At 30.3% G+C, this 72,089-nt stretch overlaps 1 protein-coding gene and 3 long non-coding RNA genes across 8 annotated transcripts; 2 read left to right on the top strand and 2 right to left on the bottom strand.

The window, feature by feature from the left end:
• Positions 1-37,297: 37,297 nt before the first annotated feature.
• On the top strand, positions 37,298-40,180 carry LOC115884680. Its single transcript, XR_004050595.1, has 12 exons — positions 37,298-37,340; positions 37,404-37,463; positions 37,547-37,669; positions 37,759-38,004; positions 38,065-38,303; positions 38,600-38,867; positions 38,928-39,036; positions 39,089-39,209; positions 39,268-39,496; positions 39,549-39,734; positions 39,792-40,009; positions 40,062-40,180. It is a non-coding gene; the product is annotated as an uncharacterized LOC115884680 (long non-coding RNA).
• A 4,026-nt stretch (positions 40,181-44,206) lies between these two features.
• Positions 44,207-59,609, bottom strand: LOC115884671. The gene is made up of 2 exons (XM_030903323.1): positions 58,091-59,609; positions 44,207-44,780 (listed from the first exon to the last, which is right to left on the bottom strand). The coding sequence occupies exons 1-2, from the start codon at positions 59,607-59,609 to the stop codon at positions 44,215-44,217; spliced, it is 2,085 nt and encodes a 694-aa protein (XP_030759183.1). The 3' UTR covers positions 44,207-44,214.
• LOC115884681 lies at positions 47,142-49,530 on the bottom strand. 4 transcript variants are annotated; one of them, XR_004050599.1, is made up of 5 exons: positions 49,331-49,530; positions 48,091-48,684; positions 47,815-48,038; positions 47,536-47,771; positions 47,142-47,492 (listed from the first exon to the last, which is right to left on the bottom strand). It is a non-coding gene; the product is annotated as an uncharacterized LOC115884681 (long non-coding RNA). The 4 variants fall into 4 exon arrangements; XR_004050596.1 differs by having other exon boundaries at positions 47,536-47,759; XR_004050597.1 differs by having other exon boundaries at positions 47,142-47,480; positions 47,536-47,759.
• LOC115884679 lies at positions 50,370-52,322 on the top strand. Of its 2 annotated transcripts, none has more exons than XR_004050594.1 (9): positions 50,370-50,398; positions 50,517-50,784; positions 50,847-50,957; positions 51,010-51,130; positions 51,189-51,417; positions 51,470-51,655; positions 51,713-51,929; positions 51,982-52,164; positions 52,215-52,322. It is a non-coding gene; the product is annotated as an uncharacterized LOC115884679 (long non-coding RNA). The 2 variants fall into 2 exon arrangements; XR_004050593.1 differs by lacking the exon at positions 50,370-50,398 and adding an exon at positions 50,426-50,464.
• Positions 59,610-72,089: the final 12,480 nt, after the last annotated feature.

Raw genomic sequence — 72,089 nt, 5'->3', positions numbered from 1 at the left:
GACCGCGTTAGTGCTGATTTGATGATTTTATAAATTCGTAGTATTGAAAGGAAATATTTTCGCAATTGCCAATTATGCTTATAACTTTGATTTTTAAAACTTTACTTTTGTTGCGTAAATGCCAATGAACTTTAATTATTTTATACTTCCTTTCAATCGAATTATTAATTTACGAAATATATTAATATTAAATATGTTATTTTATATATCGAATAATTCCATCCTTGACACTTCCCCCGCACCTCTAAAGCTGGACCCCAGCGATAATTCAAGATTTATGAAATTATACTTTTTAACAATAATTATTATACATTGCAATAAATTGTGCTTAACGTTTCATAATAAAAAAATGTTTTAAGTATACAATATTAAAAAAAAATGTTTTTAAAGAAATTACTAACAAAAAAAAAATATAAAAAAAAGCTTCTCTATAAGTTTAAGGATGGCGATTAGCCGTTTACATATAGACAAAAAAAATGTCTTTTACTTAAATACTGGCACTAACGTGAACTGCACAATACCTATATAGTTTTTAAGTTTCAATACTTTGCACTGACTTCGTTCATAAAACACCCACCCACAAATCTCGTCGGCTGCTCACGGAGGCTGAAAACTGAAGTTTTGATTGTAGTATCCACCTTCACATCATAAACCTAACGAATGCACACATGCCTCCCGTTCCCTGCACTTTGAAAAGCTCTTTGTTTTGGTAAGCTGTTTCTCAATTCTTGCGTCCTTAGGGAGTTGTTGGTTGACATCGGTGTAGGCTGATAATGGAAACAAAATTCCAGTATGATTTTGTTTGTCATCTGGATTGGCGTCGAACTCATCTTTCGAAGAAGAGACCAGTTTTTAAAGACAATAAGTCTTCCTGTAGCTGCTTATATCACCAACCCAAATATCGACAGCACGTTCTGAACCCATTTTTGAATTGGACTACTTGCTTCGAACTGCATTACCATAGTGTACTGTTCACAAAGCTTCATAAACAAGGGTAGGCAGTTTGCATAGTATAGGCATGATGGTTGTGGTACTACATTCTTCTTTCTCCTGGGGTTGAGTCTATACGTCGATTCTTCTCAGTGGTGTTCCTTGATTTGTTGCTTGGTATTGGCAGTTTTGACCAGTGATTACATGAAAAAAGAGAACAAAGAGTAAATATGTGCTCTTACTTACAGCTTATTGTATTCAATTATTATGACTTATAAACTAGTTCTTAAAGTATATCAAACTTAATCCTATTTTAAGTTTGTTTGTTTAATTTTATTTTTCAACCTAGTTCAGAATATCATTTTTTTGTTCTTGACGGCAAGGGAGAATATAAAAATTTTATATGATTGGGCGTAAAACAAACAATAAACTTATATTTTCGTTGCAAATTTGTAGGATTTATGAACACTCCTACCTAATTTGTATGCCCTCTATCTCCTACCTACATTTGGGTTTATAATAATTTACTTTATTTCTTTTTTTTTATTAAGCGCTAAATAATTAACTCTAGTGGTTCAATACTTTTCGTTTCAAATTGATATTTGTCCTAGAGTTTGCGCGCAGTTAGGGTTAAATATCAATTTAAAACCTACACACTAGGGAGCTCCAATAATACATGTCATTAATAAAGACATCATTAATATTTTATGTTAAGAAAAAAACATATCTTTTTCCAATTATTTCAATATTCCATCTTGATTTTATTTTGAAGAAGACTAACTTGGGCATACAGAGTTGCCTTTCCAATACACGTATACACAATACTTATTCTATTTGTATGCATTCAATAGTTGCATTTATTTTATCCCCAGGAGATAGAGATAGGAGGTTCTGATTATCATTTGGCTCTAGATTATAATGAAATGTTCGATTTTCGCTAGATACGCAAGAGAGTTTAATATTTTTATTTTCATTGTTAAAATTACATCTATTTAAATTTTTTAAACGCCTATTATTTTGCCTTTTTAACTTTATAAAGTAATGCCAAATACAATAGATAATTAAGCATAAAAAGAAAAGAATAAAAAAAAGTGCAAACTATCACATAAAGTATGTCATGAGACGTATCGTTATCATGTTTCACAGCTTAACTTTAAATCATTTGAATTACGTTTCCTAGTTTCATCTACTAAATTTAATTTTTGCTATAAATTGTGGTATAACGGTTTTGAATATAAAACTTTACTTCAAACCTGAGATTATACCTATTATAATTACGATTAAAATTACGATTTTTTTAATTATTTATACTTCTGTCACATAAAATTACTGTGTCAGCTAATGGTATATATAGAAATTAGAAATATATCACTCGATTTTACCTATTTTATATATTGAATTAAGAAATCTAAAAAAAATTTTGTGTATGTTCAGACTTTTGACTAGATAATTAGAACGAAAATGTAAACTTAAATTCTACTTTTATCGGTTTTCCTTTTTCGGGTACCTATTCTTCGCATTTTACATTTAATTTTGACTGTAAAATTTGACTATCTACAGCAATTCCAGGGAGGGTGGCTAGGGTGGATAATAATATCCTTTGCCATCATGACGTTTCGCTTCCTAGATATTATCTTTGTCCTATGTCTTCTTCTCGATGTATGCTCTTTCCATGGCATTGTATTATCTGTTTCAGGTTTATATTCTAAAACCTTTCGCTTTCTTGTAAATGGTAGTTCTTCATTTATGTTTTCTGACTCAATTATCGATTGAGGTTCAGGAAACTGTCTTTTTCTTCTTCTTCCAGGAATATTGTCAGAGGAAATAAATCTATTTTTTGCCTTATCTCTACTTAATATAGGCAAACTTGAGGAATTGCATTCTACTTCTAAGAGCTCATTCTGAATATTTTCTATTTTCGTACATTCTATTTTGCTAGGGAGGGTATTATCCCCATCCTCTACCTGCAAATATTCTCCAGCAACAGGGAGGGTATTATAGTCTTCCTCTGCCTGTGCATATTTCAACGCTACAGGGAGGGTATTATCATCTTCCTCTGCCTGCGCATTTTCTAAAGTGAGGAAATCCAACGTTTCCTCTTTATAGTCATTTACAAAATCATCCTCTTTTTTAAAAATATCCTCTTTGACATCATTAAAATATTTTCCTCCTGGTTACTATACATTTCGTATGGGAGAGTATCCTGATTATCACAACATATATTATTTGACGACCTAGTTGATTGTGAAAAATTACTGTACTTAGATTGACCTGCATTGTTTATTCTATCTGAACCATAATTATTATTATTATTATTATTTATAAAACTAGTTCTGCCCTTTAAGTTCGAATCTAAATGATTAGTAAAATATTCGTATTGAAAATCATAGCGCCTCTGACTGATATTTGAATTTACTTGCTGTGATTGTCTTTTATTTATGTTAGAATTTTGAGAATGATAAGAATTTCTGGAATATGCTGATGTTTTGGATTCTAATAATATATCTTTTAAATCGCTTATTTTATAGATTATATTTTTCAAACTCTGGAAATTCATATTTTCAGTAAGCAGAAGATAATAATGATAATCATACGATTCATGTAAACCATATTCGAATTGATCTTTAAATATTTCAAAATTTATTTTACCATAGATTTCATGTGCAATTGATAGTAAATCGTAATAATAAGATTTTATATCTTCATTTTTTCCCTGTTTCCGTGTACGGAATTTAGATTTTAGTTTGCGTAGTGATATTTCACTTCCAAACTCTAAAATAAAATCTTTTTTGATATCGCTCCAGACTTTATTAAAATTATTTTTGTCATTAACATATTCCTTATACCAATAAAAGCAGCGTTTTCTAAGTAACATCTAAATATTTTATCTTAAAAGCATAATTCCAGCCATTCTTACTAGTTATTTTATCATATTCTCGAATAAAAGAAATTGGGCAGTCGATTGTAGGGTCAAAAGTAGGTGGCGGTATAAATTCCGGTAGAACAGGTGCTTTTACAAAAGACATTAAAATATATTTAAAAAAATCAATTTAAATAATAATAAAATAAATAAATTCTAAACTATCATTAAAATAATTATCGCTCAGTATATCATGTAATGAAATACATTTTTCAACACACACAGACGTACAATGCAGTTCTAACTAAGTCAGCAGTATTTGTAACACGAATTAAATAAATATGGTCGCTTCCTTCAACACTCATATTTCAAAATATTCCTAACAAGAATAATATTTTCTAGGTCAGTGTCATCCTTGATAATGATATTCAACCAACAGGTTAAATTCTACAGTTTAAATAACTGAAATAATAAAATTCTCATTTAAAAATTATATTTATCATTATATATTTATCATGGCAACACTAAAAATAATTTAAAATATACTGTCTATCAATATACTGGATGTCGTTTTATGTGTCCTTATAGAATAAAAATAAATAAATTATTCTCAATAATAAAAATTCTCAACATTCACAAAAATTATTACCATATGCAGTGATTATTACCATATGCAGTAAAGAAAAATTAAACAATAAGGATTCGACAGCATTTTCTATCTAAATAGTGTAAAAAATACTGGACATTTAATAAAAAAAATGTTCCTACACATTGAATTTATAAATGGTAAAAAATAAGTAAAACAAAACTAATATAAGAGATTCCTAAGTCTTAATATAAATTTTGCCATCTCCAATTATTATTAATACAATAAATTAAAATAAATAAAATAGTCCGTCCTACCAAATAATGAAGCATTTTAAATATATAATTATTATTTAAGTCGGTAAATGTAAAGTAAAAGTATGTAAGCTTGTTCGTTGCTATCGAAGTATTAAAAAAAATCGTATATGATGTATTTTAATTATTTGTATTTTCGCCATGTTTTAAATATATAAAGTAAAATGAATAAATGAACTTAGATTCCGAGAGACAAACTTAGAGAAAAAAAACATATCTACTAACTACCGTAAAATGTTGGAATTATGAATTGGCATGCACATTATTCGTAAATTAATGAATAATTATAAAATAAAAATCGCCTCCATCACATACGGAGATGTGTAAGAAATTGTTACTTAATAAAAACCGGCGCCTCCACCACATATGTCACACCCCATTTTGTGGGTTATGACTAGGGGCATAGCAAATAATAAATACTTCAATTTAACTTAATAATCAATTTAATTAATCTACGAATAATAAAATAATTATAAAACTAAATGTGTACTTACATATTATATTTGTGGACGAACATCATCACTGGCTCGGGGGTAGTGTCAGGGTAGTGTAACGCCAATGCCGGAATCTCGACCGCGACCTTATCGAACTTACTATCGACTATCGACTGTGGACTGTCCACTGTCGACTGTCCCCCAACAGGTGACATTTTTGTATTTATTGGTTCGTTACGTCGAATCATCGAATCAGCATTATTGGTCTATCGGTGCGATGACCGGTGCGATGACCGCGTTAGTGCTGATTTGATGATTTTATAAATTTGTAATATTGAAAGGAAATATTTTCGCAATTGCCAATTATGCTTATAACTTTGATTTTTAAAACTTTACTTTTGTTGCGTAAATGCCAATGAACTTTAATTATTTTATACTTCCTTTCAATCGAATTATTAATTTACGAAATATATTAATATTAAATATGTTATTTTATATATCGAATAATTCCATCCTTGACAATATTTTTGGAAATACCAAAATCAATAGTAGTGGGAAGGGTGCCGTTTGCACCAAAATGTGTGGGATTAGTTGGGGTGTGTAGCTGAATTGGATAGCTGCCGAGCAGGTCAGCTATTGCCTTGCCGCTAGCATTGGTAGTTCTGGATCTCCAGAGGTTCCTGTGATGAGAGTTATAATCCCCTGCTATGAGTATAGGATGTTTTGAAATCTTTAATAAGGCTTCTAGGTCTAGTTTTGTGTCTTCGAAACATATCTTATTAGGGACATAAATCGAAGCCAAGACAAGAGGGCCATTTGAAGTTTCCAGTTGGATTACTGTAGCTTTGCAAGCACGAAGAAGTGGCGTGGGAAGAAGCGAGTGGTTATGGATCCCTTTGACCAGTATAGCAGTACCGCCACCTTGACCATTTGGGCGATCGTTACGATACACCTTGAAATTCGGGATTTAATGGATGTGTAAGGACGAAGAAATGTCTCTTGGATGAGGACGACGTCTGGACTATTGTCATTTAAAAAGTCGATAAGTTCGAACTTTTTGAGGTTCAAGGAATTTGCATTCCAAGAGACAACGAGGATGCCTTGGGCTAGAATTTTAGTCATTTCTAGATGCCTAGGTTGGGATTGCAGACAGTTTGGAGAACATGTTTGCAACTAGAGTTGATACTTGAGCTGTGATTTGCTCAAGAATTAGTTTTTGGAAGTCTGGACTGAAGGTGGGGGCGGCTGTCCAGACTGGTTTGCTGACGTTTGGTTTTGAGTAGGGGGCATGTTTGTCTTCGTTACGCTAGCGTAAGAAGATTGGAGTTTGGGATTTGTGGATCGAAAACCTGAGGGTCTCCTGGCATTTTGAGGTTGGTCATTAGAAGAAGAGGGTCGATTTTCAGGGTTGTTTGGATTTTTAGGGCATAGCAGATCGCAACCAAACTGCGGGAGAAGTCTTCTTTTTGTCGCAGTCTTTGGTCGCACTTGACACATCGGGCTGGGGCGAAGCAGCTCGAGGCAGAATGCCCGAATTGCTGGCAATTATGGCACTGGCGTGTACCAGTATCAGGTTTCTGTGCTTCGATACGCACTCTAAGAAGAGCTACAGTGCGTAGTTTGTAGATGGACGTTTGGTGACGGGGGATTCTAATTTTGACAACTGGAAAGTGCTTGCCTTTTTTGAAAAGGCGATGCATTTCTTTGACTTCGTAACCTTGCGAAGTTAAATCGTCAACGATCAGGGGAATTTCGACATCTGTTTTAATGCCCTTGATGATGATATTCAGGTCCCTTTCTTCCGGCAGGAGAAAGGTGTGGTAGGAGATTTTTTGGTTTCTAAAGTAATTTGTGATGCTTCGGTGATCAGCAATGGACGCAGGAGTGATGCGAATGCCTTGTGGCACCGTCTTTGCTTCAGAAATTTTAATTTTTTGGTCTTGAAATCTGTTAGTTATCGTAGACCATAGGCGAGTGTCACGAAGGATAATAGAGGTAGGCTTCGTTGATACTGGAGGGGGATTATCCTGCTGCGATTGAGGAACAGCAGGTGTACGTTTTATGGAGTTTTGCTGCGATACTGAATTATTTGGGGCTTTTGGTACGTCAGATGTTGACGTACTTGGAATTTGAAGCGGAGGGAAGTCGTTTGTATACGGGGACTTCTATTTTTTTGCTGCTGATGATTGTTGAGGAAGAGGAGTCATCAGAGTCGCTCTGTCGAACTCTCTTCTTCTTCAGAACCTTCCTTTTCGGGCTGGATGGGGAGACCACAAAATCTTCAAAGTTGATGTTTACTTTTCGACCATGTTGTTTGAGGATGGTGTATTTGTTTCGGACAGTATATAGAAGATTATCCAAATCGTTTTCGATTTTGTCCAACTCGTCATTAGACATATGCGAGTAGAGGTCGCTAGCGTCCGTCTCGCATTTGTCCAAGTCGGAGTTTAACAAAGTTTTTCAGAGTCTGTATACACTGAAATATTATGACATCATCAGCATCTTGGTCGGTTGAGTTTTTAATTATCGGATATAAGTATAGTCCTTGTTAAGCCAGACCTATTTCCTTCCCTATCAGGAAATCCTAAGGTATGTGTCATGATTGCCATTTCGCCTTTCTTTTTCTTTTGGTCTTTAAGACCACTAATGCCTCCAAAAGCAATAGCAAAAAGCGATAGATTCGGCCACCGATTGCCCATCCATTTTTTCTTTGCCACAATATATCTTTAGGTTGTAGGTAAATCCGCCATCTAGTCATACTTTATAAACTTTCATTCCAAACTTATGTCGCTTTCCTTTTATATATTTTCGAAAAGACAATCTGCCTCGAAAAGGAATCATAGTTTCATCGATGCAAAGAGTTTCTTCTGGAACAATGCAGAGAGAAGCATTCGTATTCAACATGTCAGCTAGGCACTGAATTTTGTGAAGCCTGTCGTTGGAGGAACATTCTTCGTTATTTGCCAAATGAAACATGCGCAAAAACAGCTCAAATCTATTTCGTGGCATATATTTTGATATTTCGTTTTTATACAATGGAATTTTACGGCAATAATCTTTGAGTGAGGGCTTTTATCCAATCCCATCCAAAATAAAATAGCAATAAATGTACGTATTTTATTAAAATCAGTCTCTACCCATGCATTTAAGCGTGAACAGTCGCCGACATTTTCATTGGTTATCGCTAGAAGAATTTGCTGTTCGGCGTATCTGTTTGTTTCAACAACGATTTTATTAACGACTTCATCGGAAACAAGCAATTCAAAAAAACTAAGTTCATTCTTACCACGCATTTGGGACTTCAAGGCTGGTGAAATGACAATATTTAGTGGGAGTGTAAAGGACAAAAAATTTCCTGAAACTGGTCCCCACTCTGGCTGTCCTTTGCTGTTGTCTGAAGGATCAGTATTTGTGTCAGACTGGGCCGATCTTGATGCTTGAGCCGATGTGTAATGTAAAAAATGGCGATGTAAAAAATGGTCTTAACAGCAATATAAAGAGGATAAGAAAGAATTGACTAAAAACGAGTTTTATAATTTAAAATTTTTGCGAAAGAATTATTCCTAATTATTCGGTTTGGTTTCGTTCGAGAGTATACTATAAATATATAAAAAATAGCCAATAGACGTTTAAACAATAAATTACTTATAAAAAATCTTATTTTACTTATCTGATTGACGTGTGCGTTTCCTTTTCTTAGGGCGGTCGTCTTCGGAATTGCTCAATGATGTGTCGTCTACCGAATAGTCGGATCAAGCTCAGAATCCGAGAAGTCTGAAAATTCCTCAGTCATATCAAGTTCTCGCCAAACCTCTATTTCATCTGCTGCAGTCTCCACTGCTTGTGGCATCTCAACATCAGAGAGAGATCTTTTTCTAGCCGCCATTGCTCCAAATTTATTTTCATGCACACAATAACAAGGGTGCTTACAAGCAAAGTGACCAGTGAAGCACACACAAAGAATCCGCGTGGAATTTAAATGCGCGTTGCATCGGTTATAAAAACCGTTGTCGTTGCTAGGCGAATGAGCGTTCACCTTCTGCGTGTCCACGTAAGTAGAGTAATTTATTGTTGGATCCTTAATGGCTGTGAACAGCATCCCATAAACGAGTATGTTTATCTTCCTTCCTGGGATCATTTTATCAGCGCTATCCAATGCTTTTTTGACAGATAAGGTGGGTAGTGTATTGTCAAGATCTTTTTGTAACCTGAAATAAGGTATAATTCCATTCATCATCCCTGCCACATCTATTGGTTTGTCCGTCTTAACAAATGTTGTACCAAAAAGAGTGTACTCATTGCTATTGCTGTCATATTTGAAAATTCCTTCCTTGGCTGATAAATCACCAGGTGCCCCGTGGTGGTTGTGATTTTTGCTCTGCTTCCTATAGGGTTGGGCGCTTTTCCATCAAAACGATATATGAAACAGCATAGCAATCGTTCACAATCAGGCTCATCCACTAGCTGAGATAACATAATTCTGGCTACATAGGGTATCCCTGCTCCTCCTATCCCGGTAAATCTTTCTAATGGTTCATTTTCCCATGTGAAAATACCTTTTTTTATGTACTCTTCTTTAAGTATTTTCCAGTTTCTGACATATAAGTCTATTCTGTCTGCCACTAATCTTTTGAATCTAAAATTCCTTATCATTAGCCTAGAGTTGCATTGCACAAATTCTCCAAACAGTACTGGTGGATGCAAATCTGCTTCAATTTCTAGGAATTGTTCATGGTTACCTAGTTTAATGTGGTAGTTCATATAGTTTATACTTGGGGACTCACAATAATAGGTGGAATATTCGGTGGTTTCATTGATTGTCAATATTCCAAAGATTATAGGGTATCTCTGGTTGTCGTCATCTAATGTGGTGATTGAGGCTCTAGAAGAAACAAATTCCTCAGGATTATTGTATACTTTTTCTCGGATTTCTGCTTTGATTGCCTGATAGCTGTTAGAGTTTGTTGATGAAAAATTGTATCTGCAGTACATTGCAATTTCAGCTAAGCCTTTTCTGAGATCTCTGAATGTTGTGAGGTTAGAGCTGATAGACAGTATGATTTCTCCATTATGGGTAAAGGTTCCTCTTATTTAATTGTACTTAAAGTTTACGGACTCTTTTCCCTTATACACAGTGAACGGTATGTTTCTTTTATTTCGTAACTTAACACATGTAGGTCAGCGGGTTTTGGGTTTGTAGTGAGTCCTTGTATAGTGATTTCTGTGCTGATAGGTATATCGAGTACTGCTTTCACCCATCTGATTCCATCTGACAATTTGTGTCTCTTACACCCTGTCTTTTTAATAAATCCTTTAAAGGGAGTTCATGCATCTTAGTTTCATAGATAGCTTTCTGTATCCCAGACACACTTGGTTTTTAGCGCAGTGTTGCATTTATGAGCCGGATTCCAAAATTGTTTATTAAGTTTTGAAGATCCATAGAGTCATTGGTTTCTATAGTTACATTTGTTAGTACATACGATGATCCCATTATTGCGTGCTTAAACACTGCGGCCTTTTCTATGGTTCCTGGTATGACTGGAAGCACCTTTCTTCGAGGGTCCATGTGCTCTAACAATAATCTTACTTAACGCTGAAAAGAAATGTTGTTTTCGAGGCCTTCATCTATGTATTTCTTCAGATTTTGGAGATCAGGTGGGATTAAAGTATAAGGGATTGTATAATCAGGGCACATGATTTGTTTTATTGCTGCCACTCTTATGTTTCTATCAACCTCTATTTTGGGTACCTTCGTGTTTACCAAAATTCTATCTATACTAGGTTTACCAAATTTTACTCTAGATCTCTTCCAATCTATAGAATAATAGTCATAGTAAGGTACACAGCGATACGCAAACAACAAACATTGTTCAGTCGGGCGCCACGTGTACCATATTTGGACGCAACGTTTTTTAACAAGAAAATAACAGGAAAAGAACACTTTTAATATTTGTTCATTTTCATACACTAAGACACCATTTTCAATAAAAAAAAATTACATGGCCCATAGTACCCGGTACATTTCTTTTTTCAATAAGCTGGCAGTTAACGTTCCATTTGGATTTTCACTAGTGCCACTAGGTTGTTCCACACGTTTGCGCTTAAGACATTGCTCCTGGGAGACGTTCAGATTTTCAACTCCCGGAAGAGAGAATGTTCTCATTCTTGGTGGCGGTTTCGTGATGGAATATCTCTTTTCAAAAGGATTAGCTTCTTCAATTCCAGTAGTAGAAGTACTCCCCCTGGCCTGGTTTCCTACCAAGGTAGAGCCGCAGTCGAAGGTTGACGGTTCAGAGCAGTGTTGTCAGATTTTAAAATCGGTTGGCGCAAATGTCAAGTCAAAAAATATTTTTTTTTAGAATAAGTAATATCATAATGGGTAGGTCTATTACATCCTCGACCTCGACATCTTCAGCATTTGCATCTGAATTATCGGGCTCTGACAAATACATTTTAGAATTAAACCTATTGAACAAATATTTTGGCTGGAATGTCCAATGGCGGAGGCGGACCGCCACCCGTTAAATGTTTCTTATGATTTTGATGCGATAATGGCCCCTAAAAGCGCTAAAAGTTTCCGATATTGTAATTAAATTTATCGCCCAAATTGCGGTTTGCGATTTTCTGAAAATTTTTGGCGCCAATTTTCTCGAAATATCGCCCAATTGGCGCAAAATCGTCCAATCTGACAACACTGGTCCAGAGTGGCCTGCTTTACCACCACTTTGCTGGACCGGTACTGGAGATCCGACCCCCTGCACCGTAAGTTTCGTCTCCATGTGCGACATTGCCATTTTGACTATTTTGTATGTCTTTGTCTACCTCCTCCCCTTCGACTCGTTCGGCATGGGTGGCCCTACCAGCAGTTAGGTGTTTTTTGGAGTTTCTTATGTTTTTTTTTAAATTTTTTTAGGGGATTTTTTATTTTTTATATATTTTTTGGCTTGGTTGGGGGGGAGGGGCGGCTGAAAGTTAGAACTGTAAAAGGACCTGAAGGTTGAAGGGATTAAATCTGCGTTTTCTGCGATAACAGAAGAAAAACACAACCCTCCTCCTTTATTCGGGCTTGGGACCGGCAACATTTATAAAAAATGTGGGCGAATTTAGGTGTTTTTTTGGAGGTTTTTGTTATGTTTTTTTAATTTTTTTTTGGGTATTTTTTTATTTTTTTATATATTTTTTGGTTTGGTTTTGGGGGGGGGGCCTGAAAGTTAGAAGTGTAAATGGACATGTAGGTTGAAGGGATTAAATCTGCGTTGTCCGCGATAACAGAAGAACAACACAACCCCAATGTTGCCATTGTTTGACGTTTAAAGTCCTAGGCTACTAGTTGAGATCAAGAAAGATATACACCATAAAATTAAATTTTAAAAAACTTGAAAACCATGTATTTTAGGTATAGGAACATGTATAGTCGAAAAGTAACGAATTGAGAACCCTTTTCATTAGTAAAATAAAAAAAGTGGGTTTCCATTTGAAAAAAATGAATTATGATAATTTTTAATCGCTAAATTTAATGACAGCTACAGCCAATATAATATGACATTCAAACAATTTAATTTTTGAAATGGATAGCCACATGCCTTCTCTAAATGTCATAGTGACTGTGGTAATCAGTAAGTTTGCCGTTTAGGCGATACAACTATTTTTTGACAGGCGGTTTTTTTTCTCCAAAAATTAATTTTTTTTTCTCAAAAACGGATAATGTTAGGTATAGAGTGTTTGTAAGAAATTTACATAGAATTTAAATATATAATAAAAAAATAGGGGTATTCATTTAAAGTAAGGAAGTTGTTGTCAACTTCCGGTATTTCCGGAAGTGCCACCATCTTGAAAATATTTTTAATCTATAGATCTCGATGAGAAACAATGATATGCAAAAAATCTCGGATCTAAATATTGTAGTTCTCTAGAAACTTTTAATGCACGCTCAGCCTGGGACACCCTGTATATTCTTCTAAAAGGAACGCAATCGCTATATTTCTAACATAAAACATATAGGTAAAAAATTATATACATACTAAAAATAAACATATTTTGGAAAATTTTCTGATGTCTTCAAGATATTCGTTATGAAGAATCTTTGCTTCCTGTCCCAATTCTGCATCGGAGTACAAATTTGTTAAAGTTTTAAAGTTACTTTCCACCTATAGACCGGAAAATCAGTTAATTTATATAATATCAAAATTTTTGTAAAATACATTAATTCGAAATTATCTTTGTTTCGAGGACACTTGATTATTTTTTTCATCGAAATATAGTTTTGATCGTTTTATTCTGTTACTACTAAATCGTGCTGTATGTTTCACTCAGTTGCAAAATTATCTGTTTCATTTTTCAATTGATCGAACTGATTTCTAAGGTTCGAGACGCTTTCAAGTAGTTTCTTAGACCTTTGAAACCTAAAAAAAAGAAAATTTAAAATTATTAAAAAAATTATACTATAATGTACATTTCTGATTAACGTACATTTATAATGTTGTTTAATAGTTTTGGTCTCCGGATTTATCTTCATTCTTTTGTTTCATTTATGTTTTCTTATTGGACATTAAAATATTTGTCAACGCTTTATGTAGTACATCGATGTACGTAGAGCAATGTATCGGGATGACCAACACGTAATATTTTTTTGTTCTTAATCTAGACCTAGGTTTTGAACATTCCTTTTCAAGTATTCTCCATCTACTCGTACTCTTGTACTAAAGTTATATTTCTAAAAATCAAAAAAGTTGCTGATCACAGAGACACCAATTTGGAACCAAATTAAGATTTTGAGCAGCACGATTTTTTTTTGTGCTAAGAAGTAAGGAAATGAACAAAAATACAGTTTTATAATCCAATTAGTAATGTTGAACAGTTAGAATAACGAGAAAATTAATCTATATATAGTTATAGCAAATATCTACTCATTGGTTGTAGTTTGTATTTTACAGTAAATAAATTATTGTTCAATCTGAATTTGTAGGGCCTGCAACAGGCCTCTCGCGGGTCCCCTTCGGGCCCGGGCCCGTGTTCCATCCCACGCCTTTGAACACCGGTAGCCACGTCACTGGTGGTACATTCGCCTTGTAGACGGTCTAAAATAAAATTATTGACGTCATTTACTGCTGCGTTGGTAGGACACAGTATAGATCGTTTGCCATCGTAAATACCAGTGTCAAGGACAAATTCAACCAGATCTTCGACTGAATTGACCAATAGTGAAGGGGGTATTTGTACCAAATCACGAGGAATGACCGCCATATTAGCTGGCATAATCGAATTATCGACGACTACACTAATGGTTGTCGCAATAGCTGCAACAGCAGCTGTTGATATAACTTGTCTCTTTCGGAGATCCGTTGGTGTAGCACCGGTAACGACCGTAGCGTAACCGCAGCCTTCCCTCGTCGAGGCGCAAAAGCCAATCACTAAAACTGCCACCGAATTCTGTCCTGATGTTAGTTGAATTGCCATTGGTGTTAGTGGCATTAGACTGAACGGATCGCACGTTTGTCTTTAGAGAGATGAGTGTCATTTTCGGCCATAGATGTGATTTTTTTAGAGACGCATCTATAACTGCCTTCTTTCCTCCCGATTTTACAACCGGAAGGATTTGACATTTTCCCCCCATACACTGTAAATGAAAATGTCGTAAAATCACAACAAATATTGTTGGTTACTTTTGGCCACCAATTATTGTTGCAAAATTACAGTAATCTGTATTTTTCATACCCTGACGTAAATGTATCGTATTTTATAGCACGTAAATTTACATTTAAAATGCTGGAAAAATCCGAGTAGATTTGATGAAAGTATCATAGTAATATTACTGTTTTATTTAATTTTAATTTTTTTTTAAATTTAATTTCGGTATTTTTCCAGTTATGTTACAAAAATTGGGTAATCCTTCTGTATAAAAATTGTATTTTTGGAACAATAATTGTTGTAAATTTAGAACTCTTTTAAATTTCTTTTGAAAATTTACAATATTTTTTGTAAAAAAAGCCAAAATAATCTATTTAATTTTCTGCTTTTTGTTTGTGATTATATTGTAAAATTACAACGATTAAGTAGTGAACCAATTTTAGCTTATTATTTTTACGCTAAAAACAAGGCAGGTATCAAACGTCGTTCCTCGCAGACCTTGAAAATAGAAAAAGTAAGGAATAGACAACAAAACAATAGTGTCTGGAGGCAATATAACGCCTCTATTTTTATCAAAACACACTGTGTCTGTAAAAATACTAAAAAACTCACTTTCCGAAACATACTTTTTTTAACTAAATAAACTTTAAAAAATATATAAATAAGCAACAGAACATTTCGTAACAAAATTTTATTATTGAGTTATCTCACAACACGTATAAAAAATGTGGAAATATTTAATTTAACAAAAGAAAAGTTTTCATTGCTTAAAAAGTAAAAAATAAAATAGGTAAAAATAGGTAAAGTAAAAAAAATAAATAGGTACGTATTTGAATTTGACTCCCAAAACTATTCGGGTTTTATGTCCTTTAATTTCTTAATTAAAGTAAAACATTTTTTTTGACGCAGATTTTTAGACTGATCGCAACTTTATGCAGACCTTCTTAGATTTCGATCCGTAATCCGGATGGTCGACAAGTATATATTTTTGGACCATTTCAAAACTTGTGCTAACATTTATTGGAAACTTGACTCCAAATGTATAGTACAGGCAGAGTAACATACTTCAAAGGCTTCAGTAAAAGTGGCACATCCTTGTTCATTTATGATTTGCCTCTTCATGGCCACATAATACAGTTTCTGGTTTGCACTTGGTAAATTGGCACTTCTAAAATTGAACATGGTAATGTATTGTATGTACCAAACATTTTTAAAAATGCTTTTTTTCTAAGAGCGTGTGCAAAGTTATACAAAATACACTTTTCTCCATGCATTTTAGTTTAAAAATTTGTACTTTTTTATACTATAGTGCGGACAAGTAAATTTCAAATATCCATCACTTGCCGTTATGCCACAATGGTGCCGTTATGCCACAATGGTGCCGTTATGCCACAAAATACCAGCGAATCCCATAAGAATACGCTTGGTGTCATTATTGACATAACGGCAAGTGATCGGTAAATAAACTTTAGTTTTCCGCCCTTAGTGCGGAAATATAAAATTATTCTAATTGTCCAGGATTCTAGCAATCCTAAATAAAATGTACTTATTCCTTTTTTATCATATTATTAATTATTATTATAGTGGCTACTTTTCTAAAAAAAACGTTTAAAGCAATAGTTTCTATTATTTATGTTTACTGTAAAATGTACAATAAAATTGTTGTCAAGTTTGATCGCCGACATTAAAATCAAAGTAACAGATAATTTTGTTGCGAGATTCTTGGACACGTGGTTTACACGTCTATGTACGGCCGCGAGCAAAAAAACTGGGACATTCGAGTCATGTTAAATGTGTGTATCAGTCAATTTTGAATTATTACCACATTCAAAATTGACTTTGGGTGTCCCAGTTTTTGAAAGGATTTTTTCGCTTATTCAAAAAAGCCAAAAAGCATTATATTTCCTAAGTAAATTAAATATTTGGCCACAAGAATCACATCTAAACATAGTGCCTATTATTAACTACTAAAGTACTTACCTAAATTATAATTTAAACCACTGAAAAAAAAACAAAAATGCCAGAGCGCTGGAGAATACTACCACCGACACAAACGACTATCGAATGCTAATGATTTTAATGGCGTCTTCCCCATCATATGCCTTGCGTATCGACCGAAAACTGGGCTAATATACTATAAAGCTTGCTGTAAATTTACAGGGTTTTGTATTTTTAACGTAACTTTCAGTATGTTGATGGTATTTATCAAACAAATTGTAATTTTTATGTAATTTTATTTTAAATATTAGAAATAATTACCATCCGATGTGTAAACATGGAGTATAATCACAAATTTATTTAAAATAACTGAAAAACTGTATATTTACATGGCCTTAATTGTGTTTTTTTCTTAAATATTCCACAATTATTCTAGTAAAAATACAGGCACATTTTACAGTGTAGGCAATTCATGTCTTCCGGTCAGTTCTTTGATATACGTATCGACAGCTTCTATCGCAAACCTGGGAGCCATGGGCGTTTCATCCCACACAATTAGAGCGGCACGTTTTAATCGCTTGCCCTGATGACCTTCAAGGGGATATCCAGCCACAGTATGGTCGGTTAATATCAACGGCAGTCTAAAGGTGTTAACCGTCCGTCCTCCGGGTAGCAAATTGGCTGCAATGCCGGTCCACGCAACCTTGAGTCCAAGGTCGATGGCATCTTGAACTCCAAATGAGGCCAATGCCATGGTCTTTGTTCTGCAGCGATCTAAGATTTGTCACTAAGAATTGTTATCCGTATTAAATTGTGGATCGCTACAAAATGAATGCGGATAGCCAAAGCGACATATACCGTCTCGCATACAAGGTGCATTATCCCCCTCGGAAGCACACTTATAATGAAGTTGATGAGACCCAACTCTGCTATAAAGTAGGGGTTGCTCGGTCTCGTCGGGATTGCATGCCGATATTAAAGCGTCGACATCGCGTTCGTGATGTCTCTTATCATCTTAAACGAACGTAAAGACGATATGGGAGTGTGGAAGTCCCCTTTTTTTGGAATTCGACGACGAGATGGTAGTTTAGTACGCGTCCGTAGAGTTGTCGGTCTATAAAATCTTGAAGGAACTCTTTCAGTTTTCCTTCGAAAACCCGACACACCAAATCCGGACGATGTTTCCATCTCTGATGCCTTTCGAGGTTGTCGACAATTTCATGCTACCCGGGATTGCCATCGCGTCAAGGAATCAGCGTTGGATGTTACGTGGCCCACCTTGAAAAGTAGTTGGAAGAATGATGGGCCTGCCGATACATTCCGGGACAGTTTGTTGTTCGCCGTCTCGCGCCTGTTGGTAATTGCGCAGCTGCCGAAGCGAATTCTCTGAGGTGAGATGGAACTTCTTTTGATGGTGTTTAAGATACCAAAGATAATTCGCTTCGGTTTTGCACCAGGCGTCCACAAGATATTGTCGGAACAGTTTTTGTCCCGAATGGATGGCGCTAAATCCTCGGCGAATTTGCATTCTGTAGCGATAAAATTGCCGACATGTAATTTGACTTACCCCGTCAGACATTTTTAACTCGATAGTATAACCGTCGTCGCCTTCAGGAAACAACGGATATACCATCGGATCTGCTAATTTGTTTAAATTTTTCAACTGATGGTGGAGTTGATTAGTATTAGTCGGTGGTAGTCTTGTTTGCGATTGAGACTGAAAGAGTTCCTCCAAAGTTTCCTCGTCAAGTTCAGTCTGAACGGAATCGGTAGATCTTGATGTTCTGAGTGCTTGGGCGGATGTTAAATTGCTCAATCGGGGATATATTTTTAATTCGACGTCAAATGGAGGGTCTTCGCCGATAAAAAGAGCCGCAATATCGGAACGACTCTCTGGTAAATGATGTGTTCGGCGTTTTTCTTTGATATTATCGCAAAACGCCAAAACAACATCATTTAGTATATCCCCTCTACCTGATGTTCGCGATTCCGTTCGTATTTCGCGAATAAATTCGGCCATGGTTTTGTAGGCGTTAATATACCGATTAACGCGTCGAAGAACACGTTCGATTTTATCGACTAGTGTTCTGTCGACCTGTCCTTCGATATATGTCCCACGCTTAGCGATGGCTTCACCGACGTCAATAAAATAAAATTGATTTAACCTAGGAGCGGTTAAATCTTGAGTGTTAGGTAAAGGATTAGTGTAATGAAAAATCTGACCGCTGATAGCAAAACAACGGCCAGTTTGGTTGTCAGCATCTCCCGGAACGGACGTTTTAAAGGAGGCCATCACTAGCAAACCATTGATGAACCGAATTTTATCCCTAAATTGTTTGGACCATTCTCCTTCTCCGGTGAATAATTCAATCAATTCTGCAGGTATCGGACATAAAGGCGGTAACACGATTTTATCGCCCTTACAACATGCCCAAGATCTTACTGCTTTGACGGCATGACGTTCTAATGCGAAGAACATCGCACCGCAATGGAGACATGTTATATCCATCGGGCCTAAGTTATGTACCCGATTTGCACAAATTTCTTCCACCTCCGCCGCGGAAACTGTAATACCATCACGGTATGATCGTGTTGGTCTTACGTTTCTATTTATGTTGTTAAGTGCCATTCGTTGTTGCCACGTTAATCTTTGAGGAGTGATTACCGGAGCCCTCCTCGGTGGTTCGTTAGTTGCGTTTGTCGGTTGTGGTATTTCCGGTAATCTATTTAAAATTATACGCAAATTTTGAAGCGGTTGTTGTTCAATGATGGGATCATGTTGAGTTTGTTGATTAATATCCGGTAATCTGTTTATATTAATACGCAAATTTTGAAGAGGTGGATTTTGTTGTGAACTTGCCAAAATATTTTTGTTTTTATTTTTTAACGCGACGCAAATTATTTGACCAATTTCGAGTCTTAATTGGTGTTAATTGACTTACATTGGGTGTGTCCTCTAAACGTGTAAGGTTAACGGTCAAGGGAGTTAAATGATGAAGATTAAAATTAAGAGGTTCTAATATTACCCGTAGTTCTTTAGAAATATTAGAAGAAGATTGAGTTTGATTTATATTGATTTGAAGCCTATTAAGATGAACTTTTAATTCTTTATTTTTAATTGAACTACGGGTAATTCTTTTACTAATAATTATGGAAGAAGATGGTGAATTATTATTCAAGGAGGAATTTTTACCGTTAACCTTTGTTTTCGTCATTCTGAAAAAAATTATTTATTGATTTTTTATATTCATTAAATAATTATAAATTCAATAAATAGAATAATAATTAATATTATTTTTATAGATTAATATATGGTGTAAGACAAAATTTAGATGTTAATGGTTTCAAGTTTACTTAAAAAAATGGAAACAGATTTGTTTAAATTACTTAAGGGTATTATGTTTGATAGAAATGTTTATGCCCCATGGATTTTTTTTAAAAATATAGAAATATATATTTAAAGAATTGTATTGAAAAGTACACGTAATGTAAGTAATATATTAAGTTTTAAAATATATTGGTGAAGGAGCATAAAAAGTATTTAAAATTTTAATTGACTAATTAAAGAAGTTTAAAATTATTCTGTTTAAAATAATTTAAACAAACTTATAAAGAACCTATAAAAATAGTATATAATAATAAAAATTAAATAATATACCGTGTGATCGAAAAAAAATGGCGTCGAGTTTAGAAATAATTATTAAAAATATTCCTTTTATTGTTATTGTTGAGTTTTTTATCATATTGTATTTTGCTAATTATAAATACATATATAAGTGTTATTAATATATAAATTTATAAATGTATTACTTATCCTTATTTGGAACATTTGTAAATTATAAAATTATTTATATACTTATCAGTTATAATAAAAAAAAGAAAGTAAAAAATAAAATGTTAATATTTTGATATAAACACTATAAATAGCAGTGATTTATTTTTTCATTGTTAGTATAAAAATGTAATGATATACATTTTATTAAGAATAGAAATGTTAAATTTATTAAAAAAGATGTTTATTTATTATTAGGATTTGAAAAGAATATATTAAATTTTATAATATTAATTATTAAATTAATACATTTATATTTAAGTTATAAACACTTAATTATATGATTATAATAAAAATATTTTTTAAATAAATTGAAAAAATAAATTTAATTAATTAATAAAATATATTTTTTTATTGAATGTACTAAATTGATATATAGATTTATGTAAGATATTATTTTAAATAATATATGTTTTTTAGCTATGTAATAAATAAATATTTTTATTTATTTAAATAATCTAAAATTTTTTGTAATACCTTTATGAAATGTCTATAAAAAAATTATTACAGCATAAATATTTATATATAAAATTGAGAAAAAATTATTTTATATCAAATAATATAACAAAGAATAAATATTTAATGTTTTTATGTAAAAATGAATGCATTATATATTGTAAAATTGTAAAAAAATTGTCAAATTAATTTAGAAATATCCTTCACCATAATTTCAAAAATATTTTAAATTCTTTTTATTGGATTATATCATATTTATTGTTATAATATTTTTTTTATAGTATATATATATATATGTTATGATTTACGTAAAAATATGATAATAAATGTATATATGTATATATAAAAATAAAAAAAAAATAATATGTTAATATTTTAATATAATCACTATAAATAGTGAAATTTGTTGTTTCATTGTTAATATAAAAATATAATGTTATATATTTTATTAATGAAACAAATGCTAAATTTATTAAAAAATTGATTTATTTATTAATTATTGAAATTTGATAAGAATATTTAATTTTATAATAATAATTAATAAAAAAATATATTTATTAAATAAATTAACAAAGTAATTATTGTTTTATTAATAAAAAATGTATAATATAATAATTAATATGATAAATGTAAATACAGTAATATTTTATAATTTAAAGTTTTTTTGTTGAATGTACTAATGTGTAATGTAATGAATAAATATTCTTATTTATTTAAGTATATTATTATCTAAAATTTTTGTAATACTTTTATGAGATATCTATAAAAAAAATTATTACAGCATAAATATTTATATATAAAATTAAAAAAAAATATATATTAAATAATATAACAAAGAATAAATATTTAATGTTTTTATGTAAAAATGTATGCATTATATATTGTAAAATTGTAAAAAAATTGTCAAATTAATTTAGAAATATCCTTCACCATAATTTCAAAAATATTTTAAATTCTTTTTAATAGATTATATCATATTTATTGTTATAATATATTTTTTATAGTATATATATATGTTATGATTTACGTAAAAATATGATAATAAATGTATATATGTATATATAAAAATAAAAAAAAATAATATGTTAATATTTTAATATAATCACTATAAATAGTGAAATTTGTTGTTTCATTGTTAATATAAAAATATAATGATATACATTTTATTAATAAAACAAATGTTAAATTTATTAAAAAATTGATTAATTTATTAATTATTAAAATTTGATAAGAATATTTAATTTTATAATAATAATTAATAAAATAATATATTTATATTTAAGTCATAAACATTTAATTATATGATTATAATAAAAAAATATTAAATAAATTTAAAAAAAATTATTGTTTTATTAATAAAAAAATGTATAATATAATAATTAAAATGATAAATGTAAATACAATAGTATTTTATAAATTATATTTTTTTGTTGAATGTATTAAAATGAGGTATAAATTTATGTAAGATAATATTTTAAATAATATATATTTCTTAGCTATGTAATGAATAAATATTTTTATTTATTTAAGTATATTATTATCTAATATTTTTATAAGATATCTAGAAAAAAATTATTTACTGTATAAATATTTATATATAAAATTAAAAAAAAATGTTTTATAACAAATAATATAACATAAAATAACTATTTAACGTTTTTATACAAAAATGAATATATATTGTATAATTGTAAAAAATTGTCAAATTAATTTAGAAAATCTTTCACCATAATTTTGAAAATATTTTAAGTTGTTTTTTTATTGGATTATATCATATTTGTTGTAATAATATCTTTTTTTGTAGTATACATATGTTATAATTTATATAAAAATATGGTTATAAATGTATATATACCTATATAAAAATAAAAATAAAAATAAAAAAAATTATATGTTGAAATTTTGATATAATAGCAGTGAATTCTGTTCAATCTGTTGTATCATTGTTAGTATAAAAATATAATGATATACATTTTATTAATAAAACAAATGTTGAATTTATTAAAAACTTGATTTATTTATTAATTGTTAAAATTTGATAAGAATATTTAATTTTCTAATAATAATTAATAAAATAATACATTTATATTTAAGTAGTAAACATTTAATTATATGATTACAATAAAAGAAATATTTTTTAAATAAATAAAGAAAATAACTATTGTCTTATTAAACAATAGTTATTATTAAAAAACTGTATAATATAGTCATTAAAATGATAAGTGTAAATACAGTAGTATTTTATAATTTAATTTTTTTATTGAATGTACTAAATTGATATATAGATTTATGTAAAATAAGAGTTTAATTAATATATGTTTTTAGCTATACATATAGCTATGTAATGAATAAATATTTTTTATTTATTTAAGTATATTATTATTTAAAATATTTGTAATACTTTTATGAGATATCTATAAAATAACTATTACGGCATAAATATTTATATATAAAATTAAAAAAAATATATATATTAAATAATATAACAAAGAATAAATATCAAATGTTTTTATGCAAAAATATATGCATTATATATTGTATAATTACAAAAAAAAATTGTCAAATTAATTTATAAAGATCCTTCACCATAATTTCGAAAATATTTTAAATTTTATTTATTGGATTATATCATATTTATTATTATAATATCTTTTTTTTGTAGTATATATATATATATGTTATGGTTTACGTAAAAATATAGTAATAAATGTATATATAATATTAAATAAAAAAAAAGAAGAAAAAACAATTAGCATAGTTCTTAACAAATTTGTAACTATATACACTATGTATATTAATGTAAATTGCTATATTAGTGTTTACTAGTATAATTGCCTTCTAAGTTGCAAGATTTCTAGAGATTGATTTCATTATTACTGATTTTTTACCATATTGATGATATTGGAAGGTAGTCACAGCTCGTAATAAAATCCAGTGTAGCAATTTATACTGGTATACATTGATGTATACGCTTATAAGTTTGTTGAGGGCTATGCCGATTAATATACACTAGTGTAATTGCTTTCCAAGATGTTTTTTGAGATTAACTTCATTGTTGCTGATTTTTTACTATACTGATGATACTGGAAGGCAATTACAGCCAGTTGTATATGTATATAGCGAGTTGTAATATGCATTAAATTGATGTAATTATGTTAGTAATTATGTCTATATTGTAATATTAAAGAAGGCTGTATTATTTCTTGTTACGAACAGTAGGTTTCGAAATGATTTGTACAAAATATAATAGTATAAAAATGATCCTACCTTATCTCTATGTAGACAGCGGGATTCCAGGAATCGAAATTAAGGAAATATTATTGAAAATTTAACACAAAACACTGAGAAACTTCTGGATGAAGACACTAACACTAATTTTCCCTCGCAAACCAAGACAAAGAGACGCTATCAACGACAGATAATGGCAGATTTAAATTTATATTATAGATGGCGCTGATTAATTAGAGTTGAAAACTTATTAGGGATGAGTATTTTTTTGTTTTTATTATTTGATATTATAATTAAAAATAGGTAATTTAATATAATTATCTACTCATTTATGTTAAATTATGTAATATGGTTATTAAATGTTGGTATGTTTATCTAAAAAAATGAAATGTATTTTTAAAAGTATAATAAAGATATATTAATAAATAACGATATTTTAATATTCATGGGGATGATTTTTTTTTGTTTATAATAAAAGTTATTGTATTTATTAACATTAATTTATTTAAACAGAAAAAAATTATGGAAAAATATATATTTAAAAAAATCTACAATATAGGTGAATTTTCAATTTACATTACATATAAATATTATAATAATATAAAAGATTAAAAATGTATACATAAAATTAATATATATTTAACATAAAGCAAATATAAAATTATTTATATTAATAAAATTATAAGTAAATTAATAAAAATAAATATTAATGTTTGTTGATTAATTTTTGTAGGTTAATCAAGATAAAATTAAAAAGTTTTTTAATGCTTTTATTAAAAAAGGAAATTAAAATTTAGATATATTATAAAACATATTAATATGTAGGATGGAAAAAAGTACTAATATATGTATAATATAACTATATTAACATTATAAAAAAAATTGTAAAACTAAAATATTTTATGAATCATATTCATGACACGAAAATCTTATGAGTTAGTTTAATAATTATCAATACTAATACAGATTCAATAAAATGAAATTTTTAACACTGTTCACTACTGCATTGATGAATTAAAGAAATGCTAATGTGTTATCGTAGACACCATTACGAATAATAAATTTAATCAGTTGTTTTATTTAATCGATGAATAGTGATGAAGGTATTTGTATCTCAATTCATGAAAAATAAATGATAAATGATGATTAAATAAGTGCTTTATTTATTAGTAGTATATAAATTATTTACATATTAATGATTATTGCATCAGTTTAAAAATAGGTGTCAATATGAAATTATTTTTTCTTTATAGCGATATTAATGTAGTTTTTTTCTATATCCTATTATGTTTAATACTAATTTTCCTCTCTCTCTTTTTCTCTGTAGTATTACAACCTGGGATGGATTCTTAATGATTTTACAATCTACCTCTATTTGTTGTGGTTTAACATTGGTTATTTTGTTTACTCCACATTTAGGATCTATATGTCTGTGATAACATTATTTTTTCACCGCATTCTTGGTCTTCTTAATGATCATTTTTTCTCTCGGAATATCTTCTTATACTAACATGACAATAGGTTTAAGTCATAAAAATTTGTTTTATTCATAATAATGGCAAGATATCAGTTAGATTACAGGTTGGTACATCAGTTGTGTGTTTTCTTTGTTACAACATGAACATATAAGTATATTTTCAGACATGTTTTTTAGATTTTCCAAATAAATTATTTCTAAAAATAAAATTTACATTAAAAAATATATGAAAAAATAAATTTTCGATTTCAGACTTACCAAAATATTTAATATATTTTTCCCCATTAATAATTACTTTATATAATTTATAATTAGTATATAATCAATTAAAAATATATTAATGATTATTAAATTTTCAAATAATGATTCTGAAATAATTTTTTTGTTTACCATTATCCATAAATTAAATATAAATGACATAAGTGACATGATATATAAAAGTGATCTGTGGTTATACCACCTAAATATTAAGGATGGGTATTTATATCGATTTTTAAATTTTTTACGTTTAGTATAAAATATTCCTATGATTATTATTAATAAGAATATAATAAAAAATAAAATTAATAATTAATAGCTATTTAACAAAATTTCGTTATTATAAACATATAAAACTGTTAAATTTGCAAAATTTAATATTTTTCTCCAGAAAGACACAAATTTCTTTTGAACAGAGTAATATAATAAAAAGTTAAGAAAAATTAGATTATCCTATTATATTCTTGCTTTGTTTTTGCGACACTAACCTTCTGCTACATGACCTCACACTAATGGAGCGTATTAAATATAAATGACATGACAATATTCTATGGTAATTAATTACCCAAAAAATGAAGAATGGACATTTATATCGATTTTTACGTTTTTTACATTAAACGTAAAATATTTGTAATATTATTAATAAGAATGTAATAAAAAATATAAATATAATTTCATTAAAATTACAAATACAATATTAATTTATTTTTTTAAGTGTATAATTCAATGTAATTATAATATTATTGTATTAGAATGCATCTGTATCATTCTAAAAAAAGCGGAACGATATATCGACGTAACGACCTTGAATAGATTTCCAGTTATTCTATAGGTTGAAATTTGACAGATCGGCGGCCGAAGGCCGCTGTAAAACCGTAATATTTTGGCTCCTATTGATTTGAGTAGGCCCAAATTTGAACAAAAGATGGCGGCCGAAGGCCGCTATAAAGCCACCATACTTTTACAGGGTGGATTTATAGCGGCCTTCGGCCGCTGTTTTTATCAAGTTTCAATCAGTTCTTGGCATCTATTGACTCGAGCGGGCGTAAATTTGGACAAAAAATGGCGGCCGAAGGCCGCTGTAAAACCGTTATATTTTGGCTTCTTCAAACGGCAGTTTTATAGCGGCCTTCGGCCGCCATCTTTTTTCTAACTTTGGGACCAATCAAGTTAATAAGAGCTAAGATATGGTGGTTTAATAGCGGCCTACGTTATTGAATTTTGAGATCCTAAATAATTTTTTTTTACCTAAAATGTGTAAAGGGCTTTAAAATATGTATTTTAAGATCAATTTTGCCCCCATTATGAGTTATGATGTATTTTTAAAAAAATCGCGAAAATAAAAAAATCGGTTTTTATTTTTTTTCTCGCCCTGTATATGACATTTTGACAAACTTTTTATATTAAAAAATTTAGTTTTTTATTGTGTACCTATCCCTCCCTAAAAATAAACAAAATCAAAAAATGCCAAAAAAGTTCAATTTTGGCCTCAAATTTTTTTCGAAATGTTCCTTTTTTGCTCGTTTTTTTAACTATCTCCCATATCCTTTATTTATTTGTAATAAGTGATACATTGTTGGATAGAGGGTAGGTGACGCTTATTAACGATCATTTTGTTACTTCTAATTATTGTACAGAGTGCCGTATAAATCGATTCAAAGTCAAAAATTTGCAAAATCTAAAAATCCTAAATATCTCGAAAATGATAAATCGTAGAATGATGGTTGACCGCTGTGTCGATAGGGCTTGTGGAGCTCTACAATCGCCCCATTCATATTGTGTTTCAAAAACGTATAGTTTTTGAGGTATTTTGAATTTAAGTTTTCAATTGTCGATTTCCTGAGCACCCCTTTGAAAAAAATCGATTTTCAATTTTTTTCACTTTTCGTACTTTTTTCGTCTGAAACGTGTAGAGGGCGTTAAAATTTGAATATTAAGACCAATTTGGCCCCCTTTATAACTTATCATGTATTTTAAAAAAATTCCCGAAAATTAAAAAATCGGATTTTATTTTTTTTTCTCGCCCTGTATATGACATTTTGACAAACTTTTTATACCAAAAAATTTAGTTTTTTATTGTGTACCTATCCCCCCCTAAAAATGATCAAAATCAAAAAATGCCAAAAAAGTTCAATTTTGGCCTCAAATTTTTTTCGAAATGTTCCTTTTTTGCCCTTTTTTTTAAATATCTCCCATATTCTTTATTTATTTGTAATAAGTGATACATTGTTGGATAGAGGGTAGGCGACGCTTATTAACGACCATTTGGTTACTTCTAATTATTGTACAGAGTGTCGTAGAAATCGATCCAAAGTCAAAAATTTGCAAAATCTAAAAATCCTAAATATCTCGAAAATGGTAAATCGTAGAATGATGGTTAACCACTGTGTTGATAGAGCTTGTGGAGCCCTACAATCGCCCCATTCATATTGTGTTTCAAAAACGAATAGTTTTTGAGATATTTCGAATACAAGATTTCAATTGTCGATTTCCTGAGCATACCCCTTTGAAAAAAATCGATATTCAATTTTTTTCACTTTTCGTACTTTTTTCGCCTGAAACGTGTAGAGGGCGTTAAAATATGAATATTTAAACCAATTTTGCCCCCTTTGTAAGTTATCGTGTATTTTAAAAAAATTCCCGAAAATTGAAAAATCGATTTATATTTTCTTTTTCTCTCCCTGTATACGATATTTTGGCAAATTTTGTCGTAGTTTAATAGCGACTTTTGGCTGGCTTTTTTTTAAGTTTAAGTCCATTGCAATATTTTGGCTTCTATGTATTAGAGTGGGTTCAAATTTATATAAAATATGGCGGCCGAAGGCCGCTATAAAACCGTTGCATGAACATAGAGCGGTTTCATAGCGGCCTTCGGCCGCCTTTTTTTCTCAAGTTTAAGCTTATTGCAATATCTTGGTTTCTATTTATTCGAGCGGAGTTAAATTGGACAAAAAATGGCGGCCAAGGGCCGCTATAAAACTGTTGTATTTTGGTTCCTGTTGATTTAATTAGGCTTAAACTTGGACAAAAGAGGGTGGCCGAAGGCCACTTTAAAATTGCTTGTATTAGCTCCTATTGATTGAAGAATGCTTAAATTTGAACAAAATATGGCGGCCGAAGGTCGCTATAAAACTGTCATATTTTGGCTCTTATTGATTCAGGTGGGCTTAAACTCGGAAAAAAGGTAGCGGCCTTCGGCCGGTGATTTTAGTGTGGCTTTTGACTGGTTGTTCTATTGCGGCCATCGGCCGCTAGTTGTATTACGGCCTTTGGACGTTAGTTTATTGCGGCCTTCGGCCGCTAGTTTTATTACGGCCTTTGGCCGACAGTTTTATTGCGGCCTTCGGCCGCTGATTTTATTACGACCTTCGGCCGTTGGTTTTTTTGCGGCCTTCGGCCGCTAGTTGTATTACGGCCTTTGGCCATTAGTTTATTGCGGCCTTCGGCCGTTAGTTTTATTACGGCCCATGGCCGACAGTTTTATTGCGGCCTTCGGCCGCTGATTTTATTACGACCTTCGGCCGTTGGTTTTTTTGCGGCCTTCGGCCGCTGATTTTATTATGGCCTTCGGCCGCTGGTTTTATTGCGGCCTTCGGCCGCCATTTTCTTTCCAATTTTATGCCCAATCGCGTTAATAAGAATTAAAATATGGCGGTTTTATAGCGGCTTTTGGCCACTATCTTTTTTCCAAATTTAAGCCCAATCAAATTAATAAGAGTGAAGATATGGTGATTTAAAAAAAATCGATTTTTCAAATTTTTATACTTTTTTGACCTGAAACATGTAAAGGACGTTAAAATATAAATATTAAGACCAATTTTACCTTCTTTTTTCATTTTCATGTATATTAAAAAAATTATCTGAAAGTTGAAAAATTAGTTTTTATTTTTTTTTCTCCCTCTGTATACGACTTTTTGATACACTTTGTATACCAAAAAATACTGTTTTTTTTATAAGTACCTATCCCCTCTTAAAAATAATCAAAATCAAAATATATTGAAAAAAATAAATTTTAGTAATCAAAATCAAAATATATTGAAAAAAATAAATTTTAGCACACTATTTTTATTATTTTCTATATATTAAATTTTTTTAGGTATTTAATTATAAATCTTAGAGAAAACTTTATTGGAAGTTTTTTGTTTAAAATTTTATGCTTTATCGAAGCCAGCGATTTCGCCACGAGATTCTCGCTGTTTTAATTCATAGTCGGTATGGAATGGTGGAGGTATAGACGATTTGGACTCATAGGAATCATCAATGTTGTCATCACTATCGTCATTGCCACTTTTGTTATTAATGGGGGACCTAATTATTAAGGGGACGTGTGGCTTGACGAGATGGTGAAGGTGTGCGAGGAAGATTGATGGTGGTTTGGGAACTGTTCCTTTTGCATGCCGGAAGTTTTCTACGACTATTAGATGGTGTGGGGGGAATTGACGTTTTTCTTTTAATAGTTGTAAGGGCGATAGGAGGTGTATCTATAGTCGGTATCACTTCACGAACAATGGGAATTTGATCACTTCGATTATTAATTATTTCATAATAAATAATATTCGAAGTGTATCGGCGAAACGAAAAGGCTACATAGAGTTGGCTATGACTAAAACATGGCGTTCTAAGATATATATCGATTTTATGGAAAGTTTGGCCTTGGGATTTTTTTGATGGTCATGCAAAAGGCGAGACGAATAGGGAATTGAAATCGATCAATATCATTTGGTAAAATATTATCTCTGGTTTTCATGTGAATCTTTGGAATCTACATTATTTTATCTATAGAAGAGCCAGATAAAATATTGCACTCTAGGAAATTTTCTTGTAAATTAACAATCATCATTCTAGTTCTATTACATAGATCAGTCGCGATGTCAATGTTACGAAGTAACATCACCACAGTTCCCTTTTTTAATTGCAACTCATGTGGCGGTAAAGCCGGGACATCAACAGAGTTAATGAGGTCCATGTTTATAGAAAAAGAATCAGATGGGTCATTTACGTAATCGTCGATACTAACGTAGGTGGTGCATCCGTCTTTTAGACGATCTAAAATAAAATTATTAATGTCATTTACAACTGTGTTGGTAGGACAAAGAATAGCTCGTTTGCTATCGTAAATTCCAGTGTCAAAGATAAATTCAACCAGATGTTCAATCGAATTGACCAATAGCGAAGGGAGAATTTGTACCAAATCACGATTTGACGAAAGTCTCCACCAAAAATGACGCATTTTCCCCCCATAGGCAAGTCATGTCTTCCGGTCAGTTCTTTGAGATATCCATCGACAGCTTCTATCGCAAACCTGGGAGTCATGGGCGTTTCATCCCACACAATTAGAGCGGCACGTTGTAACCGCTTGCCCTGATGGCTTTCAAGGGGATAGCCAGCCACAGTATGGTCGGTTAAAATCAACAGTAGTCTAAAGGTGTTATGAACAGTCTGTCCTCCGGGTAGTAAATTGGCTGCGATGCTGGTCCACACAACTGCAACGGTAGTCAAATTTAGTTCGGTCGCGACAAAGCGTAACAAACCATTGTATAAAAATGTTTTCCCAGTTCCACCGGGACCATCTAAATATAATAAATTAGTATCGCAATGTTTTTGTAGATCATTGAAAGGTATTTTTAAATTTAACTGCTCGTAATATTCAACAGGCAGAAGAATATTGTCATTAAATTTGATCATCGTATTTACGATTAACACGAACGCCTTTGCTTGATCTTGATTGAAGCTGTCGATACTATAATAAGGATTTAAAGGTACAATCGGACGATGTAACTCTTCCTCGTTATTATAGTTTTCATTTTCGATGGCAGTATCAAGGTCAATGGGATCGGCGGTGTTCGTTCTATTGTTGAGTCCAAGATCGATGACATCTTGAATTCTAAATGAAGCCAATGACATGGTCTTTGTTCTGCAGTGATTTAAGATATTATTAATGTAAATGATGCACTTACGAGTCGCATCTTCGACACTCATTCTACGTCGGATATAGTTCTTAATCATTGCCTTCTTGTAATTTTGCCAGAGAGTCGGAATTTGCGCAAGATCGTCATCGGTTATGATACAACATAATGTTGCGAATAATCTCTTAAGATGACATGGCATCTTTTTGGTGATCGCTTCGCGCATACATCGATCATATTCGTCACCGATGCTTAACAAATTCCTTTTTGTGCACGCCTTAAATGTGGCGCACATCTCCACGTTGTCGCCGTTTTTAATCATTAATAGATCATCGAATGATGTAGGTCCTGGAGTATGAAGGAGCAGTATTCTTAGATAAAATTTCTCCAGTTGTGATTCAGGCGGTGGTATGTCACATACTGCTCCTATAACGACTTGTTTTGCTACACGACGGGTCCATCTAGCGTTTTTTACATTCCAGCAATAAAATTCGTTTATATCCACGTAAAAATGTCGCCTAGCATCTGGATCGTTTCTATTTAGTTCGAAAAAACCTTCTAATTTTGATTTTTTATTTAATAAAACATTTAATTTTTCAGCAGTTAAATTATCCTGATCGTTGTCATGCAGAATATCTCTGTAGCCTGGTAAATGTACGGGGAGAAGAATGACAGAGTGCGATCTTTTGAAAATGCCAAATTCTAACAATTTTCAGGCTGCTTTTGTTGAACTAACGTACCGACACTCAACATAACGATGAATTTCGTCAACGCGATTATTTTTGTCGTTAACATCAATATATACACGATCCCATCCTTTTATCAAATGCTTATGCAAGTATTTGATGATGGCCGCAGCTCCTACAACTTCGAAATTTATATGACAGTTATATTTTGCGAGCGCGTAAGAGTTGTAGGGGACGACGTGACGGTTGTCTATCGGCAATGTTTCGTTCGCAAGTAAGACAATACGGCTATTGTTTGGTCGATGGTATTTGGACCGTTGATTGACACTTATAATGAAGTTGATGCATGCCGATATTAAAGCGTCAACATCGCGTTCGTGGTGTATTTTATCGTCTTGAACGAATGTAAAGACGATATGGGAGTGTGAAAGTCCCCTTTTTTGAAATTCAACGATGAGGTGGTAGTTTAGTACGCGTCCGTAAAGTTGATGGTCTGTGAAATTTTGAAGGAACTCTTTTAGTTTTCTTTCGAAAATCGGATCTGCTATTTTATTTAAATTTTTTAACTGGTGGTGGTGTTGAATGGTTCGTGGTGGTCTTGTTTGCGATTGCGACTGAAAGAGTTCCTCTAAAGTTTCTTCGTCAAGTTCTGTCTGAACGGAATTGATAGATATTGGTGTTCTGAGTGGCTGGGCGGATGTTATATTGCTCATTCGGGGATATATTTTTAAATCGACGTCAAATGGAGGGTCTTCGCCGATAAAAAGAGCCGCAATATCGGAACGACTCTTTGGTAAATGATGTGTTCGGCGTTTTTCGTTGATATTATCGCAAAACGTCAAAACAACATCATTTAGTATATCCCCTCTAACTGATGTTCGCGATTTCGTTCGTATTTCGCGAATAACTTCGGTCATGGTTTTGTAGGCGTTAATATACCGATTAACGCGTCGAAGAACACGTTCGATTTTATCGATTAGTGTTCTGTCGATCTGTCCTTCGATATATGTCCTACGCTTAACAATGGCTGCAGTCCTCCTCGGTGTTATTTTCGGTAATCTATTTAAAATTATACGCAAATTTTGAAGCGGTTGTTGTTCAATGATGGATTCATGTTGGGTTTGTTGATTAATATCCGGCAATCTATTTAAAATTACACGCAAATTTTGAAGAGGTGGATTTTGTTGTGATTGTTGTTGACTAAATGAAATATTTTTAGTTCTATATTTAACGCGACGCAAATTATTTGACCAATTTCGAGTTCTAACTGGTGTTAATTGACTTACATTGGGTGTATCCTCTAAACGTGTAAAGTTAACGTGCAAAAGAGTTAAATAAAGAAGATTAAAATTAATAGGTTCTAATATTACTCGTAGTTCTTTAGAAATATTAGAAGAAGATTGAGATTGAAATTGAGTTTGATTGAGATTGATTGGAAGCCTATTTAGATGAACTTTTAATTCTTTGTTATTTTTAATTGAACTACGAGTAATTCTTTTATTAATAATTATAGAAGAAGATGTAGATGACGAATTATTATTCAAGGAGGAATTTTTGTCGTTAACCTTTGTTTTCGTCATTCTGAAAAAAAATTATTTATTGATTTTGTATATTCATTAAATAATTATAAATTCAATAAATAGAATAATAATTGATATTATTTTTATAGATTAATATATGGTGTTAGACAAAATTTAGATGTTAATGGTTTCAAGTTTATTAAAAAAAATGGAAACAGATTTGTTTAAATTATTTAAGGGTAATATGTTTATAGAAATGTTTATGCCCCTGGAATTTTTTTTTAGAAATATAGAAATATATATTTAAGGAATTGTATTGGAAAGTATATGTAATGTAAGTAATATATTAAGTTTTAAAATATATTGGTGAAGGAGCATAAAAAGTACCTAAAAATTTTAATTGACTAATTTAAGAAATTTGAAATTATTCTGTTTGAAATAATTTAAATAAACTTATAAAGAAATCTAGAAGCGGTTAAATCTTGAGTGTTAGGTAAAGGATTAGTGTAATGAAAAATTTGACCGCTGATAGCAAAACAACGGCCAGTTCGGTTGTCAGCATTTTCCAGAACGGACGTTTTAAAGGAGGTCATCGCTAGCAAACCATTGATGAACCGAATTTTATCCCTAAATTGATTGGACCATTCTCCTTCTACGGTGAATAATTCAATCAATTCTGCAGGTATCGGACGTAAAAGTGGTAACACGATTTTACTGCCCTTACAACATGCCCAAGATCTTACTTGTTTGACGGCATGACGTTCTATTGGGAAGAACATCGCATCGCAATGGAGACATGTTATATCCATCGGGCCTAAGTTATGTACCTGATTTGCACAAATTTCTTCCATCTTCGCCGCGGAAACTGTAATACCATCACGGTATGTTCGTGTTGGTTTTACATTTCTATTTATGTTGTTTAGAGCCATTCGTTGTTGCCACGTTAATCTTTGAGGAGTGATTACCGGAGCCCTCCTCGGTGGTTCGTTAGTTACGTTTGTCGGTTGTGGTATTTCCGGTAATCTATTTAAAATTATACGCAAATTTTGAAGCGGTTGTTGTTCAATGATGGGATCGTGTTGTGATTCATTATTAACCGGCAATCTATTTAAAATTACACGCAAATTTTGACTAAGTTGTTCTGGATGGTTATGTTCTCCAATAGCAGTAATATTTTGTGATGCTGTTGGAGTATTTGTATTACGTTTATTTGAATTTCTAACGCGACGCAAATTATTTGTCCATTTTCATTATTTGTCTGATCTACACTTTTATCTTTAAAAGCAAATTAATTTTCATTAAATTTTACATCTCTTGAAATAATAATTTTTTCTTTTTTGACACTTAATAGATTTTTTCGTAATTTTGGTACATATAAAATATTATTGATTGTGCAATTATATTTCCGTTTATCTACATAACTTATAATATTTATATTACCAATACCTATGGCTATAAAGAGCCGATACCCTCTTTTACGAAGCATCAATTTAGTGTTATGTGTACGTCGCCGACCCGCGTGCTCTTTAAAAGAATGGCGTGTCGAAGCGTCGTCGCGCTGACGTCGTCGATTTAACGACGCGATCGGCGCAGATTCGTTCGAATAATTTCTAACGTCATCGACGAAAGAACAAACGTGTTCGTTTTTAACGTACACTGTAATGATCCTTCCGCAGGTTCACCTACGGAAACCTTGTTAAGACTTTTACTTCCTCTAAATGATCAAGTTTGGTCATCTTCTCACACACATCGACGACGCAGAAACGCCATCGCGTGCCGACCCGAAGACCTCACTAAATCATTCAATCGGAAGTAGCGACGGGCGGTGTGTACAAAGGGGAGGGGAGTTAATCAACGCGAGCTTATGACTAGCGCTTACTGGGAATTCCTCGTTCATGGGGATCAATTGCAAGCCCCAATCCCTAGCACGAAGGAGGTTCAGCGGGTTACCCGGGCCGCTCGGCCAGGGAGGACACGCTGATTCCTTCAGTGTAGCGCGCGGGCGGCCCAGAACATCTAAGGGCATCACAGACCTGTTATTGCTCAATCTCGTGCGGCTAGAAGCCGCCTGTCCCTCTAAGAAGATATGTTTGTACGCCGACAGTAAAACCGCGCGCGACGCGCCGCAAACGGAAAGACCCGATACGCGTGAACGCACGGGGCTCCCTAAACGACGGCCGGCGGGCCTTTGCGATGTCAAAATTAGCGCCTAGTTAGCAGGCTAGAGTCTCGTTCGTTTTCGGAATTAACCAGACAAATCGCTACACCAACTAAGAACGGCCGTGCACCACCACCCACCGAATCAAGAAAGAGCTCTCATTCTGTCAATCCTTCCGGTGTCCGGGCCTGGTGAGGTTTCCCGTGTTGAGCCAAATTAAGCCGCAGGCTCCACTCCTGGTGGTGCCCTTCCGTCAATTCCTTTAAGTTTCAGCTTTGCAACCATACTTCCCCCGGAACCCAAAAGCTTTGGTTTCCCGGAAGCTGCCCGTCGAGTCATCGGAGGAACGTCGACGGATCGCTAGCTGGCATCGTTTATGGTTAGAACTAGTTCGGTGTCCAAGTCAAATGACTTGGGTGCGTGAAAGGTATCCGATGTTTGGAGTTGATTTTTTTTTGAAAATTTTTAGAATTTGTGTTCTTTTTAAAGTTTATAAAACAAATTCTATATATTATAACACATTTAATGCAATAATATCGGAAGGGGGGGGGAGGGGGGATTCTCTTTTCTCCCTTCTCCTCTCCACAATCCTTGATTTATAGATTATGATTTATTTAAAAAAAAAATAAAACATTTGATAGGAAAGAAATTAGAATAAGATAATAAAAATAAATTAAAAGCAATTGTAATTTAAATGAAATAAAGTTTAAAATAAAAAAAAAATGTGAGGTAATTTATTAGAACAATGGGCAATGTATGAGAAGTGTTCTTTGGTTTTTAAAATTGGTTTGAAAGCAGAAAAAAGGTTTGAAATGAATGAAAATAAAATTAGATAGTAAAAATAAATTAAAAGCAAATGCAATTTGAAAGAAATTAAGTCTAAAAGAAAAAAAATATTAGTGAAATAGAATATTAAATAGTTTAAAATTTAAAAAAATACATCTATATTAAAATTATAATAAAAATAAATTTACTTTGATATTATGATCGATATATATGAATCATCTCTATTTTAAATGTCACTGCATCTTATATCTATGGTTATTATGAAAAATGTCAATTTTGATTTGATATTTGGTTATAATTATTTTTTATAAAATAAATATTATTTTATTTGTTATTATTTAATAGTATGTATAATATTATATAATGGTATTTGAATAGATATTATATATAAGTAATATTTGTTTTAGATGTATGTGGAACAACTGGAAATGGATTGAAAAAATACTAAAAATTAGAAAGTTTTGACGGTAATATTTAGATTTCATTAATAATAAACGATACAGAGATGTTTAGTTGATATAGAATTTCAAAATATATGATTGTATTATAGATATATATAGTTAAAATACCTTGAAGAAATTTTGTTATTAACCGTTCGAATAAAATTAATGTCTACATTGTATCATATTGAAGTATTACTTTTTATGGCTAAAGAGGAGGCATTTGATAAAAAGTAATTAAAAGTATTTGTATTTGTTAAAAGAAATTTTAGAAATTAGTATTTATAGAATATTTTAAGGAAAAAATTATTGAATTTTTTAGTCGAGAAGAATCTAGTCGAGACAGAAGAAAAACATTGTGGTGAAGATCTAATTGAGACAAAAAAAGGGTGTGATAGTAATATTCAGATTTTATTAATAATGAACAATATAAAGCTGTATTTCTAATTTTATCAAAAATAGGTATATGGTCAAAATATGAAAAAAATTAGATTTAGATAATTTTCAAAATGAAGTAAAAATTTTATCAAAAATAGATATATTAAGGTAAAAGAAGATAATTGTTAATGTAAGTAGAATGTTTAATATTATGTTTTTATATTATTGTGATAAATATATATATTTCTAGTTGTTCATGGAAGAATAGCTGAAGGGCATATCTGTTACTTGTCTAATTTGATCAATTCATTTTAATTGCGATGCCGATGAATTTATTGAATATTATCAGTTATAACATGGAAGGAATTATATATAATATTAGTAAATCTTCTTTCTATATTTGTTTAAAATATTTAAAGATATGTTTTAAACAGATGACATTGGATGTTTGATAATAAATACAGAAAACTATAAAAATATTTTAATTTTGTAAGTAATTATATAAAACAATTATTTAATAATTATTTATAGCTAAAATGCAAGAAACATTTGTTTAAAAAGAGAATATTGAAAATGATCGATATATATGCCTCATCTCTATTTTAAATGTCATTACATTATAAATCTATGGTTATTATCAAAAATGTCAAATTTTATTTAATTTTAGGTTATATTTATTTTTCATAAAATAAACATTAATTATTTTATTTGTTGTTATTTAATATTATACAATGTATTTAAAAAGGTATTAAATATATATGTAATATAAATAATTTTTGTTTTAGATAAATACGGAATAAATGGAAATGGATTGACATAATTCAAAGGATTAAAAATCAAGAAAGTTTTGCTGATAATAGTTAAGTTTTGTTAATAATAAACGATATGTAGATGTTCAGCTGATATAGAATTACAAAATTTATAGTTCTATTATAGATATATTTAGTTAAAATATCACAAAAAAGTGTTGTCATTAACTGTTTAAATATATATGATGTATGGTATTGAGATGTTACTTTGTATTAATAAAGAAGAGGAACTTAATAAAAAAGAGTAATTAAAATAGTTTGTGTGTTAAAAGAAGTTTTAGAACTTAACTGAGAATATTTTTAGGAAAAAAATCAATGAAGATTTAGTCGAAGTAGAAGAAAAATATTGTAATGAAGATTTAATCGAGACAAAAATAAAGTTGATAGTTTGTGATGTCACATTTTATTAATAGGTAATAAATGATATATAGATGTTCAACTGATGTAGAATTTTAAAATTTATAGTTTTATTAAAGTAATATTCACTCAAAACATTACAAAATAATGTAGGTACAGTAGTTTCTAAAATGAAGCAAAAATATTATGGAAATTAAATATATTATGGTAAAAGAAGATAATTATTAATGTAAGAAGAATGTTTAACAGTATTTTCCAATATTATTATAATAAATATATATTTTTAGTTATGCATGGATGGAAAGCTGAAAGGTGGATTAGTTGTTTATTTAACGTGATCGATTAATTTAAATATAGAAGGGGATGAATTTTTACGGATATAGATATAATCAGTTATAATATGGAAGAAGAATTATGTATGTTATTAGCAAATTTTCAATCAATTTGTTTACTTTTAAATAAATTAATGATATTGGATGCTTGATATAGAGGAAACTGTAAATACATTGTAATTTTGTAAGTAATTATATAAAATAATTATTTAATATTTATTTTTATATGTTTATAGTTAAAATATGACAATACAAGAACATTTATATCGGAAGAGAAATTGGAAATTACTTTTATTAAAAAATATGGAAAATGGATGTTTTATAATGAATTTTGGATTAAAAGAAGAAATTAATGTTATTTAATAGAAAAAATATGTAAATATTTACCGTGTTTATTGAATACATTTTAGTGATAAATTTAGGTATTTATTAATTTTGTACATAATATAATAAATGTAATAATTTTATTATTTTTTTAGGGAAGTAGTAATAAGGGGAGGAAAATATTGAGTAGAAATTAAGTCATATTTTAATATTATATGGATACATAATGATTGTAGTATACTATAATAGTTGAAAAAAAAATGACTCAACATTAAAATGACTTTTAAAGGAAAAAAAGGATAGCAATTACTATAATTATATGTAGATCAAGGAGATATAGAAGAATCAAGAAGATATAGAAATTTTAAAATAAGTGTGTATTTAAAAAAAATAAATATTCAATATTAATAAATACATTTTTATAGCAAGAGAATCAAATATATAGTAATAGAGAGATGAGGAAATATTATATTTATAAATGTATTAGAATGGATCATAATATAGTAATTGGATTATAATAAATATGAAATGATAAAGTGATACTATGAAACAGTTATATTTTTAATTATGTAAAAATGGATTTATTTCGAATATAAGCGAATACTTATATTGTATATATACGATACTTTTTTGTAAGTTAATTAATAAAAGTAAATATATGGAATTAATTTATATTTTATAGGTGGTAAGAAAAAACAATGTTCTAAAATTTGTGGAATATTTAATTTTAATAGAATAATTATAATGACTACATTATTTATTATATATTATATGTTAAAAGGAAATGTAATAAAAAGTCCAAATTAAAAAAAAATCAAATTTATTATTAATAAATTTAAAATAAAACAATATAAAAATTTAATAACTATTTTTTGATATTAAAGTTTGTATAAATTTTACAAATTATAAAAGTTATAATATTGTTGTAATTTTTTTTATATATAAAAAATTAAAATTAAGTAATTATATAATAATGTATATTTTGTATACATAGAAAAGAGATATAATTGAATATTAATAATATACTGTTAGGTAAAATGTTAAAAATAACACAATCCTCCTTTATTTGGGTTTGGAACCGGCAACATTTATAAAAAATGTTGATGGAATTAGATGTTTTTTTGTAGTTTTTTGTTTTTTTTAATTTTTTTTTGGATTTTTTAATTTTTTATATTTTTTGGGTTTTTTTATATACAAGAAGTGTAGTTTCTGTAATGATAAATGTGTAGGTCGTTAACAGGAATATATATTTTACAATTAAAAAGTTTTATATGTTAAATTTATAAATAATTATTTAGTAATATTAATATTAGTATGTACATATATATAAAAAAAGGTGTGATTTAAAAAAACTTGTTGATTATAAAATGTAGTCACAATCGGGTGAAGTTACAAATCGGTGGTATTTTATAGCTTGTGAAATGAAAAGATTAATTATTATTTAAAATAATAATAAATATATCATAATTATATAGGATAAATAGGTATATTTTTATATGTGTTTTACAATGAATTTTTAAATTAATTTTTGTTAATATTAAAATTAAAAAGTTTAAAATTACTTAAGATTGAAAAATAAAATTTTAATAATTTTTTTATAATAAAGATTTTATTATGATTGATATGTTAATATAAAGCAAAATTTAGAAAACAATATAATTAGATAGTTTTATATTAATATTTATATTAAAATCATTTTAATATTTCAAAATAAAGAATTTGTTAAGAAAAAGATTTTTTATTTAAATTTATATAATTTATTTAATAAAAAAATATAGATATATAAAAAAATAAATTTATTTTTTATTAAAATTATTAAATAATAATTTAAAAAAAAATATTAAAAATATAGGAAAATATTAAATTATATACATCATTTAAAAAAAAATGGTCAAATAATTTGGTATATCGTTAGGAAGAGTGTTATTATTTACTTTTTTCAGAGATTATTAATACGACTAAAAAATATTTTATTAAATGAAATGATCGTTATCAGTTGAAATATGGGGATTATATTTAGGTAGAATTAATGAAGAGCATTAAATTTTCGGACTTGTAAGAAGAATATTTTGTAATATTCTGATATTAGATTGGTGAAGTTTTAATAAAAATAGGTCAGAAGTGCCAGCGATTTCGCCACGAGATTCTCGCTGTTTTAATTCGTAATCAGTATGGAATGGTGGAGGTATAGACGATTTGGACTCATAGGAATCATCAATGTTGTCATCACTATCGTCATTGCCACTTTTGTTATTAATGGGGGACCTAATTATTAAGGGGACGTGTGGCTTGACGAGATGGTGAAGGTATGCCAGGAACATTGATGGTGGTTTGGGAATGATTCCTTTTGCATTCCGTAATTTTTCTACGACTATTAGATGGTGTGGGGGGAATTGACGTTTTTCTTTTAATAGTCGTAAGGGCGATAGAAGGTGTATCTATAGTCGGTATCACTTCACGGACAATGGGAATTTGATCACTTCGATTATTAAATATTTCATAATAAATAATATTCGAAGTGTATCGGCGAAACGAAAAGGCTACATAGAGTTGGCTATGACTAAAACATGGCGTGCTAAGATATATACCGATTTTATGGAAAGTTTGGTCTTGGGATTTTTTTGATGGTCATGCAAAAGGCGAGACGAACAGGGAATTGAAATCGATCAATATCATTTGGTAAAATATTATCTCTGGTTTTCATGTGAATCTTTGGAATCTACACTATTTTATCTATAGAAGAGCCAGATAAAATATTGCACTCTAGGAAATTTTCTTGTAAATTAACAATCATTATTCTAGTTCTATTACATAGACCAGTCGCGATATCAATGTTACGAAGTAACATCACCACAACTTCCTTTTTTAATCGCAACTTATGTGGCGGTAAAGCTGGGACATCAACAGAGTTAATGAGGTCCATGTTTATAGAAAAAGAATCAGATGGGTCATTTACGTAATCGTCGATACTAACGTAGGTGGTGCATTCGTCTTCTAGACGATCTAAAATAAAATTATTAATGTCATTTACAACTGCGTTGGTAGGACGAAGAATAGCTCGTTTGCCATCGTAAATTTCAGTGTCAAAGACAAATTCAACCAGATGTTCGATCGAATTGACCAATAACGAAGGGAGAATTTGTACCAAATCACGATTTGACGAAAGTCTCCACCAAAAATGACGCATTTTCCCCTCATACGCAAGTCATGTCTTTCGGTCAGTTCTTTGAGATATCTATCGACAGCTTCTATCGCAAACCTGGGAGTCATGGGCGTTTCATCCCACACAATTAGAGTGGCACGTTGTAACCGCTTGCCCTGATGGCTTTCAAGGGGATATCCAGCCACAGTATGGTCGGTTAAAATCAACGGTAGTCTAAAGGTGTTATGAACCGTCTGTTCTCCGGGTAGTAAATTGGCTGCGATGCCGGTCCACACAACTGCAACGGTAGTCAAATTTAATTCGGTCGCGACAAAGCGTAACAAACCATTGTATAAAAATGTTTTCCCAGTTCTACCGGGATCATCTAAATATAATAAATTAGTATCGCAATGTTTTTGTAGATCATTGAAAGGTATTTTTAAATTTAACTGCTCGTAATATTCGGCAGGCAGAAGAATATTGTCGTTAAATTTGATCATGGTATTTACAATTAACGCTAACGCCTTTGCTTGATCTTGATTGAAGCTGTTGATACTATAATAAGGATTTAAAGGTAAAATCGGACGATGTAACTCTTCCTCGTTATTATAGTCTTCATTTTCGATGGCAGTATCAAGGTCAATGGGATCGGCGGTGTTCGTTCTATTGTTGAGTCCAAGATCGATGGCATCTTGAATTCTAAATGAAGCCAATGACATGGTCTTTGTTCTGCAGTGATTTAAGATAATATTAATGTAAATGATGCACTTACGAGTCGCATCTTCGACACTCATTCTACGTCGGATATAGTTCTTAATCATTGCCTTCTTGTAATTTTGCCAGAGAGTCGGAATTTGCGCAAGATCATCATCGGTTATGATACAACATAATGTTGCGAATAATCTCTTAAGACGACATGGTATCTTTTTGGTGATCGCTTCGCGCATACATCGATCATATTCGTCACCGATGCTTAACAAATTCCTTTTTGTGCACGCCTCTTTAAATGTGGTGCACATCTCCATGTCGTCACCGTTTTTAATCATTAACAGATTATTGAATGATGTAGGGCTTGGAGTATGAAGGAGCAGTATTCTTAGATAAAATTTCTCCAGTTGTGATTCAGATGGTGGTATGTCAAATATTGCTCCTATAACGGTTTGTTTTGCTACATGACGGGTCCATCTAGCGTTTTTTACATTCCAGCAATAAAATTCGGGTATATCTACGTAAAAATGTCGTTTAGCATCTGGATCGTTTCTATTTAGTTCGAAAAAACTTCCTAATTTTGATTTTTTATTTAATAAAACATTTAATTCTTCAACAGTTAAATTATCCTGATCGTTGTCATGCAGAATATCTCTGTATCCTGGTAAATGTACGGGGAGAAGAATGACAGAGTGCGATCTTTTGAAAATGCCAAATTCTAACAATTTTCAGGCTGCTTTTGTTGAACTAACGTACCGACACTCAATATAACGATGAATTTCGTTAACGCGATTATTTTTGTCGTTAACATCAATATATACACGATCCCATCCTTTCATCAAATGCTTATGCAAGTATTTGATGATGGCCGCAGCTCCTACAACTTCGAAATTTATATGGCAGTTATATTTTGCGAGCGCGTAAGAGTTGTAGGGGACGACGTGACGGTTGTCTATCGGCAATGTTTCGTTCGCAAGTAAGACAATACGGCTATTGTTTGGTCGATGGTATTTGGACCGTTGATTGAGACTTATAATGAAGTTGATGCATGCCGATATTAAAGCGTCAACAACGCGTTCGTGGTGTATTTTATCGTCTTGAACGAATGTAAAGACGATATGGGAGTGTGAAAGTCCCCTTTTTTGAAATTCAACGATGAGGTGGTAGTTTAGTACGCGTCCGTAAAGTTGATGGTCTGTGAAACCTCGAAGGAACTCTTTTAGTTTTCTTTCGAAAATCGGATCTGCTATTTTATTTAAATTTTTTAACTGGTGGTGGTGTTGAATGGTTCGTGGTGGTCTTGTTTGCGATTGCGACTGAAAGAGTTCCTCTAAAGTTTCTTCGTCAAGTTCTGTCTGAACGAAATTGATAGATATTGGTGTTCTGAGTGGCTGGGCGGATGTTATATTGCTTATTCGGGGATATATTTTTAATTCGACGTCAAATGGAGGGTCTTCGCCGATAAAAAGAGCCGCAATATCGGAACGACTCTTTGGTAAATGATGTGTTCGGCGTTTTTCGTTGATATTATCGCAAAACGCCAAAACAACATCATTTAGTATATCCCCTCTAACTGATGTTCGCGATTTCGTTCGTATTTTGCGAATAACTTCGGTCATGGTTTTGTAGGCGTTAATATACCGATTAACGCGTCGAAGAACACGTTCGATTTTATCGATTAGTGTTCTGTCGATCTGTCCTTCGATATATGTCCTACGCTTAACAATGGCTGCAGTCCTTCTCGGTGTTATTTTCGGTAATCTATTTAAAATTATACGCAAATTTTGAAGCGGTTGTTGTTCAATGATGGGTTCATGTTGGGTTTGTTGATTAATATCCGGCAACCTATTTAAAATTACACGCAAATTTTGAAGAAGTGGATTTTGTTGTGATTGTTGTTGACTAAATGAAATATTTTTAGTTCTATATTTAACGCGACGCAAATTATTTGACCAATTTCAAGTTCTAACTGATGTTAATTGACTTACATTGGGTGTATCCTCTAAACGTGTAAAGTTAACGTGCAAAGGAGTTAAATAAAGAAGATTAAAATTAATAGGTTCTAATATTACTCGTAGTTCTTTAGAAATATTAGAAGAAGATTGAGATTGAAATTGAGTTTGATTGAGATTGATTGGAAGCCTATTTAGATGAACTTTTAATTCTTTGTTATTTTTAATTGAACTACGAGTAATTCTTTTATTAATAATTATAGAAGAAGATGTAGATGGCGAATTATTATTCAAGGAGGAATTTTTGTCGTTAACCTTTGTTTTCGTCATTCTGAAAAAAAATTATTTATTGATTTTGTATATTCATTAAATAATTATAAATTCAATAAATAGAATAATAATTGATATTATTTTTATAGATTAATATATGGTGTCAGACGAAATTTAGATGTTAATGGTTTCAAGTTTATTAAAAAAAATGGAAACAGATTTGTTTAAATTATTTAAGGGTAATATGTTTGATAGAAATGTTTATGTCCCTGGAATTTTTTTTAGAAAATATAGAAATATATATTTAAGGAATTGTATTGAAAAGTATATGTAATGTAAGTAATATATTAAGTTTTAAAATATATTGGTGAAGGAGCATAAAAAGTACTTAAAATTTTAATTGACTAATTAAAGAAATTTGAAATTATTCTGTTTGAAATAATTTAAATAAACTTATAAAGAAATCTAGAAGCGGTTAAATCTTGAGTGTTAGGTAAAGGATTAGTGTAATGAAAAATTTGACCGCTGATAGCAAAACAACGGCCAGTTCGGTTGTCAGCATTTTCCAGAACGGACGTTTTAAAGGAGGTCATCGCTAGCAAACCATTGATGAACCGAATTTTATCCCTAAATTGATTGGACCATTCTCCTTCTCCGGTGAATAATTCAATCAATTCTGCAGGTATCGGACGTAAAAGTGGTAACACGATTTTACTGCCTTGACAACATGCCCAAGATCTTACTTGTTTGACGGCATGACGTTCTATTGGGAAGAACATCGCACCGCAATGGAGACATGTTATATCCATCGGGCCTAAGTTATGTAGCTGATTTGCACAAATTTCTTCCATCTTCGCCGCGGAAACTGTAATACCATTACGGTATGTTCGTGTTGGTTTTACATTTCTATTTATGTTGTTTAGAGTCATCCGTTGTTGCCACGTTAATCTTTGAGGAGTGATTACCGGAGCCCTTCTCGGTGGTTCGTTAGTTACGTTTGTCGATTGTGTTTTTTCCGGTAATCTATTTAAAATTATACGCAAACTTTGAAGCGGTTGTTGTTCAATGATGGGATCGTGTTGTAATTTATTATTAACTGGCAATCTATTTAAAATTACACGCAAATTTTGACTTAGTTGTTCTGGATAGTTATGTTCTCCAAAAGCAGTCATATTTTGTGATGGTGGAGTATTTATATTACGTTTATTTGAATTTCTAACGCGACGCAAATTATTTGTCCATTTTCATTATTTGTCCCATCTACACTTTTATCTTTAAAAGCAAATTAATTTTCATTAAATTTTACATCTCTTGAAATAATAATTTTTTCTTTTTTGACACTTAATAGATTTTTTCGTAATTTTGGTACATATAAAATATTATTGATTGTGCAATTATATTTCCGTTTATCTACATAACTTATAATATTTATATTACCAATACCTATGGCCAATAGAAAATCTTCATTTTTAGCAACAGCAATTTTTATAGATTTTGTTAACGTTATTATATCAGTGAAATAAGATTTTTCATTAACCATATGATCGGTACAACCAGAATCAATATAAGATTTTAAATTACTTTCTTTTGATACCTCACAGTCAGATTTAGATTCACCTAGAAAACAAACTTTTCTGTCTACTTCTGATACACTGTTTATATCTTCATGGTTTCGAGCATAAATGGAATGATGAAGTGCACTTCTATGAAAACCACTTCTATCATGGCCTTGATAACTTGTATATTGTCTCTGGTTACCTCTAGAGTAAAACCTAGAATTTGTACTTTGATTTATATTAGACCTTGGATCTTTTTGACTCACCTTACTTTTGAAAAACTTACAAATTCCTGGGATTCTATTTATTTTCACTAATGAGGTGTTAGATTTAAATTCACCTAGGAAACAAACTTTTCTGTCCACTTCTGGTACACTGTTCACATCTTCATGGTTTCGAGCATAATTGGAATGTTGAAGTGCACCTCTATGAAAACCATCCCTATCATGGTCTTGATAACTTGTATACTGTCTCTGGTTACCTCTAGAGTAAAACCTAGAATTTGTACTTTGATTTATATTACACCTTGGATCTTTTTGACTAACCTTACTTTTGAAAAATTTTCAAATACCTGGGATTCTATTTATTTTCACCAATAGGGTGTTAGATTTAGATTCACCTAGAAAACAAACTTTTCTGTCCACTTCTGGTACATTGTTTACATCTTCATGGTTTCGAGCATAATTGGAATGATGAAGTGCACCTCTATGAAAATTACCTCTATCATAGCCTTGATAATTTGTATACTGTCTCTGGTTATCTCTAGAGTAAAATCTAGAATTTGTACTTTTTAATTTATATTAAACCTTGGATCTTTTTGACTAACCTTACTTTTGAAAAACTCGCAAATTCCTGGGATTTTACTTATTTTCATCAATTCCTTTTTATTGCTCTGGATGCTCTGTGTCCTTTGGGTGCTCTGGGCCCATAACCTTTTAAGAAAAACGCAGTGGTTTAACAACTATTTATCTTATGCATTACTTGAAGCATATCTCACTATTTTATGTCAATTGTCAGTAGTAATGTGGTAATAGGAATGTACATATCGATACAAATAGAAAAGGATTTTAGTGTATTTTTCTCAACAGGTATAGCCGTAGATTTAGATGGTGTACTTACGTTTACATTATTGTCCAATCTTGTTAGGTTAACACGCAAAGATGGAGTTAAATGAGGAAAGTTATTTAAATTAAGGGGTTCTAATATTACTCGTAATTCTTTAGGAATATTAGAAGATGAAGGTTGAGGTTGGATGTCAGGAAGCCTATTAAGAATAATTTTTAACTCTCTATTATTTTTAGTGGAACTACGAGTAATGCGTTTATTAATTGTTACTGGAGGAGAATTTCTAGAAGATGTAGTTGAATTTGGGGTGGAAATCTGGAGGGGATTTTTGCAGTTAACCTATTTTTTCGCCATTCTGAAAAAAAAAATATATATTTATTTTGTATATTCATTTTTTTGGGTATAATACATATGTTATGATTTACATAAAAGTATAGCAATAAATGTATATATAATATTATATTAAAAAAAAGGAAAAAATAATTGGCACAATCCTCAATAAAGTTGTATCTGTATACACTATGTATATTAATGTAAATTTCTACATTAGTGTTCATTAGTATAATTGTTTTCCAAGTAATTTTTTGAGATTGATTTCATTGTTACTGATTTTTTATCATACTGATGATACTGGATGACAGTTATACAGCTTGTAATAAAGTCTAGTGTAGCAATTTATACTAGTAAACATTGATGTATACGGTTATATGTTTGTTGAAGGCTATGCCGATTAGTGTACACTAGTGTAATTGCCTTCCAAACTTCCAAGTTGTTTCTTGAGATTAATTTTATCGATACTGATTTTTTACTATATTGATGATACTGGAAGGCAGTTACAGTGAGTTGTATATGTGTATAGTGAATTGTAACATACATTAAATTTATATTTTTTAAGTAATTATGTGATATTATGATATTAAAGAAGGTCGTATTATTTCTTGTTACAAACAGTTCGTTTCGAACTGTTTTGTACAAAATATAATAATATAAAATAATTCTACCTTATCTCTATGTAGACTGCAGGATTCCAAGAATCGAAATTAAGGAAATATTATTGAAAATTTAACATAAAACATTGAGAAACTTCTAGAAGAGGACATTAACACTAATTTTCCCTCGCAAATCAAGACGAAGAGACGCTATTAATGACAGATAAGGGTAGATTCAAATTTATGGTATAGATGGCACTGATTAATTAGAGTTGAAGACACATTAGAGATGAGTATTTTTTTGTTTTTATTATTTGATATAATTAAAAATAGTTAATTTAATATAATTAGATACTCATTTATATTAAATTATATATATAATTATGTAAATTATGTATGGTTATTAAATGTTTTTAAAAATATAATAAAAATATATTAATAAATAACGATATTTTAATATTCACAGATATATTTTTTTTTTAATTTATAATAAAAGGGTATTAATATTAATTTATTTATAGAAAAAAAAATATTGAAAAATATATATTGAAAAAAATTATTATAATTTTTTTTTCTATAACACATGTAATTATGTCACAATAATTATTGCACTAAATCAAAAAGCAGGTGTTATAAATTATTTTTGCTTTATAATAATATTAATGTAGTTATATTTTCTTCTATATCTTTTAATGAATATATCTGTTTATGATAAAACAATTTGATATTTTATTGTAATAATGATTAATTCTAATTCTCTTGGTTTTATTCATAATAGTGGCAAGATATCAGTTATATCTGGTTGGTAAATCAGCTGTTTGTTTTCTTTTTTACAACATGAACATATACGTAAGTATATTTTCTGACATATCTTTTATATTTTCCAAATAGATTATGTCTAAAAATAAAAATTACATTATAAAATATATGAAAAAAATAAATTTCCGATTTCAAACTTACAGAAATATTTAATATATTTTCTCTCTATTTATACATGTTTATAGTTAAAATGCAAGAAATATTTGTTTAAAAAGAAAATATTGAAAATGATCGATATATATGCCTCATCTCTATTTTAAATGTTATTACATTATAAATCTATGGATATTATCAATAATGTCAAATTTTATTTAATTTTAGGTTATATTTATTTTTCATAAAATAAACATTAATTATTTTATTTGTTGTTATTTAATATTATACAATGTATTTAAAAAGGTATTAAATATATATGTATGATAAATAATTTTTGTTTTAGATAAATGCGGAATAAATGGAAATGGATTGACATAATTCAAAGGATTAAAAATCAAGAAAGTTTTGCCTATAATAGTTAAGTTTTTTTAATAATAAACGATATGTAGATGTTCAGCTGATATAGAATTAGAAAATTTATAGTTCTATTATAGATATATTCAGTTAAAATATCACATAAAAGTGTTGTCATTAGCTGTTCAAATATATATGATGTATGGTATTGAGATGTTACTTTGTATGAATAAAGAGGAGCTACTTGATAAAAAAGAGTAATTAAAATAGTTTATGTGTGTTACAAGAAGTTTTAGAACTTAACTGAGAATATTTTTAGGAAACAAATCAATGAAGATTTAGTCGAAGTAGAAGAAAAATATTTTGATGAAGACTTAATCGAGACAAAAATAAAGTTATGATAGTTTGTGATGTCGGATTTTATTAATAGGTAATAAACGATATATAGATGTTCAACTGATGTAAAATTTTAAAATTTATAGTTCTATTAAAGTAATATTCAGTCAAAACATTACAAAATAATGTAGGTACAATAGTTTCTAAAATGAAGCAAAAATATTATCGATACTAAATGTATTATGGTAAAAGAAGATAATTGTTAATGTAAGAAGAATGTTTAACAGTATTTTCCAATATTATTATAATAATTATATATTTTTAGTTATGCATGGATGGATAGCTGAAAGGTGGATTAGTTGTTTATTTAACGGGATCGATTAATTTAAATTGAGAAGACGATGGATTTTTACGGATATAGATATAATTAGTTATAACATGGAAGAAGAATTATGTATGTTATTAGCAGGTTTTCAATCAATTTGTTTACTTTTAAATAAATTAATAATATTGGATGCTTGATATAGAGAAAACTGTAAAAACATTGTAAATTTGTAAGTAATTATATAAAACAATTATTTAATATTTATTTTTATATGTTTATAGTTAAAATATGACAATAGAAGAACATTTATATCGGAAGAGAAATTGGAAATTATTTTTATTAAAATATATGGAAAATGGACGTTTTAAAATGAATTTTGGATTAAAAGAAGAAATTAATGTTATTTAATAGAAAAAATATGTAAATACTTACCGTGTTTATTGAATAAATTTTAGTGATAAATTTAGGTATTTATTAATTCTGTACATAATATAATAAATGTAATAATTTTATTATTTTTTTAGGGAAGAAGTAATAAGGGGAGGAAAATATTGAATAAAAATTAAATCATATTTTAATATTATATGGATACATAATGATTGTAGTATACTATAATAATTGAAAAAAAATGGCTTAACATTAAAATGACTTTTAAAGGAAAAAAAGGATAGCAATTACTATAATTATATGTAGATCAAGGAGATATAGAAGAATCAAGAAGATATAGAAATTTTAAAATAAGTATGTATTTAAAAAAACTTAATATTCAATATTAATAAATAAATTTTTATAGCAAGAGAAGCAAATATATAGTAATGGAGATATGAGAAAATATTATATTTATAAATGTATTAGAATGGAGCATAATATAATAATTGGATTATAATAAATATGAAATAATAAAGTGATACTATGAAACAGTTATATTTTTAACTATGTAAAAATGGATTTATTTCGAATATAAGGATACTTTTTTGTAAGTTAATTAATAAAAGTAAATATATGGAATTAATTTATATTTTATAGGTGGTAAGAAAAAACAATGATGTAAAATTTGTGGAATATTTTATTTTAATAGAATAATTATAATGATTACATTTATTATATATTATATGTTAAAAGGAAATGTAATAAAAAGTCCAAATTAAAAAAAAATCAAATTTATTATTAATAAATTTAAAATAAAACAATATAAAAGCTTAATAACTATTTTTTGATATTAAAGTTTGTATAAATTTCACAAATTATAAAAGTTATAATATTGTAATTTTTTTATATATAAAAAATTAAAATTAAGTAATTATATAATAATGTATATTTTGTATACATAGGAAAGAGATATAATTTAATATTAATAGTATACTGTTAGGTAAAATGTTAAAAATAACACAACCCTCCTCCTTTATCCGGGCTTGGGACCGGCAACATTTATAAAAAATGTTGGCGGAGTTAGGTGTTTTTTTGTAGTTTTTTATGTTTTTTTAATTTTTTTTGGATTTTTTAATTTTTTTATATTTTTTTTGGATTTTTTAATTTTTTTATATTTTTTTTGGATTTTTTATGTTTTTTTTATATATAAGAAGTGTAGTTTGTGTAATGATAAATGTGTAGGTCGTTATCAGGAATATATATTTTATAATCAAAAAGTTTTATATGTTAAATTTATAAATAATTATTTAGTAATATTAATATTAGTACGTACATATATATATAAAAAAAGGTGTAATTTAAAAAAACTTGTTGATTATAAAATGTAGTCACAATCGGGTGAAGTCACAAATCGGTGGTATGTCATAGCCTGTGAAATGAAAAGATAAATTATTATTTAAAATAATAATAAATATATCTTAATCATATAGGATAAATAGGTATATTTTTATATATGTTTTACAATGAATTTTTAAATTAATTTTTGTTATATTAAAATTAAAGAGTTTAAAATTACTTTAAGATTGAAAAATAAAATTTTAATAATTTTTTTATAATAAAGATTTTATTATGACTGATATGTTAAAGTTTAAATCTAAAGCAAAATTTAGAAAATAATTAAACAGTTTTATATTAATATTTGTATTAAGAATCTTAATATTTTATAATAAAGAATTTTTTAAGAAAAAGATTTTATTTTTAAATTTATATAAATTATTTTATAATTATTATAATGTAATATTAATATTAATAAATAAAAAAATGTCACAAATCGGGTAATGGTGAAAATGATGTATATAATTTAATATTAACTTCTTGGAAAAATGTAGAAAATATGGATTTGCTTTAAAAGTTGTAAATTAAATTTAGATCATAAAAGAATAATTCAAATTTAAAAATGACATTTATATAATTTAGTGTATTTGATTTGATATAAAAAATTAAAAATATAGTAATATATAAATTTTATAGTTTGTTTATTAAAATTTATAAATGTTTAGTATAAACATAGATATATAAAAAAATAAATTTATTTTTGATTAAAATTATTAAATAATTAAAAAAAATATTAAAAATATAGGAAAATATTAAATTATATACATCATTTTAAAAAAATGGTCAAATAATTTGGTATATCGTTATGAAGAGTGTTATTATTTACTTTCTTCAGAGATTGTTAACATGACTAAACAATATTTTACTAAATGAAATGATCGTTATCAGTTGAAATATGGGGACTAAATTTAGGTGGAATTAATGAAGAACATTAAATCTTCGGACTTGTAAGAAGAATATTTTGCAATATTCTGATATTAGGTTGGTGAAGTTTTAATAAATATAGGCCAGAAGTGCCAGCGATTTCGCCACGAGATTCTCGCTGTTTTAATTCGTAATCGGTATGGAATGGTGGAGGTATAGACGATTTGGGCTCATAGGAATCATCAATGTCGTCGTCACTATCGTCATCGCCACTTTTATTACTTATGGGGGACCTAATCATTAAGGGGACTTGTCGGGGACGTGTGGCTTGACGAGATGGTGAAGGTGTGCGAGGAACATTGATGGTGGTTTGGGAAGTATTCCTTTTGCATGCCGGAATTTTTCTACGACTATTAGATGGTGTGGGGGGAATTGGCGTTTTTCTTTTAATAGTCGTAGGGGCGATAGGGGGTGTATCCATAGTCGGTATCACTTCACGGACAATGGGAATTTGATCACTTCGATTACTAAATATTTCATAATAAATAATATTCGAAGTGTATCGGCGGGACGAAATTCGACCGAAACACCCCTGTTCTGGTGTTTCGTTAATCAAACAGCGAATTTGGTCAGGAGAACCAACTCGCGAAAAGGCCACATAGAGTTGGCCATGACTGAAACATGGCGCTCTAAGATAAATACCGACTTTATCGAAAGTTTGGCCTTGGGATTTATTGATGGTCATGCAAAAGGCAAGACGAACAGGGAATTGAAACCGATCAATATCATTTGGTAAAATATTATCTCTGGCTTTCATGTGAATCTTTGGAATCCACACTACTTTATCTATAGAAGAGCCAGATAGAATTTTACACTCTAGGAAATTTTCTTGTAAATTAACAATCATCATTCTAGTTCCATTACATAGACCAGCCGCGATGTCAATGTTACGAAGTAACATCACCACAGCTCCCTTTTTTAACCGCAACTTATGTGGCGGTAAAGCCGGGACATCAACAGAGTTAATGAGGTCCATGTTTATAGAAAAAGAATCAGATGGGTCATTTACGTAATCGTCGATACTAACGTAGGTGGTGCATTCGTCTTCTAGACGATCTAAAATAAAATTATTGACGTCATTTACAGCTGCGTTGGTAGGACAAAGAATAGCTCGTTTGCCATCGTAAATTCCAGTGTCAAAGACAAATTCAACCAGATCTTCGATCGAATTGACCAATAGCGAAGGGGGAATTTGTACCAAATCACGAGGAATGACCGCCATATTAGCTGGCATAGTCGAATTATCGACGGCTACACCAATGGTTGTCGCAATAGCTGCAACAGCCGCTGTTGATATGACTTGTCTCTTTCGAAGACCCGTTGGTGTAGCACCGGTAACGACCGTAGCGTAAGGCAGCCTTCCCTCGCCGAGGCACAAAAGCCAATCACTATAACTGCCACCGAATTCTGTCCTGGTGTTAGTGGAACTGCCAATGGTGTTCGTGGCATTAGATTGAACGGATCGCACGTTTGTCTTTAGAGAGATGAGTGTCATTTTCGGCCATAGATGTGAATTTTTTAGAGACGCATCTATAACTGCCATCTTTCCTCCCAATTTTACAACCGGAAGGATTTGACGAGTCTCCACCAAAAATGACGCATTTTCCCCCCATAGGCAAGTCATGTCTTCCGGTCAGTTCTTTGAGATATCTATCGACAGCTTCTATCGCAAACCTGGGAGTCATGGGCGTTTCATCCCACACAATTAGAGCGGCACGTTTTAACCGCTTGCCCTGATGGCTTTCAAGGGGATATCCAGCCACAGTATGGTCGGTTAAAATCAACGGTAGTCTAAATGAACCGTCCGTCCTCCGGGTAGTAAATTGGCTGCGATGCCGGTCCACGCAACTGCAACGGTAGTCAAATTTAGTTCGGTCGTGACAAAGCGTAACAAACCATTATATAAAAATGTTTTCCCAGTTCCGCGGGGACCATCTAAATATAATAAATTAGTATCGCAATGTTTTTGTAGTTCATTGAAAGCTATTTTTAAATTTAACTGCTCGTAATATTCGGCAGGCAAAAGAATATTGTCGTTAAATTTGACCATCGTATTTATGATTAACGCGAACGCCTTGGCTTGATCTTGATTGAAACTGTCGATACTATAATAAGGATTTAGAGGTACAATCGGACGATTTAACCCTTCCTCGTTATTATAGTCTTCATTTTCGATGGCAGTATCAAGGTCAATGGGATCGGTGGTGTTCGTTCTATTGTTGAGTCCAAGATCGATGGCATCTTGAACTCCAAATGAAGCCAATGACATGGTCTTTGTTCTGCAGCGATCTAAGATGTTATTGATGTAAATGATACACCTACGAGTCGCATCTTCGACACTCATTCCACGTCGGATATAGTCCTCAATCATTGCCTTCTTGTAATTTTGCCAGAGAGTCGGAATTTGTGCAAGATCGTCATCGGATATGATACAACATAATGTTGCGAATAATCTCCTAAGACGACATGTCATCTTTTTGGTGATCGCTTCGCGCATACATCGATCATATTCGTCACCGATCCTTAACAAATTCCTTTTTGTGCACGCCTTAAATGTGGCGCACATCTCCACGTTGTCGCCGTTTTTAATCATTAATAGATCATCGAATGATGTAGGTCCTGGAGTATGAAGGAGCAGTATTCTTAGATAAAATTTCTCCAGTTGTGATTCGGACGGTGGTATGTCACATACTGCTCCTATAACGGGCTGTTTTATTGTACGACGGGTCCATCTAGCGTTTTTTACATTCCAGCAATAAAATTCGGGTATATCTACGTAAAAATGTCGCCTAGCATCTGGATCGTTTCTATTTAGTTCGAAAAAACCTTCTAATTTAGATTTTTTATTTAATAAAACATTTAATTTTTCAGCAGTTAAATTATCCTGATCGTTGTCATGCAGAATATCTCTGTAGCCCGGTAAATGTACGGGGAGAAGAACGACCTTTTGAAAATGTCAAATTCTAACAATTTCCAGGCCGCTTCTGTCGAACTAACGTACCGACACCCAACATAACGATGCATTTCGTCAACGCGACTATTTTCGTCGTTAACGTCGATAGATACACGATCCCATCCTTTCATGAAATACTTATGCAAGTATTTGATGGTGGCCGCTGCCCATACAACTTCGAAATTTATATGGCAGTTATATTTTGCGAGCGCGTAAGAGTTGTAGGGGACGACGCGACGGTTGTCTATCGGCAAAGTCCCGTTCGCAAGTAGGATAATACGGCCATTGTTTGGTCGACGGTATTTGGGTCGTTGATTGTTACCCGCATTAAATTCTGTATCGCTACAAAAGGAATGCGGATAGCCAAAGCGACATATACCGTCTCGCATACAAGGTGCATTATCCCCCTCGGAAGCACACTTATAATGAAGTTGATGAGACCCAACCCTGCTATAAAGTAGGGGTTGCTGGGTCTCGTCGGGAATGCATGCCGATATTAAAGCGTCGACATCGCGTTCGTGGTGTATCTTATCGTCTTGAACGAACGTAAAGACGATATGGGAGTGTGGAAGTCCTCTTTTCTGAAATTCAACGACGAGGTGGTAGTTGAGTACGCGTCCGTAAAGTTGTCGGTCTGTGAAATCTTGAAGGAACTCTTTCAGTTTTCCTTCGAAAACTCGACACACCAAATCCGGACGATGTTCCCATCTCTGATGCCTTTCGAGGTTGTCGACAATTTCAGGCCACCCGGGATTGCACGTAAAGGTCACCAGAAGATCTGGTTTTCCATGACGTGCTATTATCGCCATCGCATCAAGGAATCGGCGTTGGATGTTACGTGGCCCACCTTGAAAAGTAGTTGGAAGAATGATGGGCCTGCCGATACGTTCCGGGACGGTTTGTTGTTCGCCGTCTCGCGCCTGTTGGTAATTGCGCAGCTGCCGAAGCGAATTCTCTGAGGTGAGATGGAATTTCTTTTGATGGTGTTTAAGATACCAAAGATAATTCGCTTCGGTTTTGCACCAGGCGTCCACAAGATATTGTTGGAACAGTTTTTGTCCCGAATGGATGGCGCTAAATCCTCGGCGAATTTGCATTCTGTAGCGATAAAATTGCCGACATGTAATTTGACTTACCCCGTCAGACATTTTTAGCTCGAGAGTATAACCGTCGTCGCCTTCAGGAAACAACAACGGGTATACCATCGGATCAGCTAATTTATTTAAATTTTTCAACTGGTGGTGTTGTTGATTAGCCGGTGGTGGTCTTGTTTGCGATTGCGACTGAAAGAGTTCCTCCAAAGTTTCCTCGTCAAGTTCTGTCTGAACAGAATCGGTAGGTCTTGGTGTTCTGAGTGGCTGGGCGGATGTTATATTGCTCACTCGAGGATATATTTTTAATTCGACGTCAAACGGAGGGTCTTCGCCGATAAAAAGAGCCGCAATATCGGAACGACTCTCTGGTAAATGATGTGTTCGACGTTTTTCGTTGATATTATCGCAAAACGCCAAAACAACATCATTTAGTATATCCCCTCTACCTGATGTTCGCGATTCCGTTCGTATTTCGCGAATAACCTCGGCCATGGTTTTGTAGGCGTTAATATACCGATTAACGCGTCGAAGAACACGTTCGATTTTATCGACTAGTGTTCTGTCGACCTGTCCTTCGATATATGTCCCACGCTTAGCGATAGCTTCACCGACGTCAATAAAATAAAATTGATTTAACCTAGGAGCGGTTAAATCTTGAGTATTTGGTAGAGGATTGGTAAAATGAAAAATCTGACCGCTGATAGCAAAACAACGGCCAGTTTGGTTCTCAGCATCTCCCGGAACGGACGTTTTAAAGGAGGCCATCGCTAGCAAACCATTGATGAACCGAATTTTATCCCTAAATTGATTGGACCATTCTCCTTCTCCGGTGAATAATTCAATCAATTCTGCAGGTATCGGACGTAAAGGCGGTAACACGATTTTACCGCCCTTACAACATGTCCAAGATCTTACTCCTTTGACGGCATGACGTTCTATTGGGAAGAACATCGCACCGCAATGGAGGCATGTTATATCCATCGGGCCTAAGTTATGTACCCGATTTGCACAAATTTCTTCCACCTCCGCCGCGGAAACTGTAATACCATCACGGTATGATCGCGTTGGTCTTACGTTTCTATTTATGTTGTTAAGAGCCATACGTTGTTGCCACGTTAATCTTTGAGGAGTGATTACCGGAGCCCTCCTCGGTGGTTCGTTAGTTACGTTTGTCGGTTGTGGTATTTCCGGTAATCTATTTAAAATTATACGCAAATTTTGAAGCGGTTGTTGTTCAATGATGGGATCGTGTTGAGTTTGTTGATTAATATCCGGTAATCTGTTTATATTAATACGCAAATTTTGAAGAGGTGGATTTTGTTGTGAACTTGCCAAAATATTTTTGTTTTTATTTTTAACGCGACGCAAATTATTTGACCAATTTCGAGTCTTAATTGGTGTTAATTGACTTACATTGGGTGTGTCCTCTAAACGTGTAAGGTTAACGGTCAAGGGAGTTAAATGATGAAGATTAAAATTAAGAGGTTCTAATATTACCCGTAGTTCTTTAGAAATATTAGAAGAAGATTGAGTTTGATTTATATTGATTTGAAGCCTATTAAGATGAACTTTTAATTCTTTATTTTTAATTGAACTACGGGTAATTCTTTTACTAATAATTATGGAAGAAGATGGTGAATTATTATTCAAGGAGGAATTTTTACCGTTAACCTTTGTTTTCGTCATTCTGAAAAAAAATTATTTATTGATTTTTTATATTCATTAAATAATTATAAATTCAATAAATAGAATAATAATTAATATTATTTTTATAGATTAATATATGGTGTAAGACAAAATTTAGATGTTAATGGTTTCAAGTTTACTTTAAAAAATGGAAACAGATTTGTTTAAATTACTTAAGGGTATTATGTTTGATAGAAATGTTTATGCCCCATGGAATTTTTTTTAAAAAATATAGAAATATATATTTAAGGAATTGTATTGAAAAGTACACGTAATGTAAGTAATATATTAAGTTTTAAAATATATTGGTGAAGGAGCATAAAAAGTACTTAAAATTTTAATTGACTAATTAAAGAAGTTTAAAATTATTCTGTTTAAAATAATTTAAACAAACTTATAAAGAACCTATAAAAATAGTATATAATAATAAAAATTAAATAATATACCGTGTGATCGAAAAAAAATGGCGTCGAATTTAGAAATAATTATTAAAAATATTCCTTTTATTGTTATTGTTGAGTTTTTTATCATATTGTATTTTGCTAATTATAAATACATATATAAGTGTTATTAATATATAAATTTATAAATGTATTACTTATCTTTATTTGGAACATTTGTAAATTATAAAATTATTTATATACTTATCAGTTATAATAAAAAAAAGAAAGTAAAAAATAAAAAAAATATTATGTTAATATTTTGATATAAACACTATAAATAGCAGTGATTTATTTTTTCATTGTTAGTATAAAAATGTAATGATATATATTTTATTAAGAATAGAAATGTTAAATTTATTAAAAAAGTTGTTTATTTATTATTAGGATTTGAAAAGAATATATTAAATTTTATAATATTAATTATTAAATTAATACATTTATATTTAAGTTATAAACACTTAATTATATGATTGTAATAAAAAAAAAGTATTTTTTAAATAAATTGAAAAAATAAATTTAATTAATTAATAAAATATATTTTTTTATTGAATGTACTAAATTGATATATAGATTTATGTAAGATATTATTTTAAATAATATATGTTTTTTAGTTATGTAATAAATAAATATTTTTATTTATTTAAATAATCTAAAATTTTTTGTAATACTTTTATGAAATGTCTATAAAAAAATTATTACAGCATAAATATTTATATATAAAATTGAGAAAAAATTATTTTATATCAAATAATATAACAAAGAATAAATATTTAATGATTTTATGTAAAAATGAATGCATTATATATTGTAAAATTGTAAAAAAATTGTCAAATTAATTTAGAAATATCCTTCACCATAATTTCAAAAATATTTTAAATTCTTTTTATTGGATTATATCATATTTATTGTTATAATATTTTTTTTATAGTATATATATATATATATGTTATGATTTACGTAAAAATATGGTAATAAATGTATATATGTATATATAAAAATAAAAAAAAAATAATATGTTAATATAATCACTAATAGTAGTGAAATTTGTTGTTTCATTGTTAATATAAAAATATAATGTTATACATTTTATTAATGAAACGAATGCTAAATTTATTAAAAAATTGATTTATTTATTAATTATTGAAATTTGATAAGAATATTTAATTTTATAATAATAATTAATAAAATAATATATTTATATTTAAGTTATAAATATTTAATTATATGATTATAATAAAAAAATATATTTATTAAATAAATTAACAAAGTAACTATTGTTTTATTAATAAAAAATGTATAATATAATAATTAATATGATAAATGTAAATACAGTAATATTTTATAATTTAATTTTTTTTTGTTGAATGTACTAAATTGAAGTATAGATCTATGTAAGATAATATTTTAAATAATATATATTTCTTAGTTATGTAATGAATAAATATTTTTATTTATTTAAGTATATTATTATCTAATATTTTTATAAGATATCTAGAAAAAAATTATTTACTGTATAAATATTTATATATAAAATTAAAAAAAATATATTTTATAACAAATAATATAACAATAAATAACTATTTAACGTTTTTATACAAAAATGAATATATATTGTATAATTGTAAAAAAATTATCAAATTAATTTAGAAAATCTTTCACCATAATTTTGAAAATATTTTAAGTTGTTTTTTTATTGGATTATATCATATTTGTTGTAATAATATCTTTTTTTGTAGTATACATATGTTATAGTTTATATAAAAATATGGTTATAAATGTATATATACCTATATAAAAATAAATAAAAAAAATAATATGTTGAAATTTTGATATAATAGCGGTGAAATCTGTTGTTTCATTGTTAGTATAAAAATATAATGATATACATTTTATTAATAACACAAACGTTGAATTTATTAAAAACTTGATTTATTTATTAATTGTTAAAATTTGATAAGAATATTTAATTTTCTAATAATAATTAATAAAATAATACATTTATATTTAAGTTGTAAACATTTAATTATATGATTACAATAAAAGAAATATTTTTTAAATAAATAAAGAAAATAACTATTGTCTTATTAAACAATAATTATTATTAAAAAACTATATAATATAGTTATTAAAATGATAAATGTAAATACAGTAGTATTTTATAATTTAATTTTTTTATTGAATGTACTAAATTGATATATAGATTTATGTAAGATAATATTTTAATTAATATATGTTTTTAGCTATACATATAGCTATGTAATGAATAAATATTTTTTATTTATTTAAGTATATTATTATTTAAAATATTTATAATACTTTTATGAGATATCTATAAAATAATTATTATGGCATAAATATTTATATATAAAATTAAAAAAAAAAAAAAAATATATATATATATATATATATATATATATATATATATATATATATATATATATATATATATATATATATATATATATATTAAATAATATAACAAAGAATAAATATCAAATGTTTTTATGCAAAAATATATGCATTATATATTGTATAATTGCAAAAAAATTGTCAAATTAATTTATAAAGATCCTTCACCATAATTTCGAAAATATTTTAAATTTTATTTATTGGATTATATCATATTTATTATTATAATATCTTTTTTTTGTAATATATATATGTTATGGTTTACGTAAAAATATAGTAATAAATGTATATATAATATTAAATTAAAAAAAAGAAGAAAAAACAATTAGCATAGTTCTTAACAAATTTGTAACTATATGCACTATGTATATTAATGTAAATTGCTATATTAGTGTTTACTAGTATAATTGCCTTCTAAGTTGCAAGATTTCTAGAGATTGATTTCATTATTACTGATTTTTTACCATATTGATGATATTGGAAGGTAGTCACAGCTCGTAATAAAATCCAGTGTAGCAATTTATACTGGTATACATTGATGTATACACTTATAAGTTTGTTGAGGGCTATGCCGATTAATATACACTAGTGTAATTGCTTTCCAAGTTGTTTTTTGAGATTAACTTCATTGTTGCTGATTTTTTACTATACTGATGATACTGGAAGGCAATTACAGCCAGTTGTATATGTATATAGCGAGTTGTAATATGCATTAAATTGATGTAATTATGTTAGTAATTATGTCTATATTGTAATATTAAAGAAGGCTGTATTATTTCTTGTTACGAACAGTAGGTTTCGAAATGATTTGTACAAAATATAATAGTATAAAAATGATCCTACCTTATCTCTATGTAGACAACGGGATTCCAGGAATTGAAATTAAGGAAATATTATTGAAAATTTAATACAAAACACTGAGAAACTTCTGGATGAAGACACTAACACTAATTTTCCCTCGCAAACCAAGACAAAAAGACGTTATCAACGACAGATAATGGCAGATTTAAATTTATATTATAGATGGCGCTGATTCATTAGAGTTGAAAACTTATTAGGGATGAGTATTTTTTTGTTTTTATTATTTGATATTATAATTAAAAATAGGTAATTTAATATAATTATCTACTTATTTATGTTAAATTATGTAATATGGTTATTAAATGTTGGTATGTTTATCTAAAAAAATTAAATGTATTTTGAAAAGTATAATAAAGATATATTAATAAATAATGATATTTTAATATTCATGGGAATGATTTTTTTTTGTTTATAATGAAAGTTATTGTATTTATTAACATTAATTTATTTAAACAGAAAAAAATTATGGAAAAATATATATTTAAAAAAATCTACAATATAGGTGAATTTTCAATTTACATTACATATAAATATTATAATAATATAAAAGATTAAAAATGTTAACATAAAATTAATATATTTTTAACATAAAACAAATATAAAATTATTTATATTAATAAAATTATAAGTAAATTAATAAAAATAAATATTAATGTTTGTTGATTAATTTTTGTAGGTTAATCAAGATAAAAGTAAAAAGTTTTTTAATGCTTTTATTAAAAAGGAAATTAAAATTTAGATATATTATAAAACATATTAATATGTAAAATGGAAAAAAGTACTAATATATGTATAATATAACTATATTAACATTATAAAAAAAATTGTAGAACTAAAATATTTTATGGATCATATTCGTGACAAAAAAATCTTATAAATTACCTACTTTAATAATTATCAGTACCAATAGAGATTCAATAAAATGAAATTTTTAACATTGTTCACTACTGCATTGATGAATTAAAGAATTGCTAATGTGTTATCGTAGACACCATTACCAATAATACATTTAATCAGTTGTTTTATTTAATCGATGAATAGTGATGAAGGTATTTGTATCTCAATTCATGAAAAATAAGTAATAAATGATGATTGAATAAGTGCTTTTTTTATTAGTAGCATATAATTATTTACATATTAATGATTATTGCATCAGTTTAAAAATAGGTGTCGATATGAATTATTTTTTCTTTATAGCGATATTAATGTAGTTTTTTTCTATATGCTATGATTAATACTAATTTTCCTCTCTCTCTTTTTCTCTGTAGTATTACAACCTGGGATGGATTCTTAATGATTTTACAATCTACCTCTATTTGTTGTGGTTCAACATTGGTTATTTTGTTTACTCAACATTTAGGATCTATATGTCTGTGATAACATTATTTTTTCACCGCATTCTTGGTTTTCTTAATGGTCGTTTTTTCTCTCCGAATGTCTTCCTATACTAACATGACAATAGGTTTAAGTCATAAAAATTTGTTTTATTCGTAATAGTGGTAAGATATCAGATTACTGGTTGGTACATCAGTTGTGTGTTTTCTTTGTTACAACATGAACATATATGTATATTTTCAGACATGTCTTTTAGATTTTCCAAATAAATTATTTCTAAAAATAAAATTTACATTATAAAATATATGAAAAAATAAATTTTCGATTTCAGACTTACCGAAATATTTAATATATTTTTCCCCATTAATAATTACTGTATATAATTTATAATTAGTATATAATCAATTAAAAATATATTAATGATTATTAAATTTTCAAATAAAGATTCTATTAATAATTTTTTTGTTTAACATTATCCATAAATTAAATATAAATAACATAAGTGACATGATATATAAAAGTAATCTGTGGTTATATCACCTAAATATTAAGGATGGGTATTTATATCGATTTTTAAATTTTTTATTTTTAGTATAAAATATTCCTATGATTATTATTAATAAGAATATAATAAAAAATAAAATTAATAATTAATAGCTATTTAACAAAATTTCGACAATTAAAAGAGTATAATAACTATTAAATTTGCAAATTTTAATATTTTTCTCCTTAACATTATATTTAAATTAAATATAAATGACATGACAATATTCTATGGTAATTAATCAGCCAAAAAATTAAGAATGGGCATTTATATCGATTTTTACGTTTTTTATATTAAACGTAAAATATTTGTAATATTATTAATAAGAATGTAATAAAAAATATGAATATTTAAAAAATATAAATATAATTTCATAAAAATTATAAGTACAATATTAATTTATTTTTTTAAATGTATAATTAAATGTAATTATAATATTATTGTATTAGAATGCATCCGTACCATTCTAGAAAAAGCGGAACGACGTATCAACGTAACGACCTTGAATAGATTTCTAGTTATTCTACAGGTTGAAATATGACAGATCGGCAGCCGAAGGCCGCTGTAAAACCGTCATATTTTGGCATGTATTGATTTAGGTGAGCCCAAATTCGGAAAAAAGATGGCGGCCGAAGGCCGCTATAAAACCGCCATATCTCCAAACGGCGGTTTTATAGCGGCCTTCGGCCGCCTTCTTTTGTCGAACTTTGAGCCCAATCAAGTTAATGAGAGCTAAGATATGGCGGTTTAATAGCAACTTACGTTATTGAATTTTGAGATCCAATATAATTTATTTTACCTGAAATGTGTAAAGGGCTTTAAAATATGTATTTTAAGATCAATTTTGCCTCCATTGTAAGATATGATGTATTTTTAAGAAAATCGCGAAAATTAAAAATTCGATTTTTATTTTTTTTTCTCGCCCTGTATATAACATTTTGACAAACTTTTTATACCAAAAAATTTCGTTTTTTATTGTGTACCTATCCCCCCCTAAAAATGATCAAAATCAAAAAATGCCAAAAAAGTTCAATTTTGGCCTCAAATTTTTTTCGAAATTTTCCTTTTTTGCCCTTTTTTTTAGATATCTCCCATATCCTTTATTTATTTGTAATAAGTAACACATTGTTAGATAGAGGGTAGATGGCGCTTATTAACAACAATTTTTTGACATTTTAATATTGTACAGAGTGTCGTAGAAATCGATCCAAAGTCAAAAATTTGCAAAATCTAAAAATCCTAAATATTTCGAAAATGGTAAATCGTAGAATGATGGTTGACCGCTGTGTCGATAGGGCTTGTAGAGCCCTACAATCGCCCTATTCATATTGTGTTTCAAAAACGTATAGTTTTTGAGGTATTTTGAATTTAAGTTTTCAATTGTCGATTTCCTGAGCATACCCCTTTGAAAAAAATCGATCTTCAATTTTTTTCACTTTTCGTACTTTTTTCGCCTGAAACGTGTAGAGGGTGATAAAATATGAATATTAAGACCAATTTGGCTCCTTTTATAACTTATCATGTATTTTAAAAAAATTCCCGAAAATAAAAAAATCGGTTTTTATTTTTTTTCTCGCCCTGTATATGACATTTTGACAAACTTTTTATACCAAAAAATTTAGTTTTTTATTGTGTACCTATCCCCCTCTAAAAATGATCAAAATCAAAAAATGTTAAAAAAGTTCAATTTTGGCCTCAAAATTTTTTTGAAAAATTCCTTTTTGGCACTTTTTTTAAAATATCTCCCATATCCTTCATTTGTTTCTAATAAGTTATACATTGTTGAATAGAGGATTGGTGACACTTATTAACGCCAATTTTTTTACTTCTAAATATTGTACAGAGTATCGTAGAAATCGACCCAAAGTCAAAAATTTGCAAAATCTAAAAATCCTAAATATCTCGAAAATAGTAAATCGTAGAATGATAATTGACCACTGTGTTGATAGAGCTTGTGGAGCCCTACAATCGCCCCATTCATATTGTGTTTCAAAAACGAATAGTTTTTGAGATATTTCGAATACAAGATTTCAATTGTCGATTTCCTGAGCATACCCCTTTGAAAAATATCGATTTTCAATTTTTTTCACTTTTCGTACTTTTTTCGCCTGAAACGTGTAGAGGGCGTTAAAATATGAATATTAAGACCAATTTGGCTCCCTTTATAACTTATCATGTATTTTAAAAAAATTCCCGAAAATAAAAAAACCAGTTTTTATTTTTTTTCTTGCCCTGTATATGACATTTTGACAAACTTTTTATACCAAAAAATTTAGTTTTTTATTGTGTACCTATCCCCCCCTAAAAATGATCAAAATCAAAAAATGTTAAAAAAGTTCAATTTTGGCCTCAAATTTTTTTTGAAAAATTCCTTTTTGGCACTTTTTTTAAAATATCTCCCATATCCTTCATTTGTTTCTAATAAGTTATACATTGTTGAATAGAGGGTTGGTGACACTTATTAACGCCAATTTTTTTACTTCTAAATATTGTACAGAGTATCGTAGAAATCGACCCAAAGTCAAAAATTTGCAAAATCTAAAAATCCTAAATATCTCGAAAATGATAAAGCGTAGAATAATAGTTGACCACTGTGTTGATAGAGCTTGTGGAGCCCTACAATCGCCCCATTCATATTGTGTTTCAAAAACGAATAGTTTTTGAGATATTTCGAATAAAAGATTTCAATTGTCGATTTCATGAGCATACCCCTTTGAAAAAAATCGATTTTCAATTTTTTTCACTTTTCGTACTTTTTTCGCCTGAAACGTGTAGAGGGCGTTAAAATATGAATATTGAGACTAATTTTGCCCCCTTTATAAGTTATCGTGTATTTTAAAAAAATTCCCGAAAATTGAAAAATCGATTTATATTTTCTTTTTCTCTTCCTGTATACGATATTTTGACAAATTTTGTCGTAGTTTAATAGCGACCTTTGGCTGGCTTTTTTTTTAAGTTTTAGCCCATTGTAATATTTTGGCTTCTATGTATTAGAGTAGGTTTAAATTTAGATAAAATATGGCGGCCGAAGGCCGCTATAAAATCGTCGTATGAATATACAGCGGTTTTATAGCGGCCTTCGGCCGCCTTTTTTTCTCAAGTTCAAGTTTATTGCAATATTTTGGTTTCTATTTATTCGAGCGGAGTTAAATTTGGATAAAAAATGGCGGCCAAGGGCCGCTATAAAACCGTTGTATTTTGGTTCTTGTTGATTTAATTAGGCTTAAACTTGGACAAAAGAAGGCGGCCGAAGGCCACTTTAAAACTGCTTTGTATTAGCTCCTATTGATTGAAGAACGCTTAAACTTGAACAAAATATGGCGGCCGAAGGCCGCTATAAAACTGTCATATTTTGGCTTTTATTGATTCAGGTGGGTTTAAACTCGGAAAAAAGGTAGCAGCCTTCGGCTGGTGGTTTTAGTGCGGCCTTTGCCTGGTTGTTTTATTGCGGCCTTCGGCCGCTAGTTGTATTACGGCCCTTGGTCGACAGTTTTAATGCGACCTTCGGCCGCTTTTTTACTTTTCGTACTTTATTCGTACGTAATTTTATTGCGGCCTTCGGCCGCTAGATGTATTACGGCCTTTGGTCGTTAGTTTATTGCGGCCTTCGGCCGCTAGTTTTATTACGGCCCTTGGTCGACAGTTTTAATGCGATCTTCGGCCGCTTTTTTACTTGTCGTACTTTATTCGTACGTAATTTTATTGCGGCCTTCGGCCGCTAGATGTATTACGGCCTTTGGTCGACAGTTTATTGCGGCCTTCGGCCGCTAGTTTTATTACGGCCCTTGGTCGACAGTTTTAATGCGACCTTCGGCCGCTTTTTTACTTGTCGTACTTTATTCGTACGTAATTTTATTGCGGCCTTCGGCCGCTAGTTTTATTACGGCCCTTGGTCGACAGTTTTAATGCGGCCTTTGGCCGCTTTTTTACTTGTCGTACTTTTTTCGTACGTAATTTTATTGCGGCCTTCGGCCGCTAGATGTATTACGGCCTTTGGTCGTTAATTTATTGCGGCCTTCGGCCGCTAGTTTTATTACGGCCCTTGGTCGACAGTTTTAATGCGACCTTCGGCCGCTTTTTTACTTTTCGTACTTTATTCGTACGTAATTTTATTGCGGCCTTCGGCCGCTAGATGTAGTACGGCCTTTGGTCGTTAATTTATTGCGGCCCTCGGCCGCTAGTTTTATTACGGCCCTTGGTCGACAGTTTTAATGCGGCCTTTGGCCGCTTTTTTACTTTTCGTACTTTATTCGTACGTAATTTTATTGCGGCCTTCGGCCGCTAGATGTATTACGGCCTTTGGTCGTAAGTTTATTGCGGCCTTCGGCCGCTAGTTTTATTACGGCCCTTGGTCGACAGTTTTAATGCGGCCTTCGGCCGCTTTTTTACTTGTCGTACTTTTTTCGTACGTAATTTTATTGCGGCCTTCGGTCGCTAGATGTATTACGGCCTTTGGTCGTTAGTTTATTGCGGCCTTCGGCCGCTAGTTTTATTACGGTCCTTGGTCGACAGTTTTAATGCGGCCTTTGGCCGCTTTTTTACTTGTCGTACTTTTTTCGTACGTAATTTTATTGCGGCCTTCGGCCGCTAGATGTATTACGGCCTTTGGTCGTTAGTTTATTGCGGCCTTCGGCCGCTAGTTTTATTACGGCCCTTGGTCGACAGTTTTAATGCGGCCTTTGGCCGCTTTTTTACTTGTCGTACTTTTTTCGTACGTAATTTTATTGCGGCCTTCGGCCGCCAGTTGTATTACGGCCTTTGGCCGTAAGTTTATTGCGGCCTCCGGCCGCTAGTTTTATTACGGCCCCTGGTCGACAGTTTTAATGCGGCCTTCGGCCGCTTTTTTACTTGTCGTACTTTTTTCGTACGTAATTTTAATGCGGCCTTCGGCCACTAGATGTATTACGGCCTTTGGTCGTTAGTTTATTGCGGCCCTCGGTTGGTTTTTTTTGCGGCCTTCGGCCGCTAATTTTATTACGGCCTTCGGCCGCTGGTTTTATTGCGGCCTTCGGCCGCCATCTTCTTTCCAATTTTATGCCCAATCGCGTTAATAAGAATTAAAATATGGCGGTTTTATAGCGGCTTTTGGCCACTATCTTTTTTCCAAATTTAAGCCCAATCAAATTAATAAGAGTGAAGATATGGTGATTTAAAAAAAATCGATTTTTCAAATTTTTGTACTTTTTTGACCTGAAACATGTAAAGGACGTTAAAATATGAATATTAAGACCAATTTTACCTTCTTTTTCCATTTTCATGTATATTAAAAAAAATATCTGAAAGTTGAAAAATTAGTTTTTATTTTTTTTTCTCCCTCTGTATACGACTTTTTGACACACTTTGTATACCAAAAAATACTGTTTTTTTATAAGTACCTATCCCCCCTTAAAAATAATCAAAATCAAAATATATTGAAAAAAATAAATTTTAGCACACTATTTTTATTATTTTCTATATATTAATTTTTTTTAGGTATTTAATTATATATCTTAGGGAGGAACTTAGTGGAAGTTTCTTTTTGTTTAAATTTATGTTTTATCGAATAGTATTTATGAAATTTATACAAAATATATATCTATCACATAAACCTTATTGATTAATTTATAGAAGAAGAAGTAGTTTTCACTAAAGAGCAAGAGAACGCCCAATTTTTTCTATTTTTATTGACAGTTCGACAAGCAAAACGATGCTTTAAGGTAGCCGTTTTCGAATCGCTTAGCATAATCAATAAAGACGCTAAGCGCGTCCGTCAGATGAGAATACCCTAATCGGTAGTTAAGTGCACGCTAAGCAAAAATTAAGGTCATATACGCTGAGCGTCAAAAGCATTTTCTAAGTTACAGAATTCGGGCCCAGGTCTGCCCTAAGGTTTTGAGAATTGTCTACTATTAACTTTTTCGCCTGTGAGTTTCTCCACCATTCTGGAGAGCTTTTGGTCGTCCACTGTTCTCTAACCGTTTTTGTGTTTGCTTTTACGGCAATTCTAGCGGATAGCGGATAGCGGATAGCTTTTACGACTTATGAATGGCATTGCTTAGCTATTTCATCTGCCTTTTTATTACTCTTGTGACCCTCGTTTCCAGCTTAAGGTAAAGTGCAATTGTACGCTCTAAATGTACGACTTAATGAACAAAAACACAGAATTACAAGCCATGTGTGGTCCTAGCTTTATAACATTTTTATACCAAATTATAATGACATCTTTAGCAATCGTATTAAGTATTGAAAAGTATTGAAATTTCAACAATATGGCAACCACGTTTGGTATTCTGCCCACCAAGCGCTAGAGCCAAGGGATAGAAGATAATGAGAAACAAACGATCTAGCTAGAAAAGGAGCAAACGCTCCACTAAATGGACAGGAACCGTTCTGCTTCCCAAGTGGAACTGAAGAATCTGGAAGACTCCATCATCAGTAACCTGGAATTTAAACCCTCAACGGTCTAAAACACTCGAAGAAATTTCTCAGAACTTACGACCGAGGAAAATCAATAATTTTTCTCGATTTAAGTAAGAACAATGTTCAGATTAAATAAATGCCTTTATTGTCAAAAAATTTTACAATTTGTAGACAAAGGTAAACTAAACAAACAAAGTAACAAACAAAAGAGAATACAAAACATTATACAAATAACGGGGTTGATTGTGACGGGGTTCAGTAGATTGAAGCTGAGAAAAAACGGCGAATGCATATTCTCTGGGGAAAATTGGAAAACACCAGAACACCTCATCACTGAGAGCGTCGAGACGACAACCATTCGTGCCATAAACTTTGGTACGATTGCTATCGAATATGGAGAACTAACCTTTGTAAAACCGTTTGAGATACTGGCTTTTTATCAAAGCCCTGAAACTGTATCATGATTTATAACGCAATAAATGAGGACAC

Source organism: Sitophilus oryzae, unplaced genomic scaffold (genome assembly GCF_002938485.1).
Source record: "Sitophilus oryzae breed Bouriz unplaced genomic scaffold, Soryzae_2.0 scaffold_30_pilon_pilon, whole genome shotgun sequence".
NCBI lineage: Eukaryota > Metazoa > Arthropoda > Insecta > Coleoptera > Curculionidae > Sitophilus > Sitophilus oryzae.
Note: the sequence above shows the minus strand (reverse complement) of the source record. Positions and strands in the feature narration are given on the sequence as shown.

Coding starts and splice junctions, on each gene's coding strand:
- LOC115884671 (XM_030903323.1), bottom strand. CDS start 59,609: ATGACGAAAACAAAGGTTAACGGTAAAAATTCCTCCTTGAATAATAAT. Junction 44,781..58,090: donor GCAATCGCAAACAAGACCAC/CACCGGCTAATC, acceptor AAACAAGACCAC/CACGAACCATTCAACACCAC.